The 72,089-nt window shown below is 44.4% G+C and overlaps 1 protein-coding gene across 1 annotated transcript; it reads left to right on the forward strand.

The window, feature by feature from the left end:
- Positions 1-1,818: 1,818 nt before the first annotated feature.
- Positions 1,819-46,992, forward strand: LOC137095439 (MICAL-like protein 2). Its single transcript, XM_067462112.1, has 17 exons — positions 1,819-3,830; positions 19,129-19,177; positions 23,407-23,548; positions 25,924-26,102; positions 27,579-27,703; positions 29,730-30,392; positions 33,248-33,510; positions 34,874-34,952; positions 36,379-36,509; positions 36,700-36,852; positions 38,761-38,825; positions 40,215-40,338; positions 41,277-41,367; positions 42,215-42,288; positions 42,965-43,079; positions 43,933-43,979; positions 46,546-46,992. The coding sequence occupies exons 1-17, from the start codon at positions 3,688-3,690 to the stop codon at positions 46,617-46,619; spliced, it is 2,517 nt and encodes an 838-aa protein (XP_067318213.1). The 5' UTR covers positions 1,819-3,687; the 3' UTR covers positions 46,620-46,992.
- The last annotated feature ends 25,097 nt before the right edge of the window (positions 46,993-72,089 follow it).

Below are 72,089 nucleotides of genomic sequence, written 5' to 3' on the forward strand. Positions count from 1 at the left end.
CGCGAGGTACGGTCGCAGCTGGCGCACAAGTCTCAGTTGTGCAAAGGCCCTCCCGGATACCGCCGACACCTGAGCCTCAAGTGTGAGTGATGAATCCAAGAGGACACCCAAACTGCGGACCTGTTGCTTCAGGGGGAATGTAACCCCGTCCAACACAGGTAGCCACCCTATACCCCGATCCGGTTTACGATCGACCAGGAGGACCTCTGTCTTGTCAGGATTGATCTTCAGCTTGTTCCTCCTCATCCAGATCGACACAGCAGCCAGGGACTCATCCAGCACCCGAGACGCCTCCTTGGAATTAGATGGAAAGGAGTAGTAGAGTTGCGTGTCATCTGCATAGAGATGGCATCCAACTCCAAAACTCCGGATGACCTCTCCCAGCGGTTTCATGTAGATGTTGAAGAGCATGGGAGACAAAATAGAGCCTTGCGGGACCCCACAAGTCAAAGGCCAGGGGTCCGAGCAGGCGCTCCCAGCTTCACCATCTGGGTTCGTCCCTCCAGGAACAGTTACATTGTATTTTTAAACAAACAGACAAAGAAACAGAACACAAAGCTTGCAAGCTTGGAAGTTGATTAAATGTCCTTTGACCAGTATCTGGCCACTTGGAGTGCCTCTGGTGTTGTTGCAAGAAGGTCCTCCATTGTGCATGTGGTGGGGCTCAGGTTGGATTGCAGCAGGTGGTCAATGGTTTGCTCTTCTCCACACTCGCATGTCATGGATTCCACTTTGTGGCCCCATTTCTGAAGGTTGGCTCTGCATCTCATGGTGTCAGATCGCAGTCTGTTCAGCGCCTTCTGAGTTGCCCAGTCTTCTGTGTGCCCAGGAGGGAGTCTCTCATTTGGTATCAGCCATGGTTCCGGGTTTTAGCCTGCCACTTTTGGACTTTTGCTTGCTGAGGTGTTCCTGCAAGTATTTCTGTAGATCTTAGGAAGCTATTTCTTGATTTAAGGCGTTAAATCAAGAAATATCTGGGCAACATATTCTTAGACGGCTGATTCTCTCACTCCAGAAGCGACCAGAAGCAACTTGCAACATGCAAACAAGCAAGCAAAACAACCAACGGACCTTTTCAGGACCAACCATGGGTTAGGTAAAGGTAAAAGTTTTCCTCTGGCATTAAGTCCAGTCGTGTCCAACTTTGGGAGTTGGTGCTCATCTCCATTTCTAAGCCAAAGAACCAGTGTTGCCCGTAGACACCTCCAAGGTCATGTGGCCAGCATGACTTCATGGAGCACTGTTAGCATGGGTTGTTGTAGGTTTTTTGGGCTGTATGGCCATGCTCCAGATGCATTCTCTCTTGACGTTTTGCCTGCATTTATGGCAGGCATCCTCAAAGGTTGTGGCCTCACAACCTCTGAGGATGCCTGCCATAGATGCAGGTGAAACATCAGGAGAGAATGCTTCTAGAACATAGCCATATAGCCTGAAAAACCTACAACAACCCAGTGATTCCAGCCATGAAAGCTTCGACAGTACAACCCCTAGCATTCCATAGCAAGGCAGTCCAAGTGGTGTCGGGCAGCATTAATTCTGCAGTGCAGATGCACCCAGGGAAAGTCCAAAAGATGAACAACCTTGCATGATCCACTTTGGCAAAGCCTCCTTTGTCCTTCTCTTCCCTTCTGGATGGTTGGCCATGAAGTCCAGCCTGGCTTGGACTGAGTCAAGCAGAGAGACGTGAGAGAGAGGTCTGCCCAGGCTTCCCCATTTCCCCCGGAGGCGGAGTCCAAGGGCCGGCCCTCCCCTCCCGGCTCCATTGGCTCTGGCTCTGGCTTCCCTCCGCCTAAAAGTTTCTCCCTCCCGCCTCCTCCACCGCCGCCTCCTCCCTCTTTTCCACGGATCCGGCAGTTGGAGTTTTCCTTGGACTTCCCAAAGGAAGAAACTCCGAAGTTGGAGAGCGCCACGGCGAAGGCTGGGCTCCCGTTCTTCTCGGGGCTCTTTTTGGAGAGGGCGTGCGCCTTTACGCGCGGAGCGGCTCCCGCTTTTACGCACCGACCTTCTCCAACTTTGAACCCCGTTTCCTCCTCGCCTTGCACTCCGCATCGCCCGGATGTCCTGCTGGGGGGCAGATGTCCCCCTCCCCCTCCAAATCCCCTCTTGACCGCCGACCTACACCTTTGAAACAGGGAGAAATGTGGACTCTTCCGTGGTCGCCTCCTCTGCGTTGCCATTTGGGCATGGATTGAGTTTAGCCTTCCTTCTCCCTTGATGTCCAAGAAGGGGAAAAGCTGGAGGACTCAGGAGAGAGTTTGGAAACTGCCAAGACAACATACTTTGGCTTTGTGGTAGTCAATACTAGCTAGCCTTCTAGGAAGGCTTTGGGAGATCACCAACTTCTTCAGTGTGACTCCATGCCTGGAGACCAGAAGTTTAGGCATTGCCTGCTCTAAAGATCTCTCCAGCATTCTCCATCAACTTTACCAACCTCAAGCCGGAGGACTCAGGAGAGAGTTTGGAAACTGCTTTGTAGTCAATACTAGATTTCTAGGAAGGCTTTGGAAGATCATCAACTTCTTCACTGGTTGGATCTTCTCGCTCCATTGCTGGAGACCAGAAGTTTAGACATTGTCTTCTCTAAATATCTCTCCAGAATTCTCCATCAACTTCACCAACCTCAAGCTGGAGGACTCAGAAGAGAGTTTGGAAACGGTAAAGACAGCATACTTTGGCTTCGTAGTTAATACTAGACTTCTAGGAAGGCTTTGGAAGATTGTCACTCTATTCCAGGAGACCAGAAGTTTAGGCATTGTCTCCTCTAAAGATCTCTCTAGCATTCTCCATCAGCTTCACCAACCTCAAGCTGGAGGACTCAGGAGAGAGTTTGGAAACGGTAAAAACAACATACTTTGGCTTCATAGTCAATACTAGACTTCTAGGAAAGCTTTAGGAGATCAGCAACTTCTTCACTGTCACTCCATTCCTGGAGACCAGAAGTTTAGACATTGTCTCCTCTAAAGATCTCTCCAGCATTCTCCATCAACTTCACCAACCTCAAGCTGGAGGACTCAGGAGAGAGTTTGGAAACTGTAAAGACAACATACTTTGGCTTCGTAGTCAATACTAGACTTCTAGGAAGGCTTTGGAAGATTGTCACTCCATTCCAGGAGACCAGAAGTTTAGGCATTGTCTCCTCTAAAGATCTCTCCAGCATTCTCCATCAACTTCACCAACCTCAAGCCAGAGGACTCAGGAGAGAGTTTGGAAACTGCTTTGTAGTCAATACTAGATATCTAGGAAGGCTTTGGGAGATCACCAACTTCTTCACTGTCACTCGATTCCTGGAGACCAGGCATTGTCTCCTCTAAAGATCTCTCCAGCATTCTCCATCAACTTCACCAACCTCACTCCTCTTTCAGGAGTCCAAAGACTGGGAAAAGCTGGAGGATACAGAAGAGAGTTTGGAAACGTAAAGACAACATACTTTGGCTTTGTAGTCAATATTAGACTTCTAGGAAGGCTTTGGGAGATCACCAACTTCTTCACTGTCACTCCATTCCAGGAGACGAGAAGTTTAGACATTGTCTCCTCTAAAGTTCTCTCCAGCATTCTCAATCAACTTCACCAACCTCACTCCTCTTTCAGGGGCTATTATCCGTTCTGTTTCATTTCCCATAAACATCCTTCCACAGTTGACTTCCTATTTTTTGACCCAACTCTGCTCATTGGTCAAGCCAAGCCAAGATGGCAGCCATCCAAGCCCTCCAGCAGTGGTGCAAACAGCAGTGCCAAGGGTACAAGGATGTCAATATCACCAACATGACCACCTCTTTCCGAGATGGCTTGGCCTTCTGTGCCATTCTGCACCGCCACAGGCCGGACCTAATGTGAGTACCAAGCAGAATGGGAAAGTTGGTGAGGATGGGATCTCCTTAGGGTCTCTTTGGCCATTAAGGAATTTACTGAGCAATGTACTTTTACTTTTACTTATTTTCATTTACTTTTTTTACAACCCTGCATCTGTATGCTTGTCCACTATGCGCTGCCTCATGTACAGGGGAAGAATTGTTGGAGGCTACAGACAATGCTGTTGCTGTTGCCTGTTTTTGGTCAAAAGATATTTAGCCGCCTGTGCTCCTTCTTTTTTAATCAGTTTTATACTAATTTATGTAATGCTTTTGATATGAAAATAATAACTTTTCTCAAAGTGACTTGAGAAACTGCAAGTTGCTTCTGGTGTGAGAGAATTAACTGTCTACAAGGATGTTGCCCAGGAGACACTCAGATGTTTTTGATGCTTTACCATCCTTGTGGGAGGCTTCTTTTATGTCCCTGCATGGGGAGCTGGAGCTGATAGAGGGAGCTCATCTGCTTTCTCCTGGGATTCGAACCTCTGACCTGTCGGTCTTCAGTCCTGCCAGCACAAGAGTTTACCCATTGCGCCACTGGGGGCTCCACTTTTCTTATTTATCTAGGCAATTCCTCATTGTCTGAGTATGATGGCCTTCCAAGTGTAGTGTCTTGGCGGTGGATACATAGGTAACTGTGGAACCCTATTCTTGTCCCGCATGTTCTTCCACAGTGAGAACATTGGTTTCCAGGTGGAAGGCGGTCCTGGTCAGGGTTGGCTTGACATGCCTTCCTCTTGGCCTATTTCTCCCTTTCACCCTCCATTACTGTTCTCCTAATTTCGCAGCACTGCTGGTCACAGCTGACCTTCAGTTAGAGCACTCAAGGGCCAGGGCTCTCAGTTCTTGGTGTCTATGCCACAGTTTTTAAGGTTAGCTTTAAGCCCATATTTCAATCTCTTTTCCTGTCCACCAATATTCTGTTTTCCATTCTTGAGTTGGGAGTATAGTAACTGCTTTGGGAGATGGTGATCGGGCATTCAGACAACGTGGCCAATCCAGCAGAGTTGTTGATGTAGGAGCATCACTTCAGTACTGGTGGTCTTTGCTTCTTCCAGCACACTGACATTTGTCTGCCTGTCTTCCCAAAAGATTTGCAGAATTTTTCAGAGGCAATGCTGAAGGAATCGTTCCAGTTGTTGAGTCTGACATCTGTAGACAGTCCATGTTTCGCACACATATAGCAGGGTCAGGAGGACAAAAGCTTTACAAACAAACATCTTGGTCTCCCTAAAAATGTTCCAATGCTGAAACACTCTCTGCTTCATTTGGGAAAACGCTGCACTTGCAGAGCTCAGGCGGTGTTGTATTTCAGTGTCAATGTTGACTTTGGTGGAGAGATGGCTGCCAAGGGAGTGGAAATGGACAATGTACAATATGTTCGTTGTTGCCTTTAGAAGTCCTATAAGATTTAGGTTAGATACAGGATCACATTCTCTGGTATAATCTACTCCAGATGCATAGGACTTCTGGCGGCAATTTACAACAGTTAACCAAAAACAAGTTGTCAGTTATTGACCAGAAGATTTTTTTCATTAGCTGCCCCCAAATTATGGAATGACCTGCCGGAAAAGCTCCAACAACTAGATACTCTGCCTTTAAAACAGGACTAAACCCCAATCTCTTCCGGCAGGCTTAACCAGATGGTTTTTGAATAATGACTTTTAAAATTATGGATTGTTTTGCATGCGTATGCTTTTTAAACTGGTATTATGCCCCTTGCACTAATCAATGTCAAAGTCCCCATTGTAAATCTCACTGGTTGATTGAGGGCCAGTTACTTTTTTCTCAACCTGGCCTACCTCACAGGACTGTTGTGCAGAAAGCAACCTCTCAATGTAACAAAAACAGAAGTGTGTGTGTATGATTTATCACTTTGCAGTCTCTCTCAATCTGTTGTCCTCCATAATGTCTAGATCTAGGGAAGTAATGCTACCCCTCTATTCTGTTTTGGTTAGACCACATCTGGAATATTGTGTCCAATTCTGGGCACCACAATTCAAGAGAGATATTGACAAGCTGGAATGTGTCCAGAGGAGAGTGACTAAAATGATCAAGGGTCTGGAGAACAAGCCCTATGAGGAGCGGCTTAAGGAGCTGGGCATGCTTAGCCTGAAGAAGAGAAGGCTGAGAGGGGATATGATAGCCATGTATAAATATGTGAGAGGAAGCCACAGGGAGGAGGAGGGAGCAAGCTTGTTTTCTGCTTTTCTGGAGACTAGGACGCAATGGAACAATGGCTTCAAACTACAAGAGAGGAGATTCCATCTGAACATGAGGAAGAACTTCCTGACTGTGAGAGCCGTTCAGCAGTGGAACTCTCTGCCCCGGAGTGTGGTGGAGGCTCCTTCTTTGGAAGCTTTTAAACAGAGGCTGGATGGCCATCTGTCAGGGGTGATTTGAATGCAACATTCCTGCTTCTTTTCAGGGGGTTGGACTGGATGGCCCATGAGGTCTCTTCCAACTCTTTGATTCTATGATTCTATAAGTGCTGCACAAGAACTCCCACTATCCCCAACCAGCATGGTTTGTGGTTGAGGATAATGGGAACTGTTGTGTAACCCACTTGGATTGTGCCAAGATACTGTGTGTGGTTTAGAAATGGGCGTGAAACAGGATCCACTTTTATGTGACCTGCTGATGCCCTTTCATGGGTACCTTCCATGTCCAATGCAAAGCAACTGTGGAGACTTGGCAAGAAGGTTTTGTTTTGTTTTCCTTTGCTTTTTTGCGCTCTTTGGAGAAGTCCTTCCCCCGGAATTCTCTCCCAGGGTGCTGGTATTTCTTTCTTTGAGGCTCCAGGCAGAACTTTTTGTCTCCACTGTGCTTTTAAATGTCTTCTTGGCAACTTTATGGTATTGTCGATTGTTTATCTAATAATTCATCTCGCATTTGTGGTTTCATGGATTTCATTCATTACATACAAGAGGAGGCAGATTTGTTCTCTGCTGCCCCAGAGGGCAAGAACAGGCCTAATGGTTTTAAGTTAAGGGAAGATGCATTTCGACCAAACAATAGTTAGAACTCCTTGACAGTGAGAATAGTTTGGCAATGGAACCAATGGCTTATGGAGTTGGTGGGATCTCCTTCTGCAAATGGCTTCAAAAAGAGGCTGGACAGCTCCCTGCTGAGGATGCTCTACCTCAGTGTTTCTCAACCTGGGGGTCGGGACCCCTGGGGGGGGGGTCGTGGGGGGTTTCAAATGGGTCGCCAAAGGCCACCAGAAAACGCATATTTTTGATGGTCTTAGGAACCCTTTTGGCAGAGAAAGCTGAAGATCTCTCTGCCTGTCCTCATCCTTTTTGGTGTTGGTGAATGACAACTCACAAAATTCAAACAGAGCCCCCCCAACCCCACCAGTAGTTAATGTTGGCCATGTCAGTAGTGTGCCAAGTTTGGTGCAGATCCATTTTGGGCTGGGTTCATAGTGCTATTCGATTGTAGGTTAACTATAAATCCCAGCAACTACAACTCCCAAATGTCAAGGTTTGTTTTCCCCAAACTCCACCAGTGTTTGCATTTGGACATATTGAGTATTCATGCAAAGTTTGGTCCAGATCCATCATTGTTTGAGCCCACAATGCTCTCTGGATGTAGGTGAACTACAATTCCAAAACTCAAGATCAAGGCCCAACAACCCTTCCAGTACTTTATCTTGGTCTTGGGAGTTCTGTGTGCCAAATTTGGCTCAATTCCTTTGTTGGTGGAGTTCAGAATGCTCTTTGATTATAATTTAACTATAAATCCCAACAACTGCAACTCCCAAATTACAAAATGAATCCCCCCAACCCCACCAGTTTTTAAATTTGGGCATATTGGCTATTTGTGTCAAATTTGGTCCAGTGAATGAAAATACATCCTGCATATCATATATTTATATTATGATTCATAACAGTAGCAAAATTACAGTTACGAAATATCAATGGAAATAATGTTATGGTTGGGGGTCACCAACACATGAGGAACTGTATTAAGGGGTCACAACATTAGGAAGGTTGAGAACCACTGCTCTACCTGATGGTCCTGGATGGAGTGATGTGCTGGGAGTGGACTGGGTGCGAGTCCACTCCCAGCACTATGTTCCTCTGATTTTGATGTAAAGAGGCATACAGATATATGGTGTAACATTAGAAAATGTTTATCATTTCCACTACCAGTCACCTCTCCACAAAAGTCAACACTGACACTGAGATACAACACTGTCTGAGCTCTGCAAGTGCAGCATTTTTCCAAATGAAGCAGAGAGTGTTTGAGGATCGGGACATCCGTAGGGATACCAAGGTGCTTCTTTATAAAGCTATTGTCCTCCCAACCTTGCTATATGCCTGCGAAACGTGGTCTATCTACATACGTCACATGCAACTCCTGGAACGATTCCATCACTGTTGCCTCTGAAAAATCCAGCAAATCTTCTGGGAAGACATGCGGACAAATGTCAACATGTTGGAAGAAGCAAAGACCACTAGCATTGAAGCAATAGTCCTCCATCATCAACTCCTCTGGACTGACCACATTGTCCGAATTCCTGACCACTGTCTCCCAAAGCAGTTGCTCTACTCTGAACTCAAGAATGGAAAATGTAATGTTGGTGGACAGGAAAAGAGATTTAAAGATGGGCTCAAAGCCAACCTTAAAAACTGTGGCATAGACATAGAGAATTGGGAAGCCCTGACCCTTGAGTGCTCTAGCTGGAGATCAGCTGTGACTAGCAGTGCTGTAGAATAATGAAGAGGCACGAATTGGAGGGCGAAAGAGAGAAACGTGCCAAGCAGAAGGCACGTCAAGCCAACCCTGACTGGAACCACCTTCCACCTGGAAACCAATGCCCTCACTGCAGGAGAACATGCAGGTCTCTTATCTTTGTGATGTTTTTCTGATGTTTGGGTGCAATCACTTTTCTGTTGCTCCATTGTGTCCTAGTCTCCAAAGTAGCACAAAACAAGCTTTGTCCTTTCAACATTATGGTGGCATACTGAACTTTCATGTTCAGTATTAGTATGCCTCTGAATAGCAGAGGTCAGGGAAAAACTGTTTCCAATGAATAAGAGCTACTCTTGTTTAGACTAAACTGGTTCACTGATATGATGTATGGGCCTCCCTTCAAGAAAGAAGAAAATCCCTGCTTATAGAAAGTTAGCATTCCAAGGAGTCCTTTTTCCTTGACACTGACTTGTCCCAGTCTCTAGCTGCAAGGATTAGTCAGGAAGTTTGAGCCCTTTGACTCTTGATGAGACTTGAAATGCAACAGCCCAGCAAAGTTCCCTGTCAGCACTCGGGCAAAGGCACAATGCGGAAGGGAAGAGTGAGGCAGGGCTGGATGAAAGCCTCACTGTTTGCTCAGGGCTCCTTGCCTGTTGATCCTTCCCACTCCTCCCTGCTACTTGCTTCATTGGAAATCGGTCACATGGAAGGAAGTGACAAGAGGGCATTATGTCATGGTGGAGGAAGCGACAACTATGCAGCGCAGGCAGCTTTGTGGCGGCAACAGGTCTCACGTCACATTAGTGAAATCTGGTGCATGGAGAGGGCAATGAGGGAGTTCTTTGTTTCTGTCCTCATTCTGGAAATATTGTGTGTATATGACTTTGAAAGAAAGAGATGAGTAGACACATTGTAAGCCGTCTGGGGTTGGGAAATCCCTTTTCTGGTTTTCAGACACTACGTTAAGACACACTTCTTGTTTGGCATTTTCTTATCTTTTTCTTTATCTTTATCCGTCTTTGCTTTAGGCGTTGTCATCTTTGTATTCGCCTTGGTCCCGGTCCTTTTACTCACTCACTTTCCTTTGTTGTTATCTCTTATTCTCGCCTATCGTGTCCCCTTGTTGTACAATCTTAATGTTATAGTCCTCGTTTCTGGCTAGGGCCACAGGTTTTATTACCCTGGGTCTGTATATTTTTACATTTGCATATCACAGTTCTATACACTCAGAACTTTAGAGAAAGGCAAACATAAGCATAACACATTCTTTTAGCGCCTATTCGACCTATGGCATAGTATAACGCTCAATCGGGGCTTTACAAATACATACACTTATACACGATATAGAAATCAATCCAGACTTTACAGATATTCACATTATTTCTTTTTAACCTTGCTTACAAATTCCTATTCAGCCATAGCTCTCACAGTTAAAGTCCGAACTTTAAAGAGGCGCACCAGACCTGGTGTCCGTCTGCCGCAGTGTGGGCTCTATACTTTGAGATAGTCGTGGCAGAGTAAAACTGTTGTTAATCAAGTCCCATTATACACAAGTCATAATCTATATATTAAACAAACAAGCTCTTCCTCAGTTTGGATTTCAAATGGGGTCTGATGCTCTTGGTAGAAGGGTCTCTATTTGGTGAGGGAGAGGGAGAGGGGGACACGACGGAGGGGGAAACACTCAGGAGCAGAAGGTTGCTGGAGAGGGGAGGGGGCCCGCCGAGAGCACGCGGTAGGAAAGTGCTACTGGTTAACATCTATGCCCCTAATGGCACAAAAACAAAATTTATAGAAACACTTAACAAAAAAATTCTCGAACAAGAGTACGACGACCTAATTATATTAGGGGACTTTAACGGGGTATTAGATAGCAAAAAAGATAGGACCACATGCCCCAACAAAAAAAAGAGTCAGCAAGCGGGAGTACTCCCCAAGGAATTTTTAAGGCTAAAAGAAAATTTAGGACTCCAGGATATCTGGAGATTCCGTAACGAAAATGTGCGAGATTACACTTTCTTCTCAGACCGCCATAACACCTGGTCGAGGATTGATATGGTATGGGGATCAGAAGCAATTATAGCAAAAACAACAAAAGTCAGAATTCAAACTAGATTAAACTCTGACCACGCTCCATTGGAACTAACACTACAAAAATCTGATACCGTGATAGGAGCATATAGATGGAGACTTGACGACTTACTGATAAAAGAACACAAAGATCAAGAAATCAATAAGAAAATCTTAGAAGAATTTTTCCAGATCAACACGGTGAGAGACACGACGATTGAGACCATATGGGACACCTCCAAGGCCTACATGCGTGGTCACTTCATACAGCAAAAAGCGAGGAGAAATAAAACTAGGAGAGAAGAGCTACTTAAGACAGAAGAAGAAATCAAAAGGGTAGAAGGAGAATTAAAGAAACGCCCTGACAATAAGAAATTAAAGTTCCAAATAGAGATATTAAGGAAAAAAATTGACTCACTACAGCTAGAAGAAATAAGCAAAAAGCTAAAATATATAAGACAGGACCAATTTGAGAATGCAAATAAGATAGGGAAATACTTGGCCTGGAAAATAAGAAAGAGGAAGCACAAACATCAAATAACCAAAATAGAGGAGGGAGAGAAGTGCTATACAAAACAGACTGAAATAGAGGAACAATTCCGCAAATTTTACAAAAAATTATATACGGATGATAACATCCCCAAAGAAAAAGTAATTAGATATCTAGGCAAACAGAAAATTAAAAAATTATCTGAGGAAGAAAGGGAAATACTAAATAGGAAAGTAACGGAGGAAGAAGTTAGAACAATCATAGCGGGCTTACCAACGGACAAATCTCCAGGGCCGGATGGTTTTACGAATAAATACTATAAGATCTTTAGCGACACCATAACACCACACTTAACGAAAGTGATAAATAGGGCACTGGAGGATAGAAAAACACCAGAATCATGGAAGTCCGCACATATAACTTTAATCCCCAAGGAAGAAAATGATACTACTAAAACCAAAAACTTTCGTCCAATATCCTTACTTAATGGGGATTACAAAATATTTGCGGGAGTAATAGCCGCTAGACTGAAAAAGGTATTAAGCACAAGGATACATGAAGATCAGACGGGCTTCCTACCAGGACGACAAATAAGTAACAACATGAGGCTGATTCTCAATACAGTAGAATACTATAACAGACATATACAAAAGGAAGTAGGTCTTCTCTTCTTGGACGCAGAAAAAGCGTTCGATAGGGTCAATTGGGGGTTTATAATGGAACTGCTGAAAGAAATGGACGCGGGCTTCCATTTCATAAATGGGATTAAGTCAATCTATTCCCAACAATCAGCATGCATTATTGTGAACGGACAGATATCGAAGCCAATCAACATAAATAGGGGAACTAGACAAGGCTGCCCGTTGTCCCCCCTAATTTTCATATTGACCCTTGAGGTAATGCTTGAGAGTATTAGAAACAACAGTGAAATCAAAGGCCTAACAATGAGATCCCATAAGTACAAGGTGGCAGCGTTTGCCGATGATGTAGTGTGTATTATGGAGGACCCCCTGACCCAATGGAACAAATGGTGGGCGGAAATAGTCGACTTCGGGGAGGTAGCAGGACTAAAGATAAACATCGACAAGACCAAATTCCTGACAAAAAATATGTCCAGAGAGAAGAAAGAGGAACTAAGACAAAAATCGGGGGTAGAAATCTCAACAAAGGTGAAATACCTGGGTATACAGATAACCACCAGCAATGCACAACTAATAAAAAATAACTATGAAACCAAGTGGAAAACAATTAAGGACAAAATGAGACACTGGTCAAGGCTAGATCTATCTCTCCTAGGCAGGATCGCCGTTGCCAAAATGAAAATCTTGGCCGAGGTTCTATATCTCTTCCGTATGATCCCCGTGGCAAGATCAACAAAAATAATAACAAATTGGCAAAAAGATCTCAATAAGTTTATATGGCAAGGTAAGCGGGCCAGAATTAAATTTAGAAACTTGAGCGACGACCCAAAAAGAGGAGGCCTGGGATTGCCCGACCTCCTACTTTATTATGAAGCAGCGGCTCTATCATGGACCCGAGAATGGGCTAAGCTAAAAAACCGAAAGAGTACTTGCACTAGAAGGGGAGGACCTGCCCAAAGGATGGCACGCCTACCTTTGGAAGAGGAAAGCCTCCACAGGAAGAAACTTCAACACTCACCCGCTCAGAGCATCCCTGCTGAAGACGTGGGAAAAATTTAAAGAAAGATGGTACACAAAAACTCCACTGTGGATAGCTCCAAATGAGGCAGACCAGAGGAGGAACTCCACGGAAGAGAGCTGGCTGACATATAAGCAACTATTAAAGAGCGATAATCAGGAAGTAAAATTAAAATCCTTAGAAGAAATAAGGCAAACACACCCCAGATTCTCATGGTTCCAACACTGGCAGGCCAACGAAAGCTTTAAAGAAGATAAAAGATTAGGGTTTGAAACGAAAGAAAAAACCTGGGACAAAATACTAAGAACGGAGAAAAAGACGATCAAAATAATATACCACCAACTATTAACATGGGCAACGGAAGAGGAACTAGTAAAGGAAGTGATGATTAAGTGGGCCAGGCTGTTTGGGCGCACCGTCACCATGGCTGAGTGGGAGAAAATGTGGAATACAAAACTAAAGTATGCATACGCCACCGAAATAAAAGAGAACTGGCTCAAAATGTTCTATCAATGGTACCAGACCCCGGAAAAAATCGCAAAGTATAGTAAAGGAAAATCTAACAAGAATTGCTGGAGATGCCAGGACAAAAAAGGAACCTTCAATCATATGTGGTGGGAGTGCAAGGTGGTGAAGAAATTTTGGAAAAAAGTACACCAGAAAATCAAGGATATATTAGAGATCGAGATAGAACTTAGACCAGAGATATTCCTTTTGGGAATGAACAAAGCCAACTTAAACAGAAACGACGACAAAATCCTCTTCTACCTCACCACCGCGGCAAGAATCTGCATAGCTAGAGTATGGAAAAGCAGAGAAACAGCCACATACAACTCATGGATCGCCAAGGTCATCGATGTTATGAACATGGATCACTTAACCCAAATGATGAGGAAAGCTGAAATAACGAACAACAAAACAGACTGGAGCAAACTCACAACCTTCCTAAAGAAAAATAATATTAAATATTGGTAAAACAATAAAAAACAACCAGTAGATAATTAGAGTTAAACGGCAGTGACCTCTAGGTTATAACAAGATTAATAGAAATCAACTAGATATACAGGAAAGAAACGAATGGCTGCGAAGGACCCTGGAAGTCAATCCGGCAATGAATGCGATATTTGTTTGTTTGTTGTCTTATTTGTCCAGAGATGTCCTTAGGGAGGGGGGGGGTGGGGCGGGCGGGATAGGGGGACGACATGGCAGAAGAGAGTAAAGAATACAGTTGATCAAGATGAACCGAGTCTGTGCCCGCTAAGCGGACACCACTCAAAGGGATATTTTAATCAGGATTTGCAGGTCCAGATTCAACCAAGTGTCTGTCCATATCGTCCATACTCGTGGTATTTGTTTTTGTATCTGTATTTGTACTCTTTTTAAATTTTGAAAACCAATAAAGACTATTTTATAAAAAAAAAAAAGACACACTTCTTTTGCTTTTGCAACTTTCAGGAGTATTTCGTGGTGTGTTCCTGATTGGTGGAGCTTGGACTTGAAATGCAACAGCCTCAGCAAAGTTCCTTGTCAGTTTTCATCCTTTTTTGCAGCTCTACAATTTCATAAACAAATTCTATTCAGTCATGTTGGTTTAGTTCCTGGCCATAAAAGGTTTAAGCCACATCGGAATGTAGTCTGGGGTGCTTCTCTGAAACTGAATTTAGACCTCATCGAAAGAGGTTACCTATTGCTTGATAGATAGATTTATTATTATCATCATCATCATCATCATCATCATCATCATCATCATCTTTATTTATACCCCACTAACATCTCCCGAAGGAGTCGGTGTGGCTTACAAAAGGCCAAGGCCCTCAATAGAACAACAGCATAACAATACAATAAAACTCATAAAGCAAAACAATAAACATTAAAGCAATAACAATAAACATTAGAACAATAACACCACAACGCTTTTAAAACTAAAGGCTGGGCCAAATGTAATGAATGGAATTTAAAAGTGCTGGACATGACAGGTGAAATGTATAGGTTTTTAGAGGTAGGTGCAGTGTACAGACAATCTTAAATCTCTAATAAAGTGCGTTTGGGACATGATGCTAGGAGTTTCCTATTCTGGAAAGGCACACTGGAACAGCTACGTCTTCAAGCTCTTCCTAAAGACTGCCAACGTTGGGGCTTGTCTGATGTCCTTGGGGAGAGAGTTCCAGAGTCGGGGGGCTACCACAGAGAAGGCCCTGTCCCTCGTCCCCACCAAACGCCCTTGTGACGCAGGTGGGATCGTGAGCAGGGCCTCTCCAGATGATCGGAGAGATCGTGTGGGTTCATATATGGAGATGCGGTCACACAGGTAGGCGGGTCCCAAACTGTTTAGGGCTCTGTAGGTAAGCACCTGCACCTTGAATTGGGACCGGAAAATAGTCGTTTTGGGACCAGGCTTTTGGACAACAGGCACGACAGCACTTTGGATGTTGAACTGGAGAGGAAGTGGCTATTTGGTTTGATAATAATGTTTTAAATTGTTTTTAACTTACTGTATTTATTGTTAAATGGCTGTTATATTTGTTATATCTGGGTTGTTGTAGGTTTTTTCGGGCTGTATGGCCATGGTCTAGAGGCATTCTCTCCTGACGTTTCGCCTGCATCTATGAACAAAATCTGGCTACCAGTATTAAAAAACTCTAACATTACAGCAGCACAACAACAGAGAGGAAGCAAACAAGAACATCTAATCACCTCTCAACAAAAGTTTGCTCTGTCAGGCCATTATTTTCTAATCAAGGTGGTCAGTTGAAACATTCACACCTAGCTCCAGCAGACAAGAGTCCTTTGTCCCACCCTGGTCATTTCACAGATATATAAACCCTTTTTCCTAGTTCCAACAGACCTCACTACCTCTGAGGATGATTGCCATAGATCAGTGGTTCTCAACCTGTGGGTCCCCAGGTGTTTTGGCCTACAACTCCCAGAAATCCCAGCCAGTTTACCAGCTGATAGGATTTCTGGGAGTTGAAGGCAAAAAACATCTGGGGACCCCAGGTTGAGAACCACTGACATAGATGCAGGTGAAAGGTCAGGAGAGAATGCCTCTAGACAATGGCTATATAGTCCGAAAAAACCTACAACAACCCAGTGATTCCGGCCTATGAAAGCCTTCGACAATACTTTGTGATATCTGTTTGTACGTTGTGGCATCGAATCGTTGCCAGTGTAAGCCGCTCCGAGTCCCCCCCTGGAGGTTGGGAAGGGTGGGGTAGAAATGTTGGAAATAAAATAAATAAATTGCATGTCAAGCAAGTGACATTCTCTCAGCCTCAGCAGAATGCAAATTCTGCCAAGGAATCCCTGTGACCTTAGAATTGCCATAAATCAGAAATGGCTTGAAAGCACAAACAGCAATAGTTCTGGCTATTTCTGGATTGAAGCCTAGCGGCTGAAGTAGTGTATCTTGAAGTGATGGTGTGATCCATGGGAACTGACCTTTGGAAAACCAGAAATGGAAAAATTCCATGTTGTGTGTGCAAGGGAGAGAGCATCATGTGCCTGAAGTTGTCGGTGTTGAAGGCCAGCCGGTCATAAAGGTGCCAACTTTGAAGATGAAGGGATGAAAGAGAAAGGGAGAGCACAGCTCCCAAATTACTTTCAAGATGATTCCCTTTAAGCTGAAGGTGCTGATAATGTTCCTTTCGAGTCCAGAGCAAAGGTCGGGTTCGTTTTGGCTCCTCTGTGGCTGTAGAAGTGTGTCTCCTTCTTGCTCAACATCTTGGGAGAAAACATGTCCTGGGGAACTTGCAGCATCTTGCTCATGCCTTGCTGAGTCACAAACACTTCCCTCAAACCTCAATGGAAAAAATGCCCCTGAGCTCATCTGGTCCAGTTTGTTCTGGTATAGAGTTGACATTTCTCAACCCGCATTCTATTACAGAGCTTGGAACATGTAGTTTGCAGCCTATGGCAATCCTAAGGAGAACCGATCACACGTTTTTGGGGGCAAGGTTTCTTCTGAAGAGGTTTGCCTGAGGCTGAGAGAGTGTGACTTTCCCAAGGGCTCTAGCTCCCTCATATTTCACAGGATAGAACCAGGACACATGTGGCCGAGAGTGTGGTCAAAATGGCAAAAGTTGTTAATGAAGGATACCCAGAAGGGAAACTACACTATAATGCTGTGCTCGCAGAGCTCAGGCAGCGTTGTATTTCGGTGTCGATGTTGACTTTGGTGGAGAGGTGGCTGCCAAAGTTCTACATTTTCTAATGTCCTCCCAACCCTCTATATGCCTGTGAGACGTGGACTGTCTACAGATGTCACATGCAACTCCTGGAACGATTCCATCAGCACTGCCTCCGGAAAATCCTGCAAATCTCTTGGGAAGACAGGCGGACAAACATCAGCGTGCTGGAAGAAGCAAAGACCACCAGCATTGAAGCGATGGTCCTCCGTCATCAAATCCACTGGACCGGCTATGTTGTCCGGATGCCCAACCACCGTCTTCCAAAGCAGTTGCTCTACTCTGAACTCAAGAACGGAAAACAGAATGTTGGTGGACAGGAAAAGAGATTTAAAGATGGGCTCAAAGTCAACCTTAAAAACTCCGGCATAGACACTGAGAACTGGGAAGCCCTGGCCCTCGACCAATCCAGATGGAGGTCAGCTGTGACCAGCAGTGCTGCAGAATTTGAAGAGGCACGAATGGAGGGCGAAAGGGAGAAGCGTGCCAAGAGGAAGGCGCGTCAAGTCAACCCCAATCGAGACCGCTTTCCACCTGGAAACCAATGCCGTCACTGCGGAAGAAGATGCAGAGCAAGAATAGGGCTCCACAGCCACATACGGACCCACAAGAACACTGGAAGATAATCCTCCTCGGAAAACGAGGGATCGCCTAAGTAAGTAAGTACACTATAGAATTAATGTGGCTTGACACCACTTTCATTGCTATAGGCTCAATACTATGATATCCTGGGAGTTGTAGTTTTACAAGGTCTTTGGCCTTCTCTGCCAAAGAGTGCCAAATGACAACTCCCAGGATTCCCTTGCACTTTTTGGCTCAATGCTTTGGAGTCATGGGAGCTGTAGTGTGGTGACTACAGCTCCTATGAATCTTTGAGTCTAAAACTTGTCAAAGTATAACTCCCAGGATTCCAGGGCATTGAGACATAGCAGTTGAAGTGGTGTCAAAGTGCATTAATTCTACAGTGTAGATGCTCTCAGGGAAGCTCTAGGTCAACCTTCCTAATGCCATGACCCCTTAATATAGTTCTGGATGTTGTGGTGATTCTGAACCATAAAGTTATTTTCGTTGCTACTTCATAACTGTAATTTTGCTACTGTTACAAATCGTAATGTCAATATCTGATATGCAGGATGTATTTTCATTCACTGGACCAAATTTGGCACAAATACCTAATATACCCAAACTTGAATACGAGTGGGGTTGGGTGGGGATTGATTTTGTCATTTGGGAGTTGTAGTTGCTGGGATTTATAGTTCACCTGCAATCAAGGAGCATTCTGAACTCCACCAATGATGGAATTGAACCAAACTTGGCACACAGAACTCCCATGACCAACAGAAAATACTGGAAGGGTTTGGTGGGCGTTGACATTGAGTTTTGGAGTTGTAGTTCACTTACATCCAGAGAGCACTGTGGACTCAAACAATGGTGGATCTGGACCAAAATTGGCATGGATACTCAATATGCCCAAATGTGAACACTGGTGGTGGAAATAGACCTTGACATTTGGGAGTTGTAGTTGCTGGGATTTATAGCTCACCTACAATCAAGGAGCATTCTGAACTCCACCAATGATTTGAACCAAACTTGGCACACAGAACTCCCATGATCTACAGAAAATACAGGAAGGGTTTGGTAGGCACTGACCTTGAGTTTTGGAGTTGTAGTTCACCTACATCCAGAGAGCACTGTGGACTCAAACAATGACAGTTCTGGACCAAACTTGGCATGGATACTCAATATGCCCAAATATGAACACTGGTGGAGTTTAGGGAAAATAGACCTTGATATTTTGGAGTTGTAGTTGCTGGGATTTATAGTTCGCCTACAATAAAAGAGCATTCAGAACTCCACCAACTATAGAAATTGGCTAAACTTCCCTCACAGAACCCATGATAGGGAAAATATACCTTGATATTTTGGAGTTGTAGTTGCTGGGATATATAGTTCACCTACAATCAAAGAGTATTCTGAACCCCACCAACTATAGAAATGGGCTAAACTTCCCTCACAGAACCCTCATGAACAACAGAAAATACTATGGTCTTTGGTGATCTCTGACACCCCCATTTTGACCCCCCCAGTTTGAGAACCACTACTCTAGGTAATGTGCAACATTGCTTAATTGTTTAGCAAAACCTATTTTTCTTCCTCTTCTCTTCCATTCCAGAGACTTCAGTTCTCTCCGCAAAGAAAATGTCTACGAAAACAACAAACTGGTAAGTCATTTTTTCCCTTTCTCCTGTCTACTTCCTGCTCTGATGTCACCAGCCTCAGCCTTTCTCCAAACACACTTTGGCCCTGGATAGATTAGATCAGAACTAACAGACCGTAAATACAAACAGCGAGCGGCTGTAAAGACAACTGATTTAATCCTTTTAAACAATAATTATGTATGATAGGCTATACTGGCAGGGCTTTTCTTGCCTTCTCCATTGGCCGTGCCCATTTCACAGATGGAATGACTATTTTGTATCATTTGGTAAACACCGGACCTCCAACCAAATCAAATATTCCATCTTGTCTAAATGGCTATTGATTAAAATGAAGTGTTGGGTCAAGATAGATTCCCTTCTTGAGATGTGATTATGAAAGGGTGATTATGAAAGGGTGTGCTTTGTGTTCTGTGCAAAATAAAAATACCCTTTTGCTCTCTGGAAAAACCTGCTTGACAAGATTGTCGAGCCAGACGGCAGCTACATTGTGGAATTAATGCAGATTGACACCAAATTAACTGCCTTGGCATAATGATATTCAATCATTATAGCTCATTGAGGTTCCAGCACTGTTTGGCAGAAAGGCTCAAAACTATTTAAAACTACAACTCCCAGGATGTTATCATTTGCCCTGTTCATTCATATAACAACCCTGTGAGGTAGGCAGGGAAGAACGTAATCTATGCAGAGGAGATCCTTGGTTTGAACTACCGGTATTTGCAGTGGGATTTGGGACTATTATCATATATAGACCTCATTGCATTCCTGGATTTCCCAACTCAGCTTGCATGCTGCAAGTTGCTTCTGGTCACTTCTGGAGTGAGAGAATCAGCCGTGTACAAAGATGATGCCCAGGGGACTCCCAGATGTGTAGTAATCACAACCAGACACTGTGAAGACCTTTGTGACCTTTGTGCTTTGCTACTCTGCTGCTGAGTACACAATGTGGAACACATCTCACCATGTTAAAACAGTGGATGTGGCTCTTAATGAGACATGCCACATTATCACAAGGTGTCTACGCCCAACACCACTGGAGAAATTATACTGGTTAGCCAGTATTGTACCATCTGACATTCGCCGGGAAGTAGCAGCCAGCAATGAAAGGACCAAGGCAGTGACATCTCCAGCCCATCCCCTGTTCGGATATCAGCCAGCTGGATGTGAGGGCGATCTGGCTGCGACATCTGTCACCCCATTGATCGCCAGGGTTGATTTGGCTGATCTGGCTAGGCAGGTGTCCCTTTCCTCCCTCACCGTTCCATGTGCGTCCCTCCCGAAGCTGCACACTTGGTGGAAGAGGACAACGTCCCAGGTATAGAAGGAGTGTACCGAGGTCTCCAGTCTTCGGTCCTAGGTTTACGATAGCTGCGCTCCCCTGCTAGAACCTCCAAACAAGCTCAAGGTCCATTTGTAGGAGGGGATATCAGCCAGCACTCCAACGCCTTAAATCAAGAAATAGCTTCCTAAGATCTACAGAAATATGTCAGCTCACAGCAGCCATCCCCAATAAAGACACAGGACCTCCATCCGTTATCAAGAAAGGCTTTACTGCTGGACACACGAACATACAGAAAGCCGGGATTGACCAGCAGCGTCTGGTTGCTCCTTATATACACAGACCCACATTTGAATCAACAGCTCCCGCCAAGCCAAAACCCCACGCAATGTTCCCGCCAACAGCCAACCGTCTTCTCCCAAGGCCGCCAGCTGCAGGGTCCTTATCAGGGTTTTACGTCAGGACCCTAGTTTTCAGCGCCAAAACCGAGGGCCTGGAAACAGGATCCTGACAGAAATACTTGCAGGAACACCTCAGCAAGCAAGAGTCCAAAAGTGGCAGGCTAAAACCCGGAACCATGGCTGATACCAAATGACAGACTCCCTCCTGGGCAAACAGAAGACTGGGCGACTGCGCTCTGGCACCATGAGATGCAGAGCCAACCTTAAGAAATGGGGCCACAAAGTGGAGTCCACGACATGCGAGTGTGGAGGAGAGCAAACCACAGACCACTGAAAACAATGCAACCTGAGCCCTGCCGCATGCACAATGGGGGACCTTCTCCCAGCAACACCAGAGGCACTCCAAGTGGCCAGCTACTGGTCAAAGGACATTTAATAGAATGTCACATTTTTAAAATTTGTGTTTTCTCAAATATATGACAGTTGTACCCTTGGTTTGATCCTGATACAATAAATAAATAAATAAATAAAAAACTGGGCGCCCTTCCACACTGCCATATAACCCAGAATATCAAGGCAGGAAATGCCACAATATCTGCTTTGAACTGGGTTATCTGAGTCCACACTGCCATATATTCCAGTTCAAAGCAGAACATGTGGGAACTTATTCAGCTGTGTGAAAAGTTGCACTGTTTACTTTCTTCCTGTTGATCGGATTTTGCAGGCGTTTGACTCTCTGGGAAGAAGGGCTCTGTTTTGCGGAGGAGGGGGAGAGAATGGGCTGCAGATGTTTCCGAAAGGGAAAGGCATTCGGACCACCCATCAGCTCTGTCCTGACTCCAGAAACCCAGTCATGGGGATACACACAGAGAGGAATGTCCCAGCTTTCCATTGTAAAAAAAGATGGGTTGCAGGTTGTCTTTGCTGAAGAATGTAATTGCATTATGTGAGTCTGCACCAGGCAGGGGAAAGCTTTCTAACTTGGGGGCCCGCATGCTAGCGCTCCCTGCTAGGAAGACTGGCTGCCCAGTGATGGATGGATGGATGGAAGGAAGGAAGGAAGGAAGGAAGGAAAGAAGGAAAGAAGGAAAGAAGGAAAGAAGGAAAGAAGGAAAGAAGGAAAGAAGGAAAGAAGGAAAGAAGGAAAGAAGGAAAGAAGGAAAGAAGGGAAAGAGGAAAGAAAGAGAGAAGGAAGGAATGACAAAAGAGAGGAAGGGAAGGATGGAAAGAGGGAGGAAAAAGGGAAGGAAAGACAAAAGTAAAGGAAGGAAGGATGAAAGGGTGGAAGGGAAAGATGGAAGGAAGGGAAGGAGGAAGGAAAGAGAGAAGGAAGAAAGTATGAAAGGGAGGAAGGGATGATGAAAAGAGGGAAGGAGGGAGGAAAGAGGGAAGGAAGGAAAGACAAAAGTAAAGGAAGGAAGGATGAAAGGGTGGAGGGGAAAGATGGAAGGAAGGGATGGAGGACGGAAAGAGAGAAGGAAGAAAGTATGAAAGGGAGGAAGGGATGATGAAAAGAGGGAAGGAGGGAGGAAAGAGGGAAGGAAGGAAAGACAACAAGGTAGGAAGGAAGGATGAAAGGGAGGAAGGGAAGGATGGAAAGAGGGAAGGATAGAGGAAAAGAGAAGGAAAGACAAAAGGGGAGGAAGGATGAAAGGAAGGATGGAAGGAAGGGAAGGAGGAAGGAAAAAGGGAGGAAGGACGAAAGGAAGGAAAGGATGGAAAGAGGGAAGGATGGAGGAAAAGGGAAGGAAGGAAAGACAAAAGGGGAGGAAGGATGAAAGGAAGGGAAGCAAGGATGAAAGGAAAGGAAGGAGGGAAGGAGGGAAGGAAGAGAAAAGGAAAGAAAGACAAAAGGGAAGGAGAAAGAGGAGAGAGGGAGGAAAGGGGTGGAAGGAAAGAAAGACAAAAGAGAAGGAAGGAGAAAGAGGGAGAGAAGGAAGAAAGAAAGGACGAAAGGGTGGAAGGGAATGAAGGAGGGAGGGAGAAAGGAAATTAAGGGAGAGAGGAAAGAAGGAAAGAGAGGAAGAAAGGAAGGACAAAAGGGTGGAAAGGAAGGAGAAAGAGGGAGGGAAGGAGGAAGGAAAGAGAGAAGGAAGGAAGGATAGGATGGTGAGAGAGAGGAGGGCCTGAGGTAAGACCCAAGGGGCCGCATCTGGCCCATGGGCCTGGGTTTCCCCATACCTGGTCTACACCAACCATATAATGGGAGTTTCAATCTGCAGTATATGGCAGTGTAGATGGGGCCATACACTGACTTTGCCAGGATGTGTTCTTTGCTTGTGAACTTTAGCTAGTTTGACCATAAAACTCTGGTTTTGATGTAACATAAACCTATCCTCTTCCTAGTGACTTTAACCACAAGAAGAGGAATGTTTTGCCTTTGGTTTTTATTAAGCCAAGATCCCTGGCTTATTGTAACATGCAGAGCAGAACCATTGTAACAAACCACAGTTTGCAAAAGCCACAACTTTGAAGTACCATGCCAGCCACCTTACTGGCTCCTTTTGGCCCCAAAACACCTGATGTTATCTCTTCTCCTTTGAATCCTACAGGCTTTTAAAGTAGCAGAGACGGAGCTGGGAATCCCAGCTTTACTGGATGCCGAAGACATGGTGGCCCTGAAAGTGCCGGATCGGCTGAGCATCCTTACTTACGTCTCTCAATATTATAACTATTTCCATGGAAGGTCCCCTAGTGAGTACATGATACTACTACTGCTACTAGAATAAAAGAATCAAAGAATCATAGAATCAAAGAGTTGGAAGAGACCTCATGGGCCATCCAGTCCAACCCTCTGCCAAGAAGCAGGAATATTGCATTCAAATCACTACTACTACTACTACTACTAATAATAATAATAATAATGGTGGCAATTGAATTTGTTTTAATATTTCCATATTGTTGGTTTTTAAATTGTATCTTTTTAAGGTTGTGGGTTGCTTAGGGTCTCAGTTCCTGAAAGAATAACAGGATACCCATATTATTATTATTATTATTATTATTATTATTATTATTATTATTATTATATGTATATGTGTGTGTGTGTGTATTTATATATATATATATTGTTTAAATTGTTGTTATTATATCCCTTGTGGGCTTAGCAGTGGCACAGTTGGTTAAACCACTGAGCTGTGGAAATAGTTGATTGAAAGATTGCTGGTTCGAATTCTGGGAGCAGGGTGATCTCCCGCTGTTAGCCCCAGCTTCTGCCAACCTGGCAGTTTGAAAACATGCAAGTGTGAGTAGATCAATAGGTACTACTTCTGTGGGAAGATAACGGAACTCCATGCAGTCATGCCGGCCACATGACCTTGGAGGTGTCTATGGACAATGCTGGCTCTTTGGCTTAGAAATGGAGATTAACACCACAGTCCCAGAGTTGGACACGATTAGCCTTAATGTCAGGGGAAAGCTTTACCTTTACCAATTATTATATCTTTTAAAGTTGTGAGTTGCTTAGGATCTCAGTTCCTGAGAGAATAGCAGGATACAATAATAACAACAATGATACTTCTGCCATGAATGAACTTTGCCAAGTTCTCCTTCTGTACCGATGTAACCATTGACAGAAGTTCACCAGAAGATGAAATGGTGAAGACCCTGCAAAGTTTGGATTGCCTGTTGAGCATTTGTAGGAGTGTTGGTATGCAACCTTCATTGTTGCTGCCCTCCTTTCTGAAATGCTCCCTCCAAAGCGCAGAAAAGATCCAGTCTTGCAAAACTCTCTTTTTTACTCCTTGCCCTTTGCATTCTTTGCCCCGTCTCTTGAAAGCTCACTCCAGAGGCATCCAAACAAAGGCATTTCCTTGAAATCTTTGGGTCTTTTTTCTCCCATTCCCAAGGAAACCATTTCATTTAGAGAGAGAGAAAGAGAGAGAGAGAGAAAGCTGCTGTAGCCAAAGACAAGAGCAAAACCCTCCGTGCAATGGGAATTGTGGCATGTGCTGGTCTTTATCCAGAACCACAGCCAGCAAAGAATGTACTTTTGTCAAGGGTGACCTCTCGGCTCTGGGATTTCTGATTGCAATATGTCACTATAAATGTCACTTTTCATCCATTCTGGATGCGGAAATGGTTATAAAATCTCCTGCGAATGTTCCAGCTGCCGCTTGGTTTGGGTTTTGGCCTCAAGGTTTGTGAAACAGAGTCCCCCTCCTTCCAAGAACTCAATGAGATGTGGCATATAGTGGTCCAAACTGGTTTTTTTAAGAAAGGGAACTGTGTAGGATAGTGGTTAGATTGCCAAGACTCGGCAAGAGGAAGCCTTAATTCCAATCCCATTTGGACAGAATGTAAATGGCTTAGCCCAGGCATCCTCAAACTGCGGCCTTCCAACTGTTTGGGACTCCAACTCCCAAAATTCCTGACAATTGTACAAGCTCGTTAGGGATTCTGGGAGTTGGAGGCCCAAACTGCTGGAGGGCTGCATAGAATCATAGAGTTGGAAGAGACCTCGTGGGCCATCCAGTCCACCCCCCCCTGCCAAGAAGCAGGAAAATCACATTCAAAACACCCCCAACAGATGGCCACCCAGCCTCTAAAAGCCTCCATAGAAGGAGTCTCTACCACACTCCAGGGCAGAGAGTTCCACTGCTGAACAGCTGTCACAGTCAGAAAGTTCTTTCTAATGTTCAGGTGGAATCTCATTTCCTGTAGTTTGACCTCATGGGTCATCCAGTATAACCCCGTTCTGCCAAGAAGCAGGAAAATCACATTCAAAGCAGTCCCGACAGATGGTCAGGACAATCATGTTCAAAGCATCCTCAACAGATGGCCATCCAGCCTCTAAAAGCCTCCATAGAAGGAGTCTCCACCACACTCTAGGGCAGAGAGTTCCTCTGCTGAACAGCTCTCACAGTCAGAAAGTTCCTCCCAATGTTCAGGTGGAATCTCCTTTCCTCTAATTTGAAGCCATTGTTTCATTGCATCCAAGGCTCCAGAGCAGCAGAAAACAAGCTTGCTCCCTCCTCCCTATGACTCCCCCTCATATATTTATACATGGCTATCATGTCTCCTCTCAATCTTCTCTTCTGCAAGCTAACTTGTACTCATTTCTTCCTCCGCAGTTGGAGGGATGGCGGGGGTCAAGCGCTCTCCTTCCAACGCCAGTGAGGAACCTGCAGGGAAAAAAGTTATTTCTGAGCCGGAGAAGCCTGCGCCTGCCAAGCCGTCCCCAGCTTACATGCCGCCTGAGCCCAAGACAATCCCAGCCTTGAAGGGGAAGGAAAACGCTCCTGTGGAAGCAGTATGGATTGATCTTTTCTGTTTATTTGGGGCTTGGGCTCTCCAGAAGGACATTAAATGTGGAAATAGGGATCTATTGATATCTATTAGACATGATATCTGCAATCTGTCTTTGAGTAAACCCTTGTAAGACCAGAATGGCTGCTGATGTGTTGCTTTAGGTTTAATTCTTCCCAAGCACAGTTTTTCAGTCTTTGGAACTCCAAATGTTTAAGCGGATGAGGGGGGAAATGAAAAGGCCTGAAGCTGTTAGGGATTGTGGGAGTTGAAGTCCAAACCACCTGGAGGGATGAAGTTTGCCCATGCCTGATCTACACTAAAAGCTTTACATTCTCTGCCTGATGTTTATAGTCTCACTTACATCCAGATAGCACTGTGGACTCAAACAGTGATGGATCTGGACCAAACTTGACACAAATACTTAATATGCCCACAAACCGGTGGAGTTTGTGGAAAATAGACTTTGATTTTGTCATTTGGGAGTTGTACTTGCTGGGATTTATAGTTCACCTACAATCAAAGAGCATTCTGAACTCCACCAACGATGGAATTGAACCAAACTTGGCACACAGAAATCCCATGACCAACAGAAAATACTGGAAGGGATTGGTCAGCATTGACCTTGAGTTTTGGAGTTGTAGCTCACCTACATCCAGAGAGCACTATGGACTCAAACAATGATGGATCTGGACCAAACTTGATATGAATACTTAATATGCCCAAAATGTGAGCACTGGTGGAGTTTGTGGAAAATAGACTTTGACATTTGGGAGTTGTAGTTGCTGGGATTTATAGTTCACCTACAATCAAAGAGCATTCTGAACTCCACCAACGATGGAATTGAACCAAACTTGGCACACAGAACTCCCACGACTAAAATAAAATATTGGAAGTGTTTGGTGGGCACTGGCCTTGAGTTTTGGAGTTGTAGTTCACCTGCATCCAGAGAGCAGGAGGAGGGCTTTTGGTGGGAAGATTTGCCATCTGTTTCCAAAAAGGAAGAGAAGGACAGGCGGAGAGATCTTCAGCCTTTTCTGCCAAAGAGGTTCCTAAAACCATCAGAAATATCTGTTTTCTGATTATCTTTGGTGACCCCTCTAATATCTCCTCACAACCCCCAGGTTGAGAAACACATTGAGTCCTGTCTCCCAAACCGATTTAGTTCCATGGAGAACTTCTTTATAGTTAGACAACATCCTGAAATAAATTGGCTACGGATGCAGAAACAGTAAACTCTGCTGGTTCCAAATTGGAGAGGAATTGGACGATTATTCTTAGACCTCCCAAAAGTTTTCCCTAAGGGGAGAAACCATGAAGGAAAATGGAGAAACCTCGGATAGCGATGCCAGGGAGAGGAGTTGGTGGCCAGTTGGAGGAGACCAGTTTGTCCAACCTTCTTGGAGGTGGACCTTCCAGTAGATGCAACCAAGTGGTTCTTGTGCTCAATCCTCTTACACTGTTTCTCTTTCCCCCTCAGAGACAACGGATCTTGGCCGAAAACACCAATCTGCGAACCAGCAACTGCACAATCTGCGGAGGCCACGTCCACTTGGTGCAGAGACTCCTGATGGATGGGAAGCTTTATCATCGGAGCTGCTTCAGGTATGATTCAAAGACCTGTTAGTCCGAAATATCAGTGTTGTAACACTTTTGAGATTAACTGAGAGAGAGAAGTTGGTAGCATCACCTCCTGTAGACTTCAGTTTGGGCAGACCTTTGTGATTGGGCTGTATGTATGAATATAACAAAAATAGAAAGTTGGGATTGAGAAAATGACAGTGGATAGATGCCCTTGTCCCATTTGACCGAGCTTTACTGAATCCAAAACTGGTTAAGGATTGAAATTACAGAAGTCCAATTCCAGATCCAACCTGACAACCTTAAGCATGTCCAGCTAGCCTCCCATAATTGCGGGGAATCTGGTGTGTTACTGAATAGTTATGCACTATCCCAGAATGTGCAACTCCAGGTCATACTTTCTCAGCCTCGGAGGAGGGAATGGCAGAACCTGTCTGAATATATCTTGCCACTTCCAGCTTTAAGCAGTTGGAAGTGAGAAACAACCTGAAGGCTAGCAAAAACATAATCTTCAAGACATTGTGGTCTGGGATCTGGGTCAAATATTCCATCTTTTGTGTTGTCGAAGGCTTTCAAAACTTGTGTGCCAGCTGCGCCCATACCTTGAGAAGCCTGACTTGGCCACGGTAGTCCATGCTCTGGTTACATCCTGTATAGACTACTGCAACGTGCTGTATGTGGGGTTGCCTTTGGAGATTGTTCAGAAGCTTCAAATGGTCCAGCGGGTGGTAGCCAGGTTGCTAACTGGAGCAGCACTCAGGGAGCACACAGCTCTGTTGTGTCAGCTCCACTGGCTGCCAATTTACTACCAGGCACAATTCAAAGTGCTGGCTTTAGCTTATAAAGCCCTAAATGATTCTGGCCCAGCTTACCTGCTTGAACATATTTCTTCCTATGAACCATCTAGGAATTTAAGATTGTCTGGGGAGGCCCTGCTCTCAATCCCCCCTTCTTTGCAGGAACATTTGGCAGGGATGAGGGACAGGGCCTTCTCAGTGGTGGCCCCTTGGCTGTGGAACTCCCTCCCTATGGATATTAGATCAGCCCCCTCACTCTTGACCTTCAAAAAAAAAGTAAAAACCTGGCTCTTAGAACAAGTCTTTGGAAATGAGTGCAATAGACAAACATGGAATTATGTAATAATTATGTTTGAAACATGGAATGGCTTAGACGATGCAACTGGAGAGTGAGATTAACAGGAAGACATTGGTTATTATATATTTTTAATGGTTTATATTGATTTTATATTGATTTTATAATGTTGTTTTAAATCTTTTAATTGTATATTGTGGATTTTTATGGCATCGAATTGCTGCTTGAGAAAGGCAGGTTAGAAATATCATAAATAAATCTATTTAAATAAAAATGTAATGTTCGATTGTGGGATTAACATAACTCCAAAACCACTGGGTGAATTGACACCAAATTTGGACACAATACATCTATCAGACTAACAAGTGACCATCACTCATAAGAACACTGAAAAACACAGGAGAAGAGACTTAAAAAGCCAAAAAATAAAAATACATTACAATGCATGCACAAAATCACATACACACACACATACATGCAAACACACACACATATATATACACATATACACAAATATACACAAATATATACACATATACACACACAAAAACACATATACACAGTCTGGGCCACAGCAATGCTTGGCAGGGGTGGCTAGTAATAAATAAATAAATTTCATGGCCAGAATCACTGGGTTGCTGTGAGTTTTCCGGGCTGTATAGTCATGTTCTAGAAGCATTTCCTTCTGACATTGCTGCAAGGCCAGTCAATGCTAATCAAAGCATCCAATTGCAACATTCACACTTGTCTCAAGTAGACAAGAGTTCTTTCTCCCACCCTGGAAATTATTGCACAGATATATAAACCCCACTTGCCTAGCTTCCAACAGACCTCACAACCTCTGAGAATGCTTGCCATAAATGCGGGTGAAACATCAGGAGAGAATGCTTCTGGAACATGACCAGACAGCTCAGAAAACTCACAGCAATTCCTTCTTTTGTCTGCAATCCTGTCTCAGGTGCAAACAGTGCTCCAGCACCCTCAAACCTGGAAACTTCAAAGCTGGGAAGGACCCGGGGACTTTTATCTGCAATGGACACGAACAATCGAATCTCCACCATGCCTCGCCTGTTAACCAAAGGACTGCCATTGGAGAGAATAAAACAACTGGTCTCCTTCCTACTTCAGGGAGCCGTTTGAAAGGGTTCGAATCCAAGATGCCTGAGCCGGAAACTCCGAAGCCAAGCCAGGCTCCTCAAAGGCATGATGCTTTGAAAGCACCAGGAAAAGAACCCGCAGATTTGCGGAATCATAAGTCTGGCTCGGAAGCTTCTAATCCTAATTCACGTTGGTCGGACTTGAATATGGGGAATAAATCGGGTCGCAGTGAAAGTTCGGTCGCTTCCCCAGCCCCTTCCCATTGGACACCAACGGCAGCCAAAACGCAGCAAGCCAGGGAGAAATTTTTCCAGGCATCAGTTCCATCTGCAGACAAAAAAGAACCAACAAAAAGTCAAGGCACTCCGTTAAATCCTTCCCAGGTAGCTGGGAAGACGTCCTTTCCTCAACCAGGGTCCAATGCAGGCAATAACGAAAAGGAACGAGCGCGGAATATCCTTATGAATGTGTTACCGGCACCACCGATGTCGACCAACAAGCTTCCGAATTTGAGCACCACCAGGTAAATACTTACTATTTCACAGCCTTCGAACAAGTATATGAATCTCAGCTTCTGTGCCAATAAGTGCCATGAAGTCATGGAGACCCAATTAATTTCATGGTTTTCTTGTGCAAAGTGGTTTTGCTGGTTCTTGCCTTTGAAATACAGCCTACAGCACCTAGGATTTGTTAGTGGTCTTCCATCAAAGTGCTAAACAATAATGTCCCCTCCCCCTGCTTCCAAGATCAGACAAGATCTAGTGCAGGCATGGGCAAATTTGGGCCCTCCAGGTGTTTTGTACTTCAACTCCCACAATTCCTAACAACCTCAGGCCCCTTCCTTTTCCACTTAAGCTTTTGAGGGGAAAAAGGAAAGGGTCTGAGGCTGTTAGGAATTGTGGGAGTTGACGTCCAAAACACTTGGAGGGCCCAAGTTGGCCCATGCCTGATCTATTATTATTATGTGCCTTCAAGGTGCTTTCCAACTTATGGCAACCCCATGGATTTTACTGGATTTTTTTGCTTAGGGAATACTCAAATACAGTTGTCATATTCCCCTGAAATATAGGGTCCCCCAACTGAATAATAACTAGGATTGACCCCGTTTAGCTTTGTTGAGATTACCTTCACAATTCAGCAGCAGATCAGTTGCACAACTTCAGCGCTTTCCAGTAGCTTCTTTCTGCACAGTATTTTCAGTCAACTGCTCCCACAAACTGCAGTCACTTGAGCACATGTCCAGCCATTGTCAGTTTTACCATTGTCTTTCCCCCAGTCTATATGATATTACAAACTTACCACAGCATACAGTTATATCTTGTCTTAGCAGACAGGTTATTTTAATTACATATAGCCTTCGACGAACAACATCACAGCACAAGGAGAGATATACACTGTATATGACTTCCTTATATACAATTCTATACAATCACCCAGGGCAATCACCCATTGGTTCCCAACTCATTGACTCAACTCAAACCCAGGATTGCATCATTCACAATCACCTGGACTAGGCCAGAACACATTCCCCAAATGAAGTTCTATATACAGTTAATGCATGACTCAGCATTTCCAATAGAAGCCTATTAGCAATGCATGACTCAGCTATATATTACATTACAATACATTGTAAAACCTGACAAGCTTCCACAATAATAATAATAATCATCATCATCATAATCATCATCATCTTTATTTATACCCCGTCACTATCTCCCCGACAGGGACTCGGGGTGGCTAACATTAGCCAAGCCAGAAGATACAATAAAATTGAATAAAATACAAAATATAGACAACAAAATTAAATCAGAATAAAATACATACAATAACAATAAAATAAATAAAGCAAATAAACATAATATAAAATCGAACACAATGGGCAGGCTGAAGTATGCTGTAATAAGCTGGTATGTTATAGTGGTTTGAATATCACACATTCATTCATTCATTAGGCGATCCCTCATAGTCCGAGGATGATGGTCGTCCATGTTCGGTGTCCTGGGGTGGGTCCCTAGGTGGCTGTGGAGCCCTATTCTTGACCTGCATCTTCTCCCACAGTGAGGGCATAGGTGGGAGGCGGTTTCGGTCGGGGTTGGCTTGACATGCCTTCCTCTTGGCACATTTCCCTCTTTCACCCTCTATTCATGCCTCTTCAAATTCTGCAGCACTGCTGATCACAGCTGACCTCCAGCTGGAGCGCTCAAGGGACAGGGTTTCCCAGTTCTCAGTGTCTATGCCAGAGTTTTTAAGGTTGGCTTTGAGCCCATCTTTAAATCTCTTTTTTCTGTCCACCAACATTCCGTTTTCCGTTCTTGAGTTCGGAGTAGAGCAACTGTTTTGGGAGATGGTGGTCGGGCATCCGGACAACGTGTCCGGTCTAGCGGAGTTGATGGCGGAGGAGCATCGCTTCAATGCTGGTGGTCTTTGCTTCTTCCAGCATGCTGACGTTTGTCCGCCTGTCTTCCCAAGAGATTTGCAGAGTTTTTAGGAGGCAGCGCTGATGGAATCGTTCCAGGAGTTGAATGTGACGCCTGTAGACAGTCCACATTTCGCAGGCATATAGCAGATTCTGGAGACCAAGATTCAAATCCACACTCAGTCATTGTAAATCATGGGCTGGCTTAATGACCAGCTGCAGCTGCAGTAAATCTTGCCAACCAAAAGGTTGACTGTTCAAAGCCAGGTCAGGGTGAGCTCCTGACCTTCAGACCAGCTCCCCCGCCCACCTAGCGGATCAAAAACAGCAATGTGAGTAGATGAATAGGAACCGCATTAAGCAGGGAGGTATTTTAGGCACATGTTTCGGAGGCAAGTTTACAAACAAAGAAAGCTCTTTAGCAAGGAGATGGAGCAACAGCACCCCCCTGTGGCTGGAACTGAGCACAGCCTCCAAAAGATGCCGAATGATGAGAAAAGGCCTGTATATACCTCTATATGTTGTCTGTCTTGTCATTGTATAATCGGCATTGAATGTTTGCCGTATATGTCTTCTGTGATCCACCCTGAGTCCTCTTCAAGGGCGGAATATAAGTACTGTAAATAAATAAGTAAATAGAACTATCCAGACAGAACTAAAATGAATACACAATGCTAAAACTCTAACAGACTGAAACACAAAAGGGCTCTGACCTCCTTCAATCCAAACTGGGTCTAAATGTATGTCTAGGCAAATGCAGGTATTCCAAAATCTGGAACAAATCCAAAGCACCCTTGAGCCCAAGCATTTCAGATAAGGGATGCCCAACTTGTACATGGAGAGTTTAATGGAGACATCCAAAGACGGTCAACTTCTTTTCCATCCATTGCTGCTGGCTTGGAAATCTGGAAGAACTAAGGAAAACTTTGGCATCGGTACTCATCTCTTTTTTCTGTCTGCAGTGGCAAAGCACCTCCTTCACCTTTGCAGCATCTTGAGACCAAGAACGTCCCAACTAGTGAAATCTCAAAGCCTGTGGGTCGGCTCTCGGCCACAGAGAAGCCACAGAGGGATCCTTTGGGAACTTCACCTGTGTCCAATTCTTCAGCCAAAAACCCTGGAAACCGAGCGGAGATCGGGTCAGCCACCCAGAACAGCTTCAAGGCTCAGTACAATGGACCCAAAGCTGACTCTGGGCACAAAGCAGACTTTAAGGCTACTAAAGGTAATACACAGTCAATGTCATTGCCATTAAGGCTGCTAAAGATAAGATATTATGGGTATAATGTATTGTCGAAGGCTTTCATGGCTGGAATCACTAGGTTCTTGTGGGTTTTTTCGGGCTATAGAGCCATGTTCTAGAGGCATTTCTACTGACGTTTCGCCTGCATCTATGGCAAGCATCCTCAGAGGTAGTGAGGATGCTTGAGGATGCTTGCCATAGATGCAGGCGAAACGTCAGGAGAAATGCCTCTAGAACATGTCTCTATAGCCCGAAAAAAACCCACAAGAACCATTATGGGTATATTTTGGAATGGAATGCCTGTATGTGGAACTGAAGGCGCAGGTTCTCAGCTTGGGAGTGATCCTGGACTCATCACTGAGCCTGGAACTCAGGTCTCGGCGGTGGCCAAGAGAACTTTTGCACAATCAAAACTTGTGCACCAGCTGCATCCGTACCTTGGGAAGTCTGACTTGGCCACCGTGGTCCACGCTCTGGTTACATCCCGTATAGACTACTGCAACACTCTCTATGTGGGGTTGCCTCTGAAGAATGCCCGGAAGCTGCAATTAGTCCAACGAGCGGCAGCCAGATTACTAACAGGAGCTGGGTACAGGGAGCATACTACTCCTCTGCTGCGCCAGCTCCACTGGCTGCCAATTAGCTTCTAAGCACAATTCAAAGTTCTGGTGTTGACCTATAAATCCCTAAATGACTCCGGCCCAGTTTACCTGTCCGAACAGATTCTCCCCTATGAACCATCAAGGTTGTTAAGATCTTCTGGAGGGGCTTTGGTGGGCCCTGGTGGGGACAAGGGACAGGGCCTTCTCGGTGGTGGCCCCTCGGCTCTGGAACTCTCTCCCACTGGAGATTAGTACTGCCCCTTCCCTCCTGACCTTTAGAAAGTTGGTGAAAACCTGGCTCTGGAACCTGGCATTTGATGAGTAAGTCAATAACCCTTGACCACACGGACGGATGGTGATGAATTATGATTTTATTCTGACGACTTGGCCTTATGTAATATATGATTGTATTTTAATGTGTTTTTATAGAGTTTTATAGCATGTGATGTTTTAACTATTGTGTATGAACTTCTCTGTTGTAAACCGGCCTGAGTCCCTCGTCGGAGGTGAGAAGACCGGTATATAAAAGTTCTAAATAAATAATAATAAATAAATACAACTTCCAGAAATGAACCCGGAAAGCTTCCCCAAGATTCTGCATCCAGCGCCTGAATTCTAGCATGTGTTATGCAAATTAGCTGCATTTGCATTTTTTGCATGTAATTTGCATATTTAATGTGTGAATTTGGTTCTACTTATGCCACCCATGAGCCATCCAGAACCTTTATGTTTCCTGTCTCTAGTGGGAGGAATAACTGCTGTGGAAGAGAAATCGGAGAGCCCTGCAGAGTGGAGGTCGAGATTGAAACCGGTGGCCAACAAGTGAGTTGAGCTGCTCAAGAGCTTTTATTGGGCAGAGTAAGTCTTTTCTTATTTTCAAGTTGCTAGGGTTGAATTACACATCTATTTATTTATCATATCAGGAGCGAACCAAGGGTGCAGTTGTAATGTATTTTAAAACACAAAGTTTAAAAACTTGGCAATTATATTAAATATCTTTTGACTAGCTGCTGGCCACTTGGAGTGCTTCTGGTGTTGCTATAAGGAGGTCCTCCATTGTGCATGTGGCAGGGCTCAGGCTGCATTGTAATAGGTTTTCTATTCTCCTCCAATGAGTAAGTGGAGAAAACGAGAAAGCAATTGCAATACAAATTTATTTATTTATTTATTTAGAGCATTTATAGCCTGGTCTTCTCAACCTCCGAAGAGGGACTCAGGCTGGCTAACAACAGAAAATTCATACACAAATAAGCTAAAACATAATAACATCATAATACATTAATACATTACAATATAGATCAAATCGTAAAATCGTCAAATCGTAAAATCACAAATTCATCACCATCCGCCAGTGTGGTCAGCCGTTATTGACTCGATCATCATTCTGAGAATACTATATCCCAGAGCCAAGATTTTACCAGCTTTCTGAAAGTCAGGAAGGAAGGGGCAGATCTAATCTCCATCGGGAGAGACTTCCAGAGTCGAGGGGCCACCACCGAGACGGCCCTGTCCCTCGTCCCCACCAGACGCGATTGCGAAGGTGGTGGGACCGAGAGCAGGGCCCCTCCAAAAGATCTTAACAACCTTGATGGTTCATAGGGGAGAATCCGTTCGGACAGGTAAACTGGGCCGGAGCTGTTTAGGGATTTATAGGTCAACACCAGCACTTTGAATTGTGCTCAGAAGCTAATTGGCAGCCAGTGGAGCTGGCGCAACAGAGGAGTAGTGTGCTCCCTGTACCCTGCTCCTGTTAGTAATCTGGCTGCCGTTCGTTGGACTAATTGTAGCTTCCAGGCAGTCTTCAGAGGCAACCCCACGTAGAGAGTGTTGCAGTAGTCTATATGGGATGTAACCAGAGTGAGGACCACCATGGCCAAGTCAGACTTCCCAAGGTACGGACGCAGCTGGCGCTCAAGTTTTAATTGTGCAAAAGTTCTCTTGGCCACCGCCGAGACCTGAGGTTCCAGGCTCAGCGATGAGTCCAAGATCACTCCCAAGCTGCGAATCTGCGCTTTCAGGGAGAGTGTAACCCCGTCCAACACAGGCTGTAACCCTATGCCCTGTTCGGCCTTTCGACTGACCAGGAGGACCTCTGTCTTGTCTGGATTTAGTTTCAATCTCTTAGCCCTCATCCAGTCCGTTACAGCGGCCAAGCACCGGTTCAGGACTTGGACAGCCTCCTTAGTAGCAGGTGGGAAGGAGGTTGCTATCTCAGTAGTGTTCATCGACTATGTCTCCCTCCCTGTAGGATCTCAGACCGTCGTGATGCCAGGCCGGTCCCTAAACCTGCAGAAATCCACAAAACGGTGGTCAACGTCTCCGTGAGACCCATGCCAGAGGACCAGAAGCCAGTGATCCCACCAGCCATTCAGGAAACTGGTATGGATAGCAGGGTGAAATCAATTTTAAAAAGTCCAACCTCCTGCTAATGCAGGAAGACACCATCCAATCCCTCCCAACAGATGGCCATCTAGCCTCTGCTTTAACACCACCAGAGGACACTCCACTATGCACCGAGGCAGCATACTCCACTGTATTGTCCTAATATTTTCATATTTTTTCATGACAGCGCCCTCGCCCAATTCTCTTCCAAAGAAGAAACTCTTGGTGCCTCAAGTGGATCTTTCCAGCGGGTGGCAGAAAACCAAGCAACCATGGGATGGTCCCCAAACAAACCAAAAGCTGGAGGTACCAGGTCCCCCCAAAGTTGCAGTTGCACCTGGTAAGCTTTGGTATATTTCAGTCTATTTAAATGCATTGAGAAAGGATCTTTAGCATTCACAAATGCAATATGAAAGAGAAAGCAATGGAGAAGCGGAGAACTGTCAGGGACTTACAGAGCTCCATTGAACCTGGGAGACCTGAATAATAATAATAATAATAATAATAATAATAATAATAATAATCACCATCATCATCATCATCCAATTTGCTTCTCTTAAATAAGACTCAAAGCTCACAAGACTAAAAACAGAACAAATTGCAATTTAAGCCCTAAAACCCAAATCCCCCAATTTGGTTGAATTTCGCCCTTGAGGGTACCATAAGGGGTGTCATCTCCACTGTAGACTTAATTCAGTTTGGTACCACTTGAATTGCCATGACGCAATGCTTCAGAATCCTGGGACTTTTGGAAAATGGTAAATCTCCATAACCTTTTGGAGATTTTATGATCTTTGGAAAGGCATGACCTTGTTAGAAATCATAACCTTTTGGGAAAATGATGCCATAGCCTTTTGGGAAAATGGCATTCATGCAAGGCAATTAGGTTTCTCACCTGTTAAACGGATGTACCTAGGTACGTCTTTGAACTGTTAGGGACAATGCACAAAAGCACATACCGTATATCTGCATTTTTCAACCTAGGGGTCGGGTGGTGAAGGGGTATCAGAGGGGTCTCCAAAACCATCAGAAAACACAGTATTTTCTGTTGGTGATGGGGGTTCTGTGTGGGAGGTTTGGCCCAATTCTGTCGTTGGTGGGGTTCAGAATTCTCTTTGATTGTAGGTGAACTATGAATCACAGCAACTACAACTATGAATCACAGCAACTACAATGTCAAGGTCTATTTTCCCCAAACTCACATTTGGGCATAATTGAGTATTAATGTCAAGCTTGATCCAGATCCATTTTTGTTTGTGTCCACAGTGCTCTCTGAATGTAGGTGAACTACAACTCCAAAACTCAAGGTCAATGCCCACCAAACCCTTCCAGTATTTTCTGTTGGTCATGGGAGTTCTGTGTGCCAAGTTTGGTCTAGACCCATCATTGTTTGAGTCCAAAGTGCTCTCTGGATGTAGGTGAACTACAACTCCAAAATTCAAGGTCAATGCCCACCAAACCCTTCCAGTATTTTCTCTTGGTCATGGGAGTTCTGTGTGCCAAGTTTGGTTCAATTCCATAATTGGTGGCGTTCAGAATGCTCTTTAATTGTAGGTGAACTATAAATCCCAGCAACGACAACTCCCAAATGACAAAATCAATCCCTTCCAACCCCACCAGTATTCAAATTTGGTCCAGTGAAAGAAAACACATCCTGCATATCAGATATTTACATGATGATTCATAACAGGAGAAAAATTACAGTTATGAAGTAGCAACGAAAATAATGTTATGGTTGGGGGTCACCACAACATGCGGATCTATATTAAGGGGTTGCAGTATTAGGAAGGTTGAGAAACACTGCCATATATATATATATAGAGAGAGAGAGAGAGAGAGAGAGAGAGAGAGCAGAATTTCAGAAGTGTTTTTTTAGTTGTCACAAAATGGAGTCTGAGTCCTGAACAAGCCCAGATCTGATCACATGGTCTGCATTCCCTCTCCATTTTGGATAATCTCCTGTGTCCATAGGATGGGAAATGGCTTTATTTTGGCTTCCGTACTCTCCCAGTTACCTTGGGCATGTCTGTTTGGGGATAATTGAAAAAAGTAGTCCTGAAAGAACTTTCCCAAAGGCTGGGCGTTTCTAAATAAAGAAGAAATATCACAATCATGGGGACATGACCAAAAAGACCATGCCATTTCTCTGTAAGGCTTTCTCCAGTTTGTGATCCTAATCCACCAAAAGGGCAAGAGTAAGACTGGCATCAATAGTCTTAAGTGATTTTTCACCTTCTTTTCTTCCTAGTCAGACCCTCCTCTCCCAAAATCTCCCAGAAGCATCCAAACAAACAAGTGGTGTCTCCATCAAAGGTTTGTTGCTATTGTTATTGTGTCCAACTCATGGTGACACTAAAGCACACCAATAATATTACTAGTAGTATTAATACTAGTTGCACTATTAGTATGAATGAAAATAGTAACTAGCTCTATAACTATTAGTATTAATAGTGACATTAATGCACATTGCATCATTATTATTACTAGTAGTATTAATACTAGTTGCACTATTAGTATGTGTGGAAATAGTAACTAGCTCTATAACTATTAGTATTAATAGTGACATTAATGCTCGTTGCATAATTAATATTACTAGTAGTATTAATACTAGTTGCACTATTTGTATGAATGGAAATAGTAACTAGCTCTATAACTATTAATATTAATAGTGACATTAATGCTCATTGCACAGTATTAGTCCTATTCTCAGTAGGACTAAGACCATTAGTCCTACTGAGAATAGGACTAATACTAGAAGTATTAGTCCTACTGGCACTATTAGTACTGCTGGCAACATTATTACTAGCATCTTAGTACCACTTGGCCCAAGTAGCATGGTGGGCGATAGTACTATTATTGGCAGTATTCACACTACTTGAAACATTAGTAGTACTGTCAATAGTACTCTAGCAGTGCTACTAATAGTTGCACTATTAATGCTATTGGAAATAGTATTACTAGCCATTACTTGGTACTACTAGCTACTACATGGCACGACTTACACAATTGCTAGTGGTATTAATACTACTACTATTAGTACTTCTAGTAATAGTAATATTATTAGCAATACTTATACTTTCAGGAAATAGTATTAGTAGTGGTACTGATATGACTTCTATTATTACTACTACTGACAACAGTAGTATTACTAGCATTACTAGCACTACTAACAGTATTGGTACTACCGGCGATAAAATTAATACTTCTTGCACTATCAGTACAATTGGAAATAGCAATAATAGGGGCATTACTTGAATTGTTAACATGTTAATAAAACTTGCCCAAGTAGCATGACGGGCAATAGTTGAATTGTTAGTACCTCTGGAAATAGTAAAACCAGGAGTTTTAGCACGATGTGCACTGTATGTATTACTTCCAATAGTCTTACTACTGGTTAGTACTATTGGTAGTCCTAATATTTATATATTTATGTATTTATGTAGCACATTTTTATCCTGCCCTTTTCAGCCCGAAGGCAACTCAGGGCAGCGTACAGACTGTCAACAATTAGATGCCGAACACATATAAATACAGTGTTTAAAACAGGTTAAATCACATAGTAAAATCCATATAGAAACAATTTAAAACTATAAAGATCAATTATTTCTGGGTTTTATGGGTAATTAGTACTACTGCTTCTACTGCTACTATTAGAGTAGTCCTACCAATGCCTTTGTCGTCTGCCTTTTCCTTTCTATTTAGCGCCATCCAGACTACATTCCGGAGGAAAAGATCCAGACCGAGGTCCGGCAGATTGAGAAGCAACTGGACCGGCTGGAGCTCCAAGGAGTAGACCTGGAGAAGCAGCTGCGAGGCTGCGAGGGAGGTGATGACCGTCCTTTCCATAATATTGAACCCATTATCAACAAATCAGGCCCCCTCCATTGTCTTGGATAATTATTATTCAATTTACATGTATATAGCAATAAGTTTAATTTGAATTTAGCGAACATGACATTGACTATTGATAGGCAACTGGGAGGAGCTTATTGATTATGGTCCTATGGTGTTTTGCATTTAGTAGTTTACTGACAAAGCTGGATGCTACGTTAATTTTTAAAATTATTTTTATTGTTACAATTTATTTATTTACAGTATTTATATTCCACCCTTCTCACCCCGCAGGGGACTCAGGGAGGATTACAATGTACATATACATGGCAAACATTCAATGTCATAGACACACAACATATATAGACAGTCAGAGGCTATTTAACATTCCAGCTTCATGAGGGTATTCTGGCCACCAGGGGAGCTGTTGCTTCATGGTCCATTTTTGACACTGATGGAGTACTTCCTCATTCTTTCCATGCTTGCTGGAGATTTTTATGGCGTTATAAATTAGTTAAATTAGCCTCCTCACATAAGCGGTACCTAAATTTTGTGACACTGATGGAGTACTTTCTCATTCTTTGCACGCTTGCTGGAGATTTTTATGGCATCGTAAATTAGTCAAATTAGCCTCCCCACATAAGCGGTATCTAAATTTCCTACTTGACAGATGCAACTGTCTTTCGGGCTGCAAAGGTCGACAGCAAGCTACACAATGGTCGGAAGCTCACCCCGACCCGGGCTGGCTTCGAACTCATTTCCTTTTGGTCAGTAGTGATCTTAATACAGCTGACTCCCAACCAGCTGCTACACAGCCCATCCAAGGAGATTTTTGGGGAACTTTGGCATCCACAGTGGGATCTGGGGACTGTTTACAGCCCACCAGCCTCACTTTCTCTTGTTCTTTAAGCTTGTCTCGCTCTTTCCTTCCAGACGAAAGGGAGGATGCGCTGATGGTGGAATGGTTCAAACTGATCCATGAGAAACAGCTCTTGCTGAGACGGGAGTCGGAGCTGATGCACAAGTGAGTGGAATTCTCTCCATTTAGTTAGAGATAGAAATCCAGTGGGTCTATTGCATTGAATCAACACCAATGAATCTAGAATAATTGAATCCTAGAGTTGGAAGAGACCTGGTGGGCTATCCAGTCCACCCCCATTCTGCCAAGAAGCAGGAAAATCGCAATCAAAGCACCCCCAACAGATGGCCATCCAGCCTCTGCTTAAAAGCCTCCAAAGAAGGAGCCTCCACTACAATCTGGGGCAGAGAGTTCCACTGCTGAACAGCTCTCACAGTCAGGAAGTTCTTCCTCATTTTCAGGTGGAATCTCCTTTCTTGTAGTTTGAAGCCATTGTTCTGCAGCCTGGTCTCCAAGGCAGCAGAAAACAAGATTGCTCCCTCCTCCCTATGACTTCCCCTCACATATTTATTCATGGCCATCATGTCTCCTCTCAGCCTTCTCTTATGCAGGCTAAATATGCCCAGCTCTTGAAGCCACTCCTTATAGGGCTTGTTCCCCAGTTGCAATATTTCCAGGATGATCCCCTCTTTTAATAGTCATAGAATCATAGAATCAAAGAGTTGGAGGAGACCTCGTGGGCCATCCAGTCCAACCCCCTGCCAAGAAGCATTCAAATATTGCATTCAAATCACCCCTGACAGATGGCCATCCAGCCTCTGTTTAAAAGCTTCCAAAGAAGGAGCCTCCACCACACTCCGGGGCAGAGAGTTCCACTGCTGAACGGCTCTCACAGTCAGGAAGTTCTTCCTCATGTTCCGATGGAATCTCCTCAGTCATCGTATGGCAGATGTGTGGAGTTCTGGGTCTGAATCGAGACTTACTGGCCCACTTTCTTTCTCCTCTTTGGTAGGATGAATCAACAGAAGCTGGAGGAGAAGCAGTGGGACATAGAGACGGAGCTGAGGACCCTCATGAGCAAGTCTGGTGGGTCCTTCACCTTGAGAATATTTTTCTAAGTGCCTCCTATGGTTTTATGATGAAGACTTTCCTCATCTTCATTTGGAGACCTTTCTTTAGAGGACTATCACGTACTTATGTCGATTACTTTGACCGAAAACCAAGTCCTCATTGTCCTCTAATGTGGATGCATATCCTGAAGAGTTAACCACCAATATTTGAATGACATTACTAAGCTCCATATCAGGAGCTCTCAAACTATGGCCCACTAAGGTCTTTTCCCCAGCCCCCAGCTTAAACTTTAGACTTGCCAATACAACCACTGCCTTGTTGAAGGATTTCATAGCTAGAATCACTGGATTGTTGTGAGTTTTGCAGGCTGTATGGCCACATTTCAGAAGCATGCTCTCCTGACTTTTCGCCTGCATCTATGGCAGGCATCCTCAGAGGTTCTGAGGCCTGTTGGAAACTAGGACAATTGGGTGTATATATCTGTGGAAAGTCCATGGTATGAGAAAAATTATCTTCCAACAAAGGATTCCCTCAGGCAGTAAAAAGCCAGACCTTGAAACTGTCAGGCCATTAAATGCTAATCAAAGTGGCCAATTGAAGCTTTCACACCTACCTCCAACAGACAAGAGTTCTTTCTCTCACCCTGGACATTCCACAGATATATAAACTCAATTTCCCCCTTTTTTTGCAGATTTCGTAAAGACCTCCAAGGAGAGAAAGCGTGAAGAAGAGCTGCTCAAGTTGTACGTGGAGACTGTCAATGACCGGAACAAGATTGTGGAGGACCTGGATGAAGACCGGCTCAGGTTAGTGCAGTGGTTCCCAACCCCCTTTTTTTGGCTCAGCTCCCAATAAACCTCTCTAAAATTCCGATGCTTCCCTTCCCCCGGATGACATTTATAATTCTTATTATTCAAAAAGCAAACTCCTTCCTATTCACCTGGAGTTGCAATGGGTTAAACCCTTGCGCCAGCTGAACTGCTGACTGAAAAGGTGGTTTGAATATGATATGGTTCTGCATCTCGTGGTGCCAGAGCTCAGTCTGTTCAGTGTCTTCCAAGTGACCCAGTCTTCTGTGTGTCCAGGGGGTAGTCTCTCATTGGGTATCAGCCATTGATTGAGGTTCTGGGTTTGAGCCTGCCACTTTTGGACTCTCGCTTGCTGAGGTGTTCCAGCGAGTGTCTCTGTAGATCTTAGAAAACTATTTCTTGATTTAAGTCATTGACGTGCTGGCTGATACCCAAACAGGGGATGGGATGGAGATGTCTCTGCCTTGGTCCTTTCACTATTGGCTGCTACTTCCCGGTGGATGTCAGGTGGTGCAATACCAGCTAAGCAGTGTAATTTCTCCAGTGGTGTAGGGCGCAGACACCCCGTGATGATGCGGCATGTCTCATTAAGAGCCACATCCACTGTTTTAGCATGGTGAGATGTGTTCCACACTGGGCATGCATACTCAGCAGCAGAGTAGCATAGCGCAAGGGCAGATGTCTTCACTGTGTCTGGTTGTGATCCCCAGGTTGTGTCATGGAGTGATGTTGCATTAATTCTATGGTGTAGATGCGCCCATAGTCCAATGTTCAAGCCATTATACCACATGGTCTCCTTCTTGCAAAGAATCTTTCTAACTGTTTATATGACCATGTTTTTTTTCTTTAGGGAACAGGAGGAAGATGAGGTTTTGGCCGCCATGATCCAGAGGCTTGGTAAGTCCTCCTTACAATGTGTTGGAAATCTTTAGAACAGTGGTTCCCAACCTGTGGTCCATGGACCTCCAGTGGTCCACAAGAACAAAAATATGGTCCACAGCCTCACCATTACTTCACCATTGCTTCGAAACCACACAGCAATGAGAGCAACTGGTCTCTCGAAACCTTCTTATAGTGCTGAGGTAATGGGGATGTCCGGAGGGGAGAGGTTGACTACCCACAAAAGATTACTACAGCCAATCCACTCTAGATTATTAAATATGGTTTTCTGTGGGCAAGCAGATGGCGACTACTGGATAGCACATGCTCTGTATCAGAAATTAGAGCTGAATCAGAAACTAGAGCTGAAAAAACAAACCAAATCTAAAGTTGACCAAAAGATGTACAAGGGTTGAATGAAAAGTAATGCCTCCACCTTCATAACTCCTCAACAGATAGCAGTACTGGTATATGGCAGGCTTGTTCAGTAGACTCTCCTCTACAGTTCCATTTTGATAGGAAGCCTTAGTATTGAATGGTTGTGTTGTTAAAGTGCAACGTATGGGACCCTGCGCAGACGGTCTGTCAGTGTGACTTAAGCAATGTGACAGCAGAAGGTGTCACCCCAAAGTTGATTCGTCAGAGAATGCAAGCTGTTTATGGTGATTGTTTTGATGTGAGTACTGTGTGTCATTGGGCAGGAAAGCTTAAAGATGTTGAGGTGGAAACATCTGACTTGTGTGGCAAACAAAGAGTTGGACATCCTGTGACAGCAATTGCCGAGTTTCACAAGCAAAACAGATTGATTCAGCATGATTGTTGCAACTCTAAAGATGTTGAGGTGGGAACATCTGACTTGTGTGACAAACAAAGAGTTGGACGTCCTGTGACAGCAACCACCAAGTTTCACAAGCAAAACGTTGACAGATTGATTCAGCATGATTGTTGCAACTCAGAGTAAGCTTCACCTTGCTTCCAAACACCACCACACAAGAGCTGTCAAAATAAAGAATAAGCATTGCAAAGTTCCAAAGATTAAGGTTAAATGCAGAATATAGTTCCAAAGATCTTCAGATAAAAGCAGGAGACACAATCCTATTGGCAAAGATCAAACCAGAGTCCCAGGTACAAGCAATGAGCCAACTGCCCCAAGAATCACAATGCAAGAAATCCCAACTGTGCTGCTTTCCAGGCTAAGGTTATTCCATGAAGCTTTCAGGCTAGTAAGCTACATTGAACTGACGCTTTCTCAGAGTTTGCAAGAAGCCTAAATACCTTTCTAACATGAAAACATTAGGCTCTCATCATCATAAAAGCATTGCGATGACCTTTCACTGAGCTGACTTCTCGTCTGCCGGCCAGACAAGAACTCCGCCTGTCCCGCAGATCAAGACGAGCTTGCTGGGTGAAGTCACTATCTACACTTTCGGTATCAGCGTGGGAAGGCACCTGCTCGCTATCTCCTTCGTTAAAATTCCTTTCTGCTGGGAACAGCTGTGTTGACACTGCACTGTCTATGGGAGCCTCAGAAGCAGGCCCAGAGATTTGAGGCACAGACAGAGAGTCAGGAAGATGAATCCCAGCAGGAATCTGAATCCCATCATCCTCATCATCAGAAAACAGCTCAACCACAACAATGATCATTGTATCATTCAGAGAGAAATTTCAAGCATAATCGGCATTTCACAAGAACATGTGGGTCACATTATTGCTTTACTTGGCTATCGGAAGATCTGTGCATGATGGGTTGCCAAAACAGTGTCAACTTCTTTGACGGCTTCAGAAAACTTGTTCATCATTGACAGAAATGTATCCAATTGTCTGGTGATTATGTGGAAAAGTGAATAGTGGTAGTTAAAGAGCACATAGAATCATAGCATCAAAGAGTTGGAAGAGACCTCATGGGCCATCCAGTCCAACCTCCTGCCAAGAAGCAGGAATGTTGCATTCAAATCACCCCTGACAGATGGCCATCCAGCCTCTGTTTAAAAGTTTCCAAAGAAGGAGCCTCCACCACACTCCGGGGCAGAGAGTTCCACTGTTGAACGGCTCTCACAGTCAGGAAGTTCTTCCTCATGTTCAGATGGAATCTCCTTTCTTGTCGTTTGAAGCCATTGTTTCACGTCCTAGTCTCCAGGGAAGCAGAAAACAAGCTTGCTCCCTCCTCCCTGTGGCTTCCTCTCACATATTTATACATGGCTATCATATCTCCTCTCAGCCTTCTCTTCTTCAGGCTAAACATGCCCAGCTCCTTAAGCCGCTCCTCATAGGGCTTGTTCTCCTTTCTAAGGATTATTTCTGCATTTGATTTATTAAAATATTCCCATCCTAACCCAAGTAACGAAGGCATTACTTTTCATTCAACCCTCGTAGTTGAACTGTACCTCCCAGCAGCCTTATTTTGTATATCCAATGGTGAAGAATGCTAGGAATTGTAGTCCTTCAGTGGTCGAACTATGATAATATAGATCCTCAATATCTCAGTAGCCTGAACTAGATCTCCAATCTTTTTACTATTGATGATAACAATTTAAAACAATATTATAATTGAAAATTAATTTCTCTTCTTTTCTTTCCACTGAAGATGGACCACGCAACACCCAGGAAAGTGAAAAAAAGAAACCCAAATTTGGCTTATTCAAACTATGGCTGAATTAAACAGAAGAGGGACAACAGCATTGCTATTCCTGGAGACCGAATGATTCATGGGTTGTTGGATTCTCCCTGGAGTTGGTTTGTTTAAGGAAATCAAAACTTGACTTTGTCCAACGTCAATTACCTTCAGGCCACTCTTTTCTGGCCACTAGGTGGCAGCGCAGCTTTCAAAAATTCTCGACTCTTTCCGACGTTTCAAGAAAGAGACTCAGGAAGTGAATTGAAACTAGAAAATAGTTATTATTACCATGGGAGCAAATTTGTATCCCTGTTTTAATGACAACAACATTGTCCGTGTACAGTGAGTCGGTGCGATACATTAACAGCCTCGTATTTTTTGCACTTTGTATTAAATCGAGAATGGTTTAACCGGTGACGGTTTGCAAAAAATCCTTTGTGTTTGATAATAGATGGTCTTTACTCCCCATATTGGAGTTTACTTTCGAGAGAAAGAAGCCTACTCATGCTATGAATGACATTTCCAAATAGGGATGGACCAGTTGCCAATCTACAAGCGCATTCACACTGCAGAATTGATGCAGTTCAGCATCCACTTTACCTGCCATGCTGTGGAATAATGGGAGTTGTAGTTTGCAGTCTTTGGTTGTTGTTGTTGTTGTTGTTCATGCGTTCAGTCGTCTCCGACTCTTCGTGACCTCATGGACCAGCCCACGCCAGAGCTCCCTGTCGGCCGTTACCACCCCCAGCTCCCTCAAGGTCAGTCCAGTCACTTCAAGGATGCCATCCATCCATCTTGCCCTTGGTCGGCCCCTCTTCCTTTTGCCCTCCACCTTCCCCAGCATCATTGTCTTCTCTAGGCTTTCCTGTCTCCTCATGATGTGGCCAAAGTACTTCAACTTTGTCTCTAGTATCTTTCCCTCCAGTGAGCAGTTGGGCTTTATTTCCTGGAGGATGGACTGGTTGGATTTTCTCGCAGTCCAAGGCACTCTCAGCACTTTCCTCCAACACCACAGCTCAAAAGCATCGATCTTCCTTCGCTCAGCCTTCCCTAAGGTCCAGCTCTCACATCCGTAGGTGACTACAGGGAATACCATGGCTTGGACTAGGCAATGGATCTTTGTTGCCAGTGTGATGTCTCTACTCTTCACTATTTTGTCGAGACTGGACATTGCTCTCCTCCCAAGAAGCAAGCATCCTCTGATTTCCTGGCCACAGTCTGCATCTGCAGTAATCTTTGCGCCTAGAAATACAAAGTCTGTCACGGCCTCCACGGTTTCTCCCTCTATTTTCCAGTGTAAATAAGGCTAAAAACCTTGTAAAACTACAGCCCACGATTCCATAGCATTGAGTCTTGGCAGTTCAAGCAGGGTCAAACTTTATTACTTTTACAGTGTAAAGGTTTTTGAATCCATTTGAAATCATTTTAAACTATTAATTTTTAAATAATACAATTTGATGTTTAATTCTATGTTAATATTTATATGTTTTTGGATTTTCTAATTGCATTGAAGTGCTTTTAACTATTTATTTATTTATTTATTTCAAAGTTTTATATACCGAGCTTCTCACCTCTCTAGCTCGGTTTCCAACCATAAAAACACATACAGTTGGTAAAATATCAAAATACACATTACAATAAAACATTAAAAAGCACATATATTTAAAACTACAGTGGTCAGTCATCATACTAAAATCAAATATACACCGTCTTCCATCCAAATCATTGTCTCATTCTTCGAAAGCCTGTCTCCATAACCACGACTTCACCTGTTTCCTGAATGTCAGGATTGTTGGGGCGGTTCTAACCTCTGGCAGGAGAGAGTTCCAGAGTCGCGAAGCCACCACCGAGAAGGCCCTGTCCCTCGTCCCCACCAGCCACGCTTGTGAGACCAGTGGGACCGAGAGCAGGGCCCCTCCAGACAATCTTAGTAATCTTGATGGTTCGTAGGGGAGAATACGTTCGGAGACAAACCAAACTATGTTTGGTTAGGGGGTCATTGTCTGTGCTATTATGTGTATCGAACCCTGGAATGCAAACACTCTGTATGTGAATTGTTGTAGGTTTTTCGGGCTGTATGGCCATGTTCCAGAAGCATTCTCTCCTGACGTTTCACCTGCATCTACAGCAGGCACCCTCAGAGGTTGTGAGACCTCACAATCTCTGAGCATGCCTGCCATAGATGCAGGTGAAACGTCAGGAGAGAATGCTTCTGGAACATGGCCATACAGCCCTAAAAACCTACAACAACCCAGTGATTCCAGCCATGAAAACCTTCGAAAATACACTGAGCATGTGGCCTGAGAATAACATTACCCATGAGTCTGCTTTGTGGGGAGAAAAACGAGGTATAAATTGTCATCATCGAGGAACCTTCTCCTGAAAGATGTCCAGATTTTGCAAAACAGAATGCCCATCCTCCTGACTCATAGCTATGCTGTCAAGCGTGGATGGGAGTTGTAGTACAAGATTTTCTTATTGCACTGAAATTAGGGTAGTGCGTGGATCCAATTTCCTTTGGTACCTGTGGCACCTCCAATGACTTCGGGTGCACGAAACGAAAAGCCCACTCCCAGTACAAAAATGAGCTCAACATGAAAGCAAACACAAGCCGATCCCAGCTCCTCGCCTGCTTTTTGTGAGCAGCATCTTTGCCTTGGAAAGAGTCCACGTGTGGTGTGCATATCGAGAAAGCCCACACCTTCCTCCAGCCAAGTGTCTCCTCTGGAGTAAACTTGCCTCCTTGCCTTAAACGTGCATGTGGCGTGCAGGCCCAGAAAGCGAACACGCCTGCCTGCAGACGAGTGCTTCCTCTGGAGTAAACATGCCTCCTTACCTTAGAAAGTGTGTGTGATGTGCAGGTCCAGAAAGCGAATGTGCCTTCTTGCAGCCAAGTGCTTCCTCTGGAGTAAACTTGCCTCCTCAGAATCATAGAATCATAGAATCAAAGAGTTGGAAGAGACCTCATGGGCCATCCAGTCCAACCCCCTGCCAAGAAACAGGAATGTTGCATTCAAATCACCCCTGACAGATGGCCATCCAGCCTCTGTTTGAAAGCTTTCAAAGAAGGAGCCTCCACCACACTCCGGGGCAGAGAGTTCCACTGCTGAACGGCTCTCACAGTCAGGAAGTTCTTCCTCGTGTTCCTTACCTTAGAAAGTGTGCGCGGTGTGCAGGCCCAGAAAGCAAATGTGCCTGCTTGCTGCCGAATGCTTCCTCTGGAGTAAACTTGCCTCCTTGCTTTAAAAGTGTGTGTGGCGTGCAGGCCTAGAAAGCGAACACACCTGCCTGCAGATGAGTGCTTCCTCTGGAGTAAACTTGCCTCCTTGCCTTAAAAATGTGTATGGTATTGCTTTCTGGGCCTTCATACCATACACATTTTTAGTACAAGATTTTCTGATTGTATTGAAATTAGGGTAGTGCATGGATTTCCTTTGGTACCTGTGGCACCTCCAATGCCTTTGGGTGTACGAAACAAAAAGCCCACTCCCGGTACGAAAATCAGCTCAACACAAAAGCAAGCACGAGCTGATCCCGGCTCCTCACCTTGGAAAGAGTGTCTGTGTGTTGTGCAGGCCAAGAAAGCCTACGCCTGCCTCCAGCTGAGTGCCTCCTCTGGAGTAGAAACAGGTAAGAAGTCTCCTTAAAGCGATGCCTCCTGTAACTGAGTGCCTCTCCTCTAGAGTAAAACAGCCTTAATGCCTAAAATGACAGGAAGGGGAGCCCGGGAAGCCCCCCCCCCACACACACACACAAATAATGGCCCTATAGAAAGCGGTCTTTCGGCACCCCAAGAGAAAACAGATACCTGCCCTCCCAATTTCAGGAGGCTCCCAAAAAATGGATCAGGTCCCCTACTGAAAGCTGGGACACAAAATGGGTCAAGGTTAACCCTGAAAGCACAACCCTACTCGAAATTCTTTTAATGTTAGATGCTTTGAGTACCATTTATGGAGAGAAAACGCGAGATATAAATCATCATCATTAGGAATTGTGGGAGTTGAAGTCCAAAACACTCAAAGGGCCAAAGTTTGCTCAGGCCTGCCCTAGGCACCACTCAAGAAAAGGAGGCATGCGGGGAGCACCTTCTGCTCCTGTCCATATTGAAAGAGCAAGGAATGCATCTGCTTTGGATGGGATTATATTAGTCTACACTGCCATATAATCCAGTTCAAAACAGATAATCTGGATTCAGAAACTGGACCATATACAAAGTGTAAATGGAGCCTGAGTGTAAGGCTGTATTCATTTGACAGCAGAGGATGCGAGCCAATAGATTCAAATAGAAAATACATCTACAGAATATTTGGGGTGAATGTTTTCATCATGGGAGACGCACAAGACAGGAGCTGATAGCTACAACATATAGTGGTACCAAACTGCATTACGTCTCCAATGGAGATGCACCCTTTGTCACTGGCTTGGACTGTTCTCTTGCTGAGCAACCTTCACTCTCCTTCTTTGGAGGCTTTTAAACAGAGCCAGGATGGCCATCTGTTGGTGGTGCTCTAAATGTGTTTTTCCTGCTTCTTGGTGGGGTTGGACCGGATGGCCCAACAGGTCTCTTCCAACTCTAGGATTTATTTATTTTTTTGCTGTGTCAGGAGTGACTTGAGAAACTGCAAGCCTCTTCTGGTGTGAGAGAATTGGCCATCTGCAAGGACGTTGCCCAGGGGATGCCTGGATGTTTTGATGTTTTTACCATCCTTGTGGGAGGCTTCCCTCATGTCCCCGCATGAGGAGCTGGAGCTGATAGAGGGAGCTCATCTGCGCTCTCCCCAGATTCGAACCTGCGTCCTGTCAGTCTTCAGTCCTGCCGGCACAAGGGTTTAACCCACTGCTGATTTTATGATTCTATGGTGTAAGGAAGAGACAACAATATGTTGGGTTGTTGTAGGTTTTTTCAGGCTATATGGCCATGTTCTAGAGCAGGGGTCAGGAACCTTCGGCCCTCCAGGTGTGGTGGACTTCAACTCCCACAATTCCTTGAGGCTCGGCATTCGCCCCAAAGGCTTACCTTGGCCTCAAGGAATTGTGGGAGTTGAAGTCCACCACACCTGGAGGGCCGAAGGTTCCCCATGCCTGTTCTAGAGGCATTCTCTCCTAAGGAGAGAATGCCTCTAGAACATGGCCATATAGCCCGAAAAAACCTACAACAACCCAGTGATTCCAGCCATGAAAGCCTTCGACAATGATATGTTGTTCCTCTGAAATACTTATTTGGAGGACATCAGTCTGGGCAGGTCCATTGGGGACTCCGGGGCTCCAGCCACAGAGACCTCAAAGGGAGCTCCCATTTTGTGGGAGACGTGTCTCCGTGTCCTTTCCGCAGTGAGCCGGCTGTGGGTCCAAGTGCCCTGCTTGGCCGGGCCTGGTGTAAATATTAAGGTTTGCATGGCCCTCTGCCCATGGCTGGCCGATGGACTGGAACTTGCTCCATCTCGGCCTCCGAATGTCCATCTCTGCGACTGTGGTCCGGAGGGAACGCAATGCAGCCGTGGAGTCCAACACGACCTAGGACCACTCTTTGTACAACGGGATTGCCAACTGAGAGGTGTCAGCATTCCTAAACAGGAAATTCTGGATTTCTGGATGTTTGTGTGTTTTGCGGACGCAGGAGCGAGAGGGAAACGCTTGTGACAGCATGTTCCTAGAGCTCTCTTATTTCCAGTGTGTTTGATTTCTGTGTCTACTGTCTGCCCCCAATGACGGCACTGACAATTTTTTCCTAAACTTGTTGGGCATTTTTAGGAATAATCCCAGGCAGGTATTAATGTGTCAGAATATACCACAGGGAGTGGATCCTACCTGGCCTTGGAAGCTAAGCAGGGTTGGCCCTGGTGAGTATTTGGATGGGAGACCGCCATTACCATCAAGATGATATTTCAGAGGAAAGCAGTAGCAAAACTACCTCTGAGTATTCAATGCCTAAATAAGCCCTATAAGTGCTTGGTGTCCACTTCAGTCAAAAGGTAAGTTGAAGGCACCCAGACACTCAAGAACTGTGTTGATGTGAGTATAGCGGGCTGTCTGGCCATGTTCCAGAAGCATTCTCTCCTGACATTTCACCCACATCTATGGCAGGCATCCTCAGAAGTTGTGAGGTCTGTTGGAAACTAGGCAAGTGAGGTTTATATATCTGTGGAATAATGTCCAAGGTGGGAGAAAGAACTCTTGTCTGATGTATTGTCGAAGGCTTTCATGGCCGGAATCACTAGGTTGTTGTAGGTTTTTTTCTAGAGGCATTCTCTCCTGACGTTTCACCTGCATCTGTGGCAAGCATCCTCAGAGGTAGCTTGCCATAGATGCAAGCAAAACGTCAGGAGAGAATGCCTCTAGAACATGGCCATATAGCCCGAAAAAACCTGCAACAACCCAACTCTTGTCTGCTTGAGGCAATTGTGAATGTTACAATTGGCCACCTTGCTTAACATTAAGTGGCCTTGCAACTTCAAAGCCTAGCTGCTTCCTGCATGGGGGAATCCTTTGTTGGATGGTGTTAGATGGCCCTGATTGTTTCTTGTCTGGATTCCCCCTGCTTTTTGAGTGTTGCTCTTTATTTACTGTCCCGATTTTGAATAGCCTAGTTTACAACTGACCTCACAACCTCAAAGGATGCCTGCCATAGATGTGGGTAAAACATCAGGAGAGAATTCTTCTGGAACATGGTCAGATGGCTCGGAAAACTCACAGCAACCCAGTGATTCCAGCCATGAAAGCCTTCGACAACACACTCAGAATTGTGCTTCTCTTCTGGCTTTGTGTCCATATAGAATAGAAGTGGACAACTGCATGTCTATGGGTGCTTCGACACTGCAGATTCAATGCAACTTGACACCGCTTGAACTGCCATGGCTCCATGCTATGGACTCTTGGGAGTTGCAGTTTTGTGAGGCACCAGCAGCAGCACTCTTTGGCTAAAGACCTTGTAAAACTAGAAATCCCAGGATTCAACAGTTATGGAGTCATGGCTTGTTGTTTATTTGTTCAGTCACTTCTGACGCTTTGTGACTTCATGGACTATCCCACACCAGAGCTCCCCGTGGGCCGTGGCCACCCCCAGCTCCTTCAAGGTCAAGCCAGTCACTGCAAGGATGCCATCCATCTTGCCCTTGGTCGGCCACTCTTCCTTTTTCCTTCCTTTTTCCCCAGTGTCATTCTCTTCTCCAAGCTTTCCTCATTATGTGGCCAAAGGACTTCATGTTTGCCTCTACTATCCTTTCCCTCCAATGAGCAGTTGAGCTTTATTTCCTGGAGTATGGACTGGTTGGATCACCTCGCAGTCCAAGGCACTCTCCGAATTTTCCTCCAACACGACAATTTAAAAGCATCTCTCTTCTACTACGGGGAATACCATTGCTTTAACTATGGTGCCCTCTAAAACCCTGGAAACCTTTTGATGTTGGTCGGTGTTGACTATAGATGAGAAGGATGATTCTCAGATATTGATTTCAGATGAGAGAGAAAAACAGACGAATTTTCTTCCAGCATTCAAATATTCCAAATTGTTGTTGTCACTATTATCATCATTAGTGTCATCATGATCATTACCACCCTGCTTTGAGACACAAAGCACTCACAATATAGAAAATACATATTCAAACAGAAGTAAACATATAATTTCTTATTGCCCTGATTTGTTGCAGCAGTTCCAAATACCCCTTTGCCATCCCACTTTTCCACTTTTTTGAAAACGTCCCAGTTTCTTTCTCCTTCCTCTTTTTCTCTTACTTCAGTTCCTGCAAACCGAGCTCAAAACACAAAAGTAATTTGTTGTTAATGAGATTACAGTAATCATCATCACCATCCCGCTTTGAGATACAAAGCGCTCAAAATAAGAAAACATATATAATTTAAAAATGCATATTAAAACAGATCTAGACATACAATTTCATGTAAATCCCTTTAAAAAAATTACAAACTGTTTAAATCATTGAATACCCACTGGCTCACTCTGCAAAACTTCCTTCTATGGAGAAATGGAGGCAGCATTCATTTTCTGCACACAATTTTCTGCTCTGGAAAGTGATTTTTGTGATTTTTTTCCATACCCTCCCAATGTTTTTCTGTGCAGAAACACTTCCCCAGAACTAGGTTCTTGTGGGTTTTTTCGGGCTATATGGCCATGTTCTAGAGGCATTTTTCCTGACGTTTCGCCTGCATCTATGGCAAGCATCCTCAGAGGTAGTGAGGTCTGGATCTCCTTGATCATGTCCTGGGAGAAGATCCCCTCCTGCACCAGGAGATCCCAAAGGGGATCCACTCGCAGCTCCTTCACCAGCCATGGAAGAGGCGCACCGGGCTTTGCTGTGGAGGAATTGGGTTCGGCGGGTTCGGCTGCACCAGGAGATCCCAAAGGGGATCCACTCGCAGCTCCTTCACCAGCCATGGAAGAGGCGCACCGGGCTTTGCTGTGGAGGAATCGGGTTCGGCTGGTGAAGGAGCTGCGAGTGGATCCCCTTTGGGATCTCCTGGTGCAGGAGGGGATCTTCTCCCAGGACATGATCGAGGAGATCCAGACCTCACTACCTCTGAGGATGCTTGCCATAGATGCAGGCGAAACGTCAGGAAAAATGCCTTTAGAACATGGCCATATAGCCCGAAAAAACCCACAAGAACCTAGTGATTCCAGCCATGAAAGCCTTCGACAATACTTCCCCAGAACGTTTTGGGACATTCAAGTAGGAAGAACTTAGTATAGACCAAGCCTGGGCAAACGTGTGCCCTCCAGGTCTTTTTGGACTTCAACTCCCACCATTCCTAATGGCCTGAAGTCCAAAACATCTGGAAGGCCCAAGTTTGCCCAGGCCACTATAGACAAAAACCTATTCTGTTGCAGTATTGGGAAAATTACAGTCATTTTTCATCTTTGCATATGAGGATAAAATAGGGGAAGATTTACATCTCTGTTGATTCTTGGCTCAGTATAAGGCCGCTTTGTATGTCCTGTGTATGTAGTTTGTGTATATGTTTGGCACTGTGTGGTCTGTGTATTACAAGCCAAGAAAGGATTGTGTTAGAGAAGCAACATGAGCAGACAGAAAGTCAATACTGGAAAGTCATTGCTTCCAAAAGCCTGGAAAACATCCCTTTTTTGGGACTGTGTGTATGACTTCAATACGCCTATTGACTTGAGTTGCATAGGGTTTTCTGGGCCGAGGAATACAGTGCAATCCCTATATCCATTGGACCAACTGGAAGCCCTTCATTACAACAGGGTTCCCTATTATCCATGGTTTCATGCATCTCCGAGACGTCAAAAATGTATTTCCTGTGGATATGGGGGTCATACTGGTTTTGCTTATGTACTTCTGACAAAATACATAATCTCTAAGCATTTTCTAGGTCCTCCAGCACAACTTTAAGGGTATTCATTGATGGGCAGTCCTTCATTTCAATAGGGTTGGCTATCATCCATAATTTCATGACATTTGGGGGACATATCCCTCATGGATACATGGGTGGTACATTATTCAGAAGGTCTTTTTTCCAGTCCTTCATCTGGAATGTACTACGAGTCCCCAAATTCCCCAGACTATAGAATTCTAAATCTTAGATAGTACTTGAAACAGCCCTGATTGAGGTCTATGGGATCTTGGAATATGTAGTTGATTAAGCTGCGTCCAGCAGAGAATTCTGGGAATGCCATGGAACTACAAATCCCTGGACTTCATAGAGTGGAACTATAGCCATTCAAATGGTGTCCAAATGGAGTTTCTATGAGTTTTTCAGGCTGTATGGCTATGTTCCAGAAGCATTCTCTCCTGACGTTTCACCTACCCACGGTGGCGCAGTGGGTTAAACCCCTGTGCTGGCAAGGGGGGTCGCAGGTCGCAGGTTCAAATCCGACAGGTCGCAGGTTCAAATCCGGGGAGAGGCAGATGAGCTCCCTCTATCAGCTCCAGCTCCTCATGCGGGAACATGAGAGAAACCTCCCGCAAGGATGGTAATACATCAAAACATCTCTGCGTCCCCTGGGCAACGTCCTTGCAGACAGCCAATTCTCTCACACCAGAAGCGACTTGCAGTTTCTCAGGTCATTCCTGACATTAAAAAACTGCCTGCATGCTGTTATTATTGTTTTTATTTACATACTTATTTTTCTCTTAAAGTCTGAGAGGCCGGAGGTTTGAATCCAGTGAGAGCGCAGATGAGCTCCCTCTGTTAGCTCCAGCTCCCCATGCGGTGACATGAGAGAAACCTCCCACAAGGATGGTAATACATCAAAACATCTCTGCGTCCCCTGGGCAACGTCCTTGCAGACAGCCAATTTTCTCACACTAGAAGCGACTTGCAGTTTCTCAGGTCATTCCTGACATATTGTTATTATTGTATTTATTTACATACTTATTTTTCTCTTAAAGAGACTCAAACAGTAGTAGTACACAATGGTAAAAACAATGCAATATACATCAAAACATCTCTGCGACCCCTGGGCAACGTCCTTGCAGACGGCCAGTTCTCCCATACCAGAAGCGACTTGCAGTTTCTCAGGTCGCTTCTGACACGACCAAAAAAACCCCACATCCATGGCAGGCATCCTCAGAGTTTGTGAGGTCTGCCATAGATGTGGATGAAATGTCAGGAGAGAATGCTTCTGGAACATGGCCATACAGCCTGAAAAACTCACAGCAACCCAGTGATTCCAGCCATGAGAGCCTTCGACAACATGATGTCAATGGGTGCATCTACATGACAGAATCATTGCAGTTCAAAACAAGCTAAATGTTATGGGATCATGGGAGTTGTAGTTTTATAAGAGCCTATTCTGTCAAAGAGTGCTGGTGCCTCACCAAACTACAACTTCCAGGATTCCATAGCATTGAGCCATGGCAGTTAAATCCGTGTCGAACTGCAGTATAGATATACCCTTTCGCCATATGAAATAGACCGACAATCGCAGGTTCACAAAATCAACATTTCCCAAACTCTGCACTCATCAAAAAATGGGGTCACACCTTAGAACAGCCCTGGTTTGCGATGGCAACTTTGGTCACATCCCCAAACGAGAGTTATGAGCCATGGAAAAGATGGCTGAACGAGGCGTCTTGTCGAGAGAGAAACCCACATTTTTCTGAGCGTCTCGGATGCATATCAAAGCTTCCCTGCACATTGTGGAAGCGCGATGGAGGTCTATAGCAGAAAAAGAAAATATGATAAGACCCATATCGGGGGAATAACTTAATTAACTGGTCTTGATCAAAGAACTTGCATGAATTCAATAGCCCAGTTTCGAGGGCTAAATGAGGACATTTGAAAGGAACTGCACTTGAGTGCATTATCAGTTCTTCGTAGCCAAGGAGCTTTGAAGTAGAATTAAGCAGGGAAGAGGCATCGCGTCTCCTTCCCTTTGACTGCTCCGTCACGAGATTTCCTCTCCTGCCTCCATTTTAAAGAGATACTTGAGGTCGTTGCTTGGAAGAGTAAACTGAGCCTAGCAACCACCAAAACCTAGAGTACCCCCACAAACTGTTGGTTGACCTGGGGTGCATCTACACTGTAGAGTTAATGCAGTTTGCCCCTACTTTAAGTACCATGGCTCACTGCTATGGAATCCTGGGACAAGGTCTTTTGCCTTCCCTGCCAAAGATTCCACAGCATGGTATCATGGCTGTCTGCACCCTACACCACTGGAGAAATTACACTGTCTAGCCAGTTTTGCACCACCTAACATCCTCCGGGAAGTAGCAGCCAATAATGAAAGGACCAAGGCAGTGACATCTCCAGCCCATCCCCTGTTCGGATATCAGTCACCACACCAATGCCTTAAATCAAGAAATAGTTTTCTAAAATCTACATAGATACTTACAGGAACACCTCAGCAAGCGAGAGTCCAAAAGTGGCAGGCTAAAATCCAGCACCACAAGCTATGGCTGATACCGGATGAGAAACTCCCTCTTGGGCACATAGAAGGCTGGTCGACTTGGAAGGCGCTGAACAGACTGCGTTCTGGCACCACGAGATGCAGAGCCAACCTTAAGAAATGGGGCCACAAAGTGGAGTCCATGACATGCGAGTGGGGAGAAGAGCAAACCACTGACCACCTATTACAATGCAGCCTGAGCCCTACCACATGCACAATGGAGGACCTTCTTGCAACAACACAGAGGCACTCCAAGTGGCCAGCGACTGGTCAAAGGACATTTAGTAGAATGCCAAGTTTTTAAACTGTGTGTTTTCTCAAATACATCACAATTGTAGCCTTGGTTCACTCCTGATATGATAAATAAATAAATAAATAAATAAATAAATAAATATAATGGTTATCACACTGCGTTTATTCTACAGTGTAAATGTACCCTTAGACACTCCTAAAAATGAGACGTCTACTAAAGATGTGTTGGAAGACCTAGGGATTTCTAGAGAGGCATTATCTCTAATTTAAGTCAACTTTATGTTGGCCATTGAGTCACACTGGAGGACCTAGAGGTACCCAAAATGTAGATACAGTAAGAGAGCAATAACAATTGCTGCTAATAATAATAGAACAAGACATCTCTAAGAATCTCTAGGTTATCCAGGACAAATCTATGGTTGACTTCCATTGCACATTGACCACCGAGTTTACTTTGAAGACCTGAGGGTTCTAGAGATATAGTAAGAGATTAATAAAAATTACTACTAGTAGTAATAGAACAAGATGTCTCTGAGAATCTCTATGTCAGTGGTTCTCAACCTGGGGTCCCCAGATGTTTTTGGCCTTCAACTCCCAGAAATCCTAACATCTGGTAAACTGGCTGGGATTTCTGGGAGTTGTAGGCCAAAAACATATGGGGACCCCAGGTTGAGAACCACTGCTCTAGGTCATCAAGAGCAAATTAAAAGTCGACTTCCATTGAAGAAACACCCTGGGATACCTAGAGGTTCCTAGAGAAGTGTAGAAATGGCAAGAGATCAATAACAATTACTACTTCTACTACTATTATGAACAAAATAAGATTTCTCTTATAATCTCTAGGTCTTCTCTGATAATTTCTAGATCATCAAGCGCTAATCTATGGTTGACTTCCATTGTACATTGATCATGGAGTTAACCTGGAAGACCTGAGGCTTCTAGAGATAGAGTAAGAGATTAATAACAATTACTACTAGTAGTAATAGAACAAGACTTCTCTGAGAATCTCTCGGTTATCAAGGGCAAATCAATAATCAACTTCCATTGGAGAAACACCCTGGAAGACCTAGAGATTCCTAGAGAAGTGCAGAAATGGTAAGAGATCAATAACAATTACTACTTCTACTACTATTATCAACAAAACAAGATTTCTCTTATAATCTCTAGGTCTTCTCTGATAATTTCTAGATCATCAAGCGCTAATCTATGGTTGACTTCCATTGTGCATTGATCATGGAGTTAACCTGGAAGACCTGAGGCTTCTAGAGATAGAGTAAAAGGTTAATAACAATTACTACTAGTAGTAATAGAACAAGACTTCTTTGAGAATCTCTCGGTCATCAAGGGCAAATGAATAAAACAATACTTCTCTTATTTCTAGACCATCAAGGGCAAATCTATGGTTGACTTCCATTGCACGTTGACCATGGAGTTAACCTGGAAGACCTGAAGATTCTAGAGATAAAGTAAAAGATTAATAACAATTACTACTAGTAGTAATAGAAGAAGACTTCTCTGGGAATCCATTGAATACCCCGGAAGACCTAGAGGTTCCTAGAGAAATGTAGAAATGGTAAGAGATCAATAACAATTACTACTTCTACTATTACTATGAATAAAACAAGACTTCTCTTATAATCTCTAGGTCTTCTCGAAGAATTTCTAGGTCATCAAGAACAAATTTATGGTTGACTTCCATTGGCCGTTGGTCATAGTCACCCTGGAGGACCTAGAGGCTCCTAGAAAGTTGTAGCTAAAATAGAAAATCAATAACAATGTCTCCTAATATTAAAAGAAGACCTCTTAGAATCTCTAGGTCTTCTTTGAGATTCTCTAGGTTGTCCACGGAAAATCTGTGCTTGACTTCCATTTGATGTTGACACTGGAAAATTTAGAGGTTCCCTGGGAAGTTGTAGATATAGTAAGAGATTAATATTTAACACTAGTAGTACAAGTTTTATCTGATAATCTGTAGGTCTTCTCTGAGAATTTCTAAGTATTGTTGAAGGCTTCATTGCCAGTATCACTGGGTTGTTGTAGGTTTTTGGGCTGTATGGCCATGTTCTAGAAGCATCCTCTTCTGACGTTTCACCTGCACCTCACAACCTCTGAGGATGCCTGCCATAGATGCAGAGAAAACGTCAGGAGAGAATCCTTCTAGAACATGGCCATACAGCCCAAAAAAACTACAACAACCCAATATCTAAGTTGTCCTGGGAAATTCTATGGTGGACCTCCATTTGATGTTGACCATAGAATTACCCTGGAGGACCTAGAGGTTGTCTAGATATGCTCTTTGATAGTAGGGATTAATAATATTTACCGCTAGTAATATAAGTCTTCTTTGAGAATCTCTAGGTCTTCTCCGAGAAGCTCTAAGTTGTCCAGGGGAAATCTATGGCTGATGTCCATTGGATGTTGATCATGGAGTCCCTTTGGAGGACCAAGAGATTTCTAGAGAATTCTGAAAAATAATAGTGCTTCATAAAAATTGGGTTTCCCCCCACTTTTGCAGGGATCTAGTGACCAAATTGGAGGTCCGGCGGTATACATTCTAACCAATGACCCCAACCCTGGACTTCAGCTTCAAAGACATGTCTCCTATCTTCTCCAATCTTCTTGCAAGAGTTCTCTGTGCCGTTTTGGAGGCCATTTTGGAGAGCAAAGGGCCCCCCATGTCTCTCCCTCCCATTGTCTTTTCCAGCTGCCATTCTGGAGGTGATAATATAATTCACGTCAGAAGAGTTAGTGGGTTGAAAATGAATTGGTAGAATCAATCCAGAGGGTATAAATGAATTAGCATGTAAATGAGGACACTTGCTCTACATAGTTTCGTATCGCCTCCAGCTGTAAATAATTCTGGGGGAAGGAATCCAACGCAGCAAACAACTTCATTGTGAGGCTCCGTTCCCTCCCTCCCGAACCCATCTCCCACTTAGGAGCACTTGCTGTGACACCAAAGAACCCACTCTTGGTTAAGTCACAAAGGTTGGTGGAGATGCCACAATTGGGATGGAGAGAAAGAAGATCCATTCCCTCTTGGCTCAAACCCTTTGAGATCCCCAATCATGCATTATTAACCAAAGCTCCTTCCTCCTCCTCCTTTTGCATTGTTGTTTAACACCAGGCTGAAAAAGAGTGGTGCTGGGTTACTGGGAAAGATCATTGTCTTCCAGTGGTGATCCAATGGACAGAAGATCTAACAGCACTTGCCACGTTGGAAAGAATGCTGTACAGTTGGCCCTCTACATGTATGGGTTTAACTTTTGAGAATTTGAGAATTTGATTACTGTCAGATTTAAGCCATACAATCTCTTTAGAAATGTTGACGCCTCCCATTGTGGCTTTGGGGTCAACATCCAGAGTGGCACCAGAGGACCTAAGGCAGTGGTTCTCAACCTGTGGGTCCCTTTTTGTTATTATTATTATTAATAAACTTTATTTGTACCCCGCTAGCATCTCCCGAAGGACTCGATGCGGCTTACAAAGGCCGAGGCCTCAATACACAACACAACAGTACACTCAAAGCAAATTAAAAACAATTAAAGCAGTATTAAAACAACAAAACCACAAGCAATAAACAATACATCAACAAGATAAAACTGGGCCAGGCGAGAGTAGAGGGTACAGGATTAAAATGTGCTGATGTGACAGGTGATATTATAGGGCAAGTGCAGTGTGCAGTGTGTGGCAGTCTTAAATTCTAATAAAGTGCTTCTGGGACTTGGTATTGGAGATTTCCTAATCGGGGAAGGCACATCGGAACAGCCAGGTCTTCAAATTCTTTCTGAAGACTGCCAATGTAGGGGCCTGTCTAAGATCTTTGGGGAGAGTGTTCCAGAGACGGGGGGCCATCACGGAAAAGGCTCTGTCTCGTGTCCCCACCAAACGTGCTTGCAACATGAGCAGGGCCTCTCCAGATGAGCATAATGAACGCGTGGGTTCGTAGATGGAGATGTGGTCATGCAGGTAGGCTGGTCCCAAACCGTTCAGGGCTTTGTAGGTAAGCACCTGCACCTTAAATTGGGCTCAGAAGATAAACGGCAGCCAGTGGAGCTCCTTGAACAGGAGAGTTGACCTCTCTCTGTAGGGAGCACCAGTTAACATCCTGGCTGCTGCTCGTTGGACAAGTTGGAACTTCCGAGCCGTTTTCAAGGGCAGCCCCACGTAGAGCGCATTACAGTAATCCAACCTAGAGGTGACCAAGGCATGGACCACCCTGGCCAGATCAGCCTTGGCGAGGTATGGTCGCAGTGGGCGCACGAGTCTTAGTTGTGCGAAAGCCCTCCCAGACACAGCCGACGACTGAGCCTCAAGTGTGAGCGATGAATCCAGAAGGACTCCCAGACTGCGGACCTGTGGCTTCAGGGGGAGTGTAACCCCGTCCAACACAGGTTGCCACCCTATACCCCGGTCAGGTCCCTGTGGTGTTTTGGCCTACAACTCCCAGAAATCCCAGCCAGTTTACCAGCTGTTAGGGTTTCTGGGAGTTGAAGGCCAAAACATCTGGGGACCCCAGGTTGAGAACCACTGACCTAAGGATTCCTACAGATGAGTTCTCGCCAGGTCCTCCAGCACAACGGTGTAGTCAACTTTCCAGCAGATGTCACACTGGAGACCTAAAGGTTCCTAGAGAGGTATAGATACCAATAACAATGGTTGATAATACTTGTAGAGAAATTAGAATAAACTGCCATGTATTCAATTCTGCATTCATTTCTGCATTTGGTTGGGCATTCAGTGGGCAATATGCAGTATTCAGTTGTGCATTGAGCTGTGCATTGAAATATATATATATATATATATATATATATATATATATACTAGTCGTCCCCTGCCACGCCTTGCTGTGGCCCACATGGGGGTTCTGTGTGGGAGGTTTGGCCCAATTCTATCATTGGTGGGGTTCAGAATGCTCTGTGATTGTAGGTGAACTATAAATCCCAGCAACTACAACTCCCAAATGTCAAGATTCTATTTCCCCCAAACTCCACCAGTGTTCACATTTGGGCATAGTGAAGATTCGTGCCAAGTTTGATCCACATCCATCATTGTTTGAGTCCACAGTGATCTCTGGATGTAGGTGAACTACAACTCCAAAACCAAAGGATGCTGCCCACCAAACTCTTCCAGTATTTTCTGTTGGTCATGGGAGAACTGTGTGGCAAGTTTGGTTCAATTCCATTGTTGGTGGGGTTCAGAATGTTTGATTGTAAGTGAACTATAAATCCCAGCAACTACAACTCCCAAATGACAAAATCATTTTTTTTTAGTAAAGGACATACATTGGCCTGATAGGTGACTTGTCTCCAAATTTGGTGTCAATTTGCCCAGTGGTTTTTGAGTTCTGTTAATCCCACAAACGAACATGACATTTGTTTATTTATTTATTTATTTATTTATTCATTCATTCATTCATGTTCTAGAGGCATTCTGTCCTGACATTTCGCCTGCATCTATGGCAGCCATCCTCAGAGGCTGTGAGATCTGTTGGAAACTAGGATAATTGGGTTTATATATCTGTGGAATGACCAGGGTGGGACAAAGAACTCTTATCTGTTGGAGCTAGGTGTGAATGTTTCAACTGACCACCTTGATTAGCATTTGATTGCCTGGCAGATTTTTGGTGTGGCTTGTTAGTGCCTGGGGGAATCTACACAGAGAAGCCATTGAAATCCACGAGCATGTGGACAATTTCAACAGAGAGGAGGAAACCATGAAAATGAACAAAATCTGTCTAACAGTATTTAAAAAAACCCTCTAAAATTGCAACAGCAAAACAACAGAGAGGAAACAATCAAGGACATCTAATCACCTCGCAACAAAAGATTGCCCTAGGCACTAAAAAGCCATACCAAAAATCTGCCAGGCCATCAAATGATAATCAAGGTGGTCAGTGGAAACATTCACACCTCCCTCCAACAAACAAGAGTCCTTTGTCCCACCCTGGTCATGCAGGTGAAACGTCAGGAGAGAATGCCTCTAGAATATGGCCATATAGCCCGAAAAAACCTACAATAACCCAGTGGTTCTGGCCATGAAAGCCTTTAACAGTCTATATAAATAAAAACGTAATGTTAGTTCACCATCAGAACTCAAAAACCACTGGAGGAATTGACACCAAATTTGGACACAGGTGAGCTCCCACTGTTAGCCCCAGCTTCTGCCAACCTAGCAGTTCGAAAACATACAAATGTGAGAAGATCAATAGGTACCCGCTCCAGTGGGAATGTAACGGCACTCCATGCAGTCATGGCAGCCACATGACCTAGGAGGTGTCTATGGACAACGCTGGTTCGTCAGCTTAAACATGGATATGATCACCAACCCCCAGAGTTGGACACGACTAGACTTAATATCAAGGGAAAACCTTTACCTTTACCTTTAGACGTATGTAGGGCAAGCCTTCATGTACGGAGAAGGTTTGATACTGCTAATGCTCAAATTGTGTACGACACTGTTTTTGGCACTGTTTTGCTGCTTTGAATCTCATTAAGAGAGGGAAAAACGGCATATAAATATGTATTGTCGAAGGCTTTCATGGCTGGAATCACTAGGTTCTTGTGGGTTTTTTCGGGCTATATGGCCATGTTCTAGAGGCATTTCTCCTGACGTTTCGCCTGCATCTATGGCAAGCATCCTTAGAGGTGAGGTCTGTTGGAACAGACCAACAGACCTCACCTCTGAGGATGCTTGCCATAGATGCAGGTGAAACGACAGGAGAAATGCCTCTAGAACATGGCCATATAGCCCGAAAAAACCCACAAGAACCTGGCATATAAATAGATATAATAATAATAATAATAATAATAATAATCCAGAAGTAACGGAGTCTTGCTCTCCATGAGTGCCTTTTCTGCAGTCGCCTTCTCCCATTCTGACACCGATGGATGGTTATCTCACCTCTTTCATCAAGGCCACAGTTTCAGGTTCCTCGCAATTGAGATCTCCCCGGCGGACCGGGAGCACTGATTAAGACGGATGGAGTCGAAAACGAGTCCATTAAATTGTTAATAAAGGATATTACACCCCGTACCCTCCATCGGCACCTTATAAGAGTACATTAGAGCCTAATCCAATTGCCGGTCCGGCATCCAAGACATCTCCCCCCTCTTTGCCTCCGTTTCCAAATTGAAATCATATCATATTCCGCCTTTCTTAAATTAAAACGCCGAAACCTTTTAGTTTGCTCTTGTATGCTTGTGTAAAACTTAATCAGTGCCTTTAACAACTATATATATATATATATATATATATATATATATATATGAATGAGACCCTTTTGGCTCTCATTTATTTACAAGGCAGAACTTTCCTGGTAGAAGCGATGATTCAATTTGCAGGCGGATACATCAAGCACTTAAGGATTTTGCCGGGGATTGATTGATTATTTATCGTGTTATCTTGCCTGAAGACGTCCGATATAGCTTTGCTCTTGCTATCTTTCTTTCCACCTAATGCTCTTCCTTTTAGTATCTTTCCCGCTGCCAAGTGCTCTAAGGCCTTCTTCGCTTTTCTTCTTCTCTTCGCTTGTGACAGGAGGGAAAAGGAGGGAGAGATGTCGGGGAATCTGGTTTTCTGTCGCCTGAACAGAGACATGGACACACTGAAAAGTCACAGCTAAGTGGAGGGAAAGAATGGACTGTATTTCCCTGTTTTGAAAGTATAGGTTGTGTATGCCTTATTTGAAGTGCATGGGACCAGAAGAGTTTGTGATTTGGAAATAACTGTATTTGCATGGATATAACTGGTTGTGGCGCAGCTGGTTGGGAGCATTAGAATCACTAATGACCAAAAGGTCATGAGTTCGAAGCCAGCCCAGGTTGGAGTAAGCCCCAACCATTTGTCTAGCTTGCACGGTCCAGAGTGACTCCCAGGTATTTGGGTGTGCTGCAATGCTCCAGTGGGATTCCTTCCCAGGTGATCCTCAGAGCTCGGGATGCTTATCTGTTCTTAAGGTGAAAGGCACATGTCTGTGTTTTAGATGGATTAGGGATCAGCTGGTTTTCCCTGTAGTAGGCAGTAAGAGCACCTAGCGCTTCGGAGAGCTTCTGTTTAACCATCTCAAAGCTCCCTGTTTGAGCAGTAATGTCATGATCATCAGTATAGATGAAGCTCTCTGTCCCTTCTGGCAGTGGCTGATGATTTGTGTAGATGTTGAACATAGATGGGGCAAGCACGCTCCCCTGAGGCAGGCCGTTCTTCTGTTTCCACCATCTGCTTCTCTGGCCCTGGAACTCAACAAAGAAGCTCCTGTTTTGTAGCAGGTTTCCTATGAGGCAGGTGAGACGGTAGTCCTTTGTGATATTATACATTTTTCTCAGGAGGAGGTGGTGGTTTACAGTATCATAAGCCTGGTATGATGGGAGTTGTAGTTCACCCACAACCTTATGCATTCTGTACAATTACAAAACTTACTTTTTCAAATGACCCAGGCAATGCTGGGCACCAAAACTAGTGGAAAATAAAAAACACCCTTGCAGATTTTTTCCCCTTGCAGTTGCCAACTCTGCTTTCCATTACCGTCACAAGTGAAAACTAAAAATGGACTTGAGTCAGAATTACAGGACTGAAAAACCGTTATAAATATTTATGTCCCTGTTAAGTATTGATATCAAACACCAGCTCCCAAGACTTCATAAATGGTTGCCACATATTAATAATTTCTCTGGCTTTTGTCTTGTGCCTCTTTAACTCCCCAAATTCTGTCAGTTTTGACATATGAGCAGCATGTTAAAGCCTCATAATCCACTCTTTTTACAGAAGGTATTTTTAACACTGTGTGTTGCTTGAGATTATGCGGCTTGAGCAGCTGTCAACAAATCAGAAATTAGAGAATAATTGATCTTTCGCTCGCCGCCTCTATCTCCTAGCAAATTAATAAATATTGATGATTTCACTTTGTTTTTGCAGTTTTGAGGGGCCTTTCGGAAAAGAAGTGGGCACCACGAACACATTCTCCCTTCCTTTTGTGCTGGGAACAGAGATAAGCCACTGCTATGCCATACAATGATATGATTTCAGAGCTGGAAGGGGATTTGGAGGTCTGCTAGTCCAACCCTCAGCTCAAACGCAGGTCTCTTTCAAGTTCAGCATCCTTGACCATTTAGACTGAAATAACTCCTACAAAGAGAAGTCTAGGATATCCAGAAACTTTTTTCCCCCCTTCTAACATTAATGTTAGAGAACTCTTCATTTGGGTTTGTTGAAAACCTACTTTTCCATAATGTCCTCTCAACTGAGTCCAACCCTTCTCAGTTTGGCTCTGCACTGACCACATAACAAAATGTGAACAGCATTATAATGACAGTGTAGGTCTAGCCTCACAGTATGATCACGTCACTTGGCAACTAATGCTGCATCTACACCGGTTGTTCTCAACCTTCCTAATGCTGCGACCCCTTAATACAGTTCCTCATGTTGTGGGGACCCCCAACCATAACATTAGAATCTATAATCTTTCTACTGTTATGAATCATCATGTAAATACCTGATATGCAGGATATATTGTCATTCACTGGACCAATTTGGTACAAATACCCAATACACCCAAATTTGAATACTGGTGGGGTTGGGGAGGGGGATTGATTTTGTCATTTGGGAGTTGTAGTTGCTGGGATTTATAGTTCACCTACAATCACACTGGCAACAAAGATCTGCCAGTGACATCATGCTAGCAACAAAGATCTGTATAGTAAAAGCAATGGTATTCCCTGTAGTCACCTATGGATGTGAGAGCAGGACTATAGGGAAGGCTGAGTGAAGGAAGATAGGTGCTTTTGAAGTGTGGTGCTGGAGAAGAATTCTGAGAGTGCCTTGAACCATGAGAAGATCCAACCTGTCCATACTTCAGAAAATAAAGCTTGGCTGCTCACTGGAAGGAAGGATATTAGAAGCAAAGATGAAGTATTTTGGCTACATAATGAGAAGGCATGAAAGCTTAGAGAAGAAAATTATACTGGGGAAGATGGAAGGAAAAAGGAAGAGGGGCAAGACCAAGGGAAAGATGGATGGGTGGCACCCTTGAAGTGACTGGCTTGATCTTGAAGGAGCTGGGGGTGGTGATGGCCGACAGGGAGCTCTAGTGTGGGCTGGTTCATGAGGTTAGGAAGAGTCAGAAGCGACTGAACGAATGAACAACAACAACCAAACATGGCACACAGAACTCTCATGACCAACAGAAAATACTGGAAGGGTTTGGTAGTCATTGACCTAGAGTTTTGGAGTTGTAGTTCACCTACATCCAGAGAGCCCTGTGGACTCAAACATTGATGAATTTGGACCAAACTTGGCACCAATATTCAACATGGCCAAATGTGAACACTGGTGGAGTTTGGGGAAAATAGACCTTGATATTTTGGAGTTGTAGTTGCAGGGATTTATCATTCGCCTACAAACAAAGAGCACTCTGAACTCCACCAAGGATGGAACTGAACCAAACTTGGCATACAGAACTACCATGACCAACAGAAAATACTGGAACGGTTTGGTGGGCACAGTGTTGGCAACAACATCTGTTATTGGTGATGAAGTTGCAGAAGGAATTGTTATAAAGAGTATCTTAACATCTCAGAATGAGATTCAAGTGACCCGGAGGAAACATAATGTCAACTTATGGCAATGGATCATAGGGGTGTCTGGGTGAGATTTGGTCAGAGAGGGTATGCCTCTACTTTCCTCTGAAATTAAGAGAGTATGATTTGGCCAACTGTCTTTCCAGTGTCCTGGTCCAAGATGCAAACTATGCTATAACTATTCTACTTAATTAAGCGATCCCTCATAGCTCGAGGATTATTGTGTTCTGGATGTGGTGTCCTGGCGGTGGGTCCATAGCTGGCTGTGTTCTCCCGCAGTGAGGACATCGGTTTCCAGGCGGAAGGCGGTCCCAGTCAGGGTTGGCTTGATGCACCTTCCTCTTGGCACATTTCTCCCTTTCGCCCTCCATTCGTGCCTCTTCAAATTCTACAGCACTGCTGGTCACAGCTGACCTCCAGTTAGAGTGCTCAAGGGCCAGGTCTTCCCAGTTCTTGGTATCGATGCCACAGTTCTTAAGGTTGGCATTGAGCCCATCTTTAAATCTCTTTTCCTGTCCTCCAACATTTCATTTTCCATTCTTGAGTTCAGAGTAGAGCAACTGCTTTGGGAGATGGTGATCGGGCATTTGGACAATGTAGCTGATGGCAGAGGACCATTGCTTCAATGCTGGTGGTCTTTGCTTCTTCCAGCACTCTGACATTGATCTGCCTGTCTTCCCAAGAGATTTGCAGGATTTTTCGGAGGCAACGCTGATGGAATCGTTCTAGGAGTTGCATGTGATGTATGTAGATAGTCCATGTTTTGCAGGCACATAGCAGGGTTGGGAGGACAATAGTTGGTATTCCTACGGATGTCCAGGTCCATGCAAACTATGCTACAACTATTTTAATAAACAGCTAATGAATAGAGATGGAAGCAATGCACTAAGTGCTTTGGGACACGCAAACCACTTTTGTGCCTCGCTTCCGTGGGCCGCCTTCCGAATGCGAGACACCCGTGCCCAGGTTGTTGGCTCTTTCATGTCTACAAACTGATTCTGTTGTGCACAGGAGATCAGGTGGCACAGCCGAGCTTCACGAGGTGACATGTCTGGATGGCGCTGGAAGTGATGTCGAAACAAGGGGAACCCCACTGAGGAATAATTAACGTGGCTCTGTTCCACCAGCTTTCCCCAGCTGGGCTCCGCTGGCGCTTGCCCTGGTTCAGGCACCTCAAAAATCGCCTCCGACTGCCAGCTGCGAGGAGCAGGCGGAGGAGCATATGTGCGTCTACACCAGGCATGGGCAAACTTTGGCCCTCCAGGTGTTTTGGACTTCAACTCCCACAATTCCTAACAACCGGTAGGCTGTTAGGAATTGTGGGAATTGAAGTCCAAAATGCCTGGAGGGCCAAAGTTTACCCATGCCAGGTCTGCACTGTAGAATGGATTTGATACCATTTGGACTGCCATGACTCCATGCTATGAAATCTTGGGAGTTGTAGTTTGGGGAGGACCCAGCATTCTTGGCCAGGGAAGAGTAATGGCAATGGCAGAGAAGGCCTTTGTGAAACTACAACTCACACGATTCCATAGCAAAGAACCAAGGCAGGTAAAGTGGTGTCAAAATGCACTCATTCTATAGTGTAGATGCACTCTATTATATCTCTGGAGTGAAATCATATCACTCCTCTGTCTTCACAAAACTTTCAACTTCTATATTTCATAGAATTATAGAGTTGGAAGAGACCACGTGGGTCATCCAGTCCATCCCCATTCTACTAAGAAGCAGGAAAATCACCTTAAAACACCCCAACAGACAGCCATCCAGCCTCTGTTTAAAAGCCTCCAAAGAAGGAGCCTCCACCACACTTCGAGGCAAAGAGTTCCACTGCTGAACAGCTCCCACACTTAGGAAGTTCTTCCTCATGTTCAGATGGAATCTCCTTTCCAATTCTACCAAGAAGCAGGAAAATCGCCTTCAAAACACCCACAACAGATGGCAATCCAGCCTCTGTTTGAAAGCCTTCAAAGACGGAGACTCCACCACACTCAGCGGCAGAGAGTTCCACTGCTGAACAGCTCTCACAGTCAGGAAGTTCTTCCTCATGTTTGGGTGGAATCTCCTTTCCAATTCTATCAAGAAGCAGGAAAATCACCTTCAAAACACCCCCCAACAGATGGCCATCCGGCCTCTGTTTTAAAGCCTCCAAAGAAGGAGACTCCACCACACTCAGCGGCAGAGAGTTCCACTGCTGAACCACCGACACCTGAGCATCAAGCGACAGCGTTGAGTCCAGGAGGACCCCCAGCTATGGACCTTCCTTCCCTTGACTTGAAAACTATGGTTCTGTTACTTATGGTTTCCTCAACTGTCGGTAACTCTATATTTTCCAACCCAGGAACACATACTAATGAATATTCATTCCACTGGGGAGTCCATTCATCTTGCAAGATGCATCTTCTTCGCCTTTTTTTGGCAGCAGTGGCCAGCTACCCTTTTGCCAGATGCTGACCAAGCGAGTGGAAAGAAGTCAAGTCACAGATATGAACTCACCCCCGAGTCTCAGTGATGCTGGAAATAATCTGTAGCTTGGGTTGATCTTTCTCGGCGACTTTAGGAAAGGATGCTCCGGAGCTGAATGGTATTTTGGGGAGGGCGGAGGACCTTGTCACATCTCTAGGAGGCAAAGGGGACTCCCGCTCCTTGGCCTTCCGCAATCCCCCAAAGCACCATTTACCTTTCGGAGCAGGTCCAAGATCTTAATTAAGATAAATCTACCTCAATTTTGAGATTCTCTTATCGTGTAATTTATCAAAATTATGTTAATTATTTCTGTAGGGCAGCAAAATTATTACCTCTTCCGTGTCTGATTTGTATTAATA

Source organism: Anolis sagrei, chromosome Y (genome assembly GCF_037176765.1).
Source record: "Anolis sagrei isolate rAnoSag1 chromosome Y, rAnoSag1.mat, whole genome shotgun sequence".
Classification (NCBI taxonomy): Eukaryota; Metazoa; Chordata; class Lepidosauria; order Squamata; family Dactyloidae; genus Anolis; species Anolis sagrei.

Bases quoted from the DNA above. Each gene is read 5' to 3' on its own strand.
- LOC137095439 (XM_067462112.1), top strand. From the start codon at position 3,688: ATGGCAGCCATCCAAGCCCTCCAGCAGTGGTGCAAACAGCAGTGCCAA. The intron at 3,831-19,128 runs GTGAGTACCAAG...CTTCCATTCCAG, and splicing joins CGCCACAGGCCGGACCTAAT to AGACTTCAGTTCTCTCCGCA. The intron at 26,103-27,578 runs GTATGGATTGAT...TTTCCCCCTCAG, and splicing joins AAAACGCTCCTGTGGAAGCA to AGACAACGGATCTTGGCCGA.